At 42.1% G+C, this 72089-nt stretch overlaps 2 protein-coding genes and 1 pseudogene across 2 annotated transcripts; 1 reads left to right on the top strand and 2 right to left on the bottom strand.

Annotated features, from left to right (window-relative positions):
- Positions 1–34349: 34349 nt before the first annotated feature.
- LOC123485717 lies at positions 34350–40096 on the bottom strand (annotated as a pseudogene).
- Positions 40097–41398: 1302 nt separating this feature from the next.
- On the top strand, positions 41399–42921 carry LOC123485716 (zinc finger protein 239-like). Its single transcript, XM_045216830.1, has 2 exons — positions 41399–41408; positions 41718–42921. The coding sequence occupies exons 1-2, from the start codon at positions 41399–41401 to the stop codon at positions 42578–42580; spliced, it is 873 nt and encodes a 290-aa protein (XP_045072765.1). The 3' UTR covers positions 42581–42921.
- Positions 42922–61436: 18515 nt separating this feature from the next.
- On the bottom strand, positions 61437–63846 carry LOC121570710 (gastrula zinc finger protein XlCGF26.1-like; the record flags this gene model as incomplete). Its single annotated transcript, XM_045216829.1, has 1 exon — positions 61437–63846. A coding segment is annotated over one exon (1823 nt), but the record flags the coding sequence as incomplete, so codon positions are not given.
- Between the last annotated feature and the right edge of the window lie 8243 nt (positions 63847–72089).

The raw sequence follows: 72089 nt of genomic DNA, 5'->3' as shown, positions 1-72089 counted from the left end.
TCAGAGCACCTTACCGATCACTGCACCTGTACACAGCCCATCTGAAATTAGCCCACCCAACTACCTCATCCCTATATTGTTATTTATTTTGCTCTTTTGCACCCCAGTATCTCTATTTGCACATAATCTCTTGCACATCTAGCATTCCAGTGTTAATACTATTGTAATTATTCTGCACTATAGCCTATTTATTGCCTTACCTCCATAACTTGCTACATTTGCACACACTGTATATATATTTTCTGTTGTATTTTTGACTTTATGTTTTTTACCCCATATGTAACTCTGTGTTGTTTTTATTGCACTGCTTTGCTTTATCTTGGCCAGGTCGCAGTTGTAAATGAGAACCTGTTCTCAACTGGTTTACCTGGTTAAATAAAGGTGAAATAAAAATAAAATAAATAAAACACTAGGAGACAAATTCACCTTTCAGCAGGACAATAACCCAATACACAAGGCCAGATATACAGTGCATTCGGAAAGTATTCAGACCCCTTGACTTTTTCCACATTTTTGTTACATTACTGCCTTATCGTAAAATTGATTCAATCGTATTTTTTAAATTGCTCTTAACTAGGCTACATACCGCCTATTAAACCACATAGGAAGATAGTTTTATCACATGGAGGTTTCATTCAGGTCTTTGTTTAGTATTTAACTAAATACTTTGTTTGTCTTTAGCAGGACGGAGACCAGACTCTCACTCTGACAGCAGGAAGAGTCCTTCAGGGGAACCAGACCCAGAGACATCCAAACCAGCAAGACCGCACCACTGCTCTCAGTGTGGAAAGAGATTTATCCGGTTAGGACACCTGAAACAACATCAGAAAATGCACACAGGAGAGAAGCCTTACCACTGCTCCCAGTGTGGAATGACTTTTGCACGGTTAATGAACCTAGAAAGACATAAGCGAATACACTCTGGAGAGAAGCCTTACCACTGCTCCAAATGTGGCATGACTGTTACACGGTTAGTGAGTCTGAAAACGCATGAGAGAATACACACAGGTGAGAAGCCTTATAACTGTTCCCACTGTGGAAAGAGTTTTAGGTGCTTAGTGAGCCTGAAAACGCATGAGAAAATACACACAGGTGAGAAGCCTTACAAATGTTCTCATTGTGGGAGTGAGTTTTAGGTGGTTAGGGACCCTGAAAACGCATGAGCGAATACACATACAAAAAAGGAAAAGCCCTACCACTGCTTCCAGTGTGGAAAGAGATTTAACTGGTTAAGCCATCTGAATAAGCATGAAAGAATACATACACAGGAGGAGAAGACATACCACTGCTCTCTTTGTGGAAAGACATTTTCCCGTTCAGAGGACCTGAAAACACATGAGAGAATAGAGAGGCTGTGTTCTGACTTGTGTTTTTGACTGAGAATTTGTTTTTTGGTTAATGCCACATTAAATCATATTGTATGTATGAAGTTTACTCACAATAGGCCTCCTATTGTTTATTATTCTGAAGACATGATCACATCTAAAATCAGAATATATATTTTTAATGTGTTTTTTGTTGAATCATTTTCATTGATTGAATACAAGTATATATTTGGATATTGGTATTTAAAAATGTGAATGATTAAATAGATTAATAGAATGCGCTATTCTTGGTTCTAACCTTGAAACCTCTTGAATTGTATATATGATTTGGATATTGCTAAATTAATTTGATTGGATATACAGTTGAAGTTGGAAGTTTACATACACTTAGGTTGGAGTCATTAAAACTCGTTTTTCAAACGCTCCACAAATGTCTTTTTAACAAACTATAGTTTTGGCAAGTCGGTTAGGACATCTACTTTGTGCATGACACATGTAATTTTTCCAACAATTGTTTACAGACAGATTATTTCACTTATAATTCACTGTATCACAATTCCAGTGGGTCAGAAGTTTACATACACTAAGGTTGACTGTGCCTTTAAACAGCTTGGAAAATTCCAGAAAATTATGTCATGGCTTTAGAAGCTTCTGATAGGCTAATTGACATCATTTGAGTCAATTGGAGGTGTACCTGTGGATGTATTTCAAGGCCTACCTTCAAACTCAGTGCCTCTTTGCTTGACATCATGGGAAAATCAAAAGAAATCAGCCAAGACCTCAGAAAAAAATGTGTAGACCTCCACAAGTCTGGTTCATCCTTGGGAGCAATTTCCAAACGGCTGACGGTACCACGTTCATCTGTACAAACAATAGTACGCAAGAATAAACACCATGGGACCACGCAGCCGTCATACCGCTCAAGAAGGAGACGTGTTCTGTCCTAGAGATGAATGTACTTTGGTGCAAAAACTGCAAATCAATCCCAGAACAACAGCAAAGGACCTTGTGAATATGCTGGAGGAAAGAGGTACAAAAGTCTCTATATCCACAGTAAAACTAGTCCTATATCGACATAACCTGAAAGGCAGCTCAGCAAGGAAGAAGCCACTGCTCCAAAACCGCCATAAAAAAGACAGACTACGGTTCGCAACTGCACATGGGGACAAAGGTCGTACTTTTTGGAGAAATGTCCTCTGGTCTGATGAAACAAAAATAGAACTGTTTGGCAATAATGACCATCGTTATGTTTGGAGGAAAATGGGGGAGCTTGCAAGCCGAAGAACACCATCCCAACCGTGAAGCATGGGGGTGCTTTGCTGCAGGAGGGACTGGTGCACTTCACAAAATAGATAGCATCATGAGGAAGGAAAATTATGTGGAGATATTGAAGTAACATCTCAAGACATCAGTCAGGAAGTTAAAGCTTGGTCGCAAATGGGTCTTCCAAATGGACAATGACCCCAAGCATACTTCCAAAGTTGTGGCAAAATGGCTTAAGGACAACAAAATCAAGGTATTGGAGTGGCCATCACAAAGCCCTGACCTCAATCCTATAGAAAATCTGTGGGCAGAACTGAAAAAGTGTGTGCAATCAAGGAGGCCTACAAACCTGACTCAGTTACACCAGCTCTGTCAGGAGGAATGGGCCAAAATTCACCCATCTTATTGTGGGAAGCTTTTGGAAGGCTACCCGAAACGTTTCACCCAGGTTAAACAATTTAAAGGCAATGCTACCAAATACTAATTGTGTGTATGTAAACTTCTGACCCACTGGGAATGTGATGAAAGAAATAAAACACAAGCATTTATACTGCACTGTTGGTGCTAGGAACACAAGCATTTACTGCACTGTTGGAGCTAGGAACACAGGCATTTACTGCACTCGTTGGTGCTAGGAACACAAGTATTTACTGCACTGTTGGAGCTAGGAACACAAGTATTTACTGCACTGTTGGAGCTAGGAACACAAGTATTTACTGCACTCTTGGAGCTAGGAACACAAGCATTTACTGCACTGTTGGTGCTAGGAACACAAGCATTTATTGCACTGTTGGAGCTAGGAACACAATAATTTCCTAGACCCGCAATAACATCTGCTAAATATGTGTATGTGGCCAATACAATTTGATTGGAATTTAATGATGTGAGGTGTTATTATGTGTTGTTGCCAGAGCACCTTGGTCAGTTTACCTCGGGAAATGCTGCCTTCGTCAATCTGTCGCCTAATCCTGTCTAATGGGCAGGTCAGCCCTGGAGGAAAGTATTGGAGAAAACATAAAATCTGGTTGTTTTTAAGTGACTTTCTATTACATTGTTTGCCCGAATATATTATGTAATGAATATTTTTCCGGTCTGTGTTACCCACTCCAGTCAGCAGATGGAGATGTTAGTCTTTCTGGTGATGCTGCTTGCGTGACGTATAATGTAGTGGACGGGACGTGAAGCTTCTTCAACAGCGACAACAGGCTACTGATTCAACCAGTCGGTAGTTTGCTAGCCAACATAAAACCGAAACATTTAAGTTCTTTAGACCGATCTTGGGTATATTAATCTCAGTGTTTTAAACATAAAACTAGTTAAATTGAAGTTAATTTGCTAGCTAAATTAAATTAGCAAATGTGTTAAATTGATACTGAGTTTAGGCTAGTCGCTAGCTAGCTAGCTAACATCCCGACCATGAGCTCACTAAGCTACTCTCCTCCTGCTAAAGAAGAGGAGGTCTGCTGGACGGAGAAAGAAGCTCTGGGGCCGAACATTATCGCAAAAGAAGAGGAAGAGAAGTATATTACAGGGAAAGGAGAGGAATTAGTTTTTAGAATGATAAAGGAGGAAGAGGAGGCTGTTATAGTGAAAGAAGAGAAATAACCTTTTGTAGTGAAAGAGGAAGAGGAGAAAGAAGCTTTCAGAATTAAGAAGGAGGAAGAGGAGGCTATCACATTCAAAGAAGAGGTTGTTATAGTGAAAGAGGAAGAGGGGGTAGAGGCTGTAACAGTGGAAGAGGAGGAGGTAGAAGCTTTCAGAATGAAAAAGGAGGAAGAGGAGGCTGTCACATTGAAAGAAGAAGAGGATGTTATAGTAGGAAGAGGGGATAGAGGCTGTAACAGTGGAAGAGGAGGAGGTAGAAGCTTTCAGAATGAAAAAGGAGGAAGATGAGGCTGTCACATTGAAAGAAGAGGATGTTATAATGAAAGAAGAGGAAGAACCTTCTAGAGTGAAAGAGGCAGAGGAGGCTATTTCAATAAAAGAAAAGGAGGAAGATGTTTTGGGAGTGAAAGAGGGTGAGGAGGAAGGAATGGAGGAGGAGACTGGAGATCTGATTAACACCAGTAAGTATTGTCTTTAAAACAGGCGTTCAAACTATGCAGTTTTTGAAATGTGTGGTTTTTAAGGGGGCGTTCTACTGAAGTTCTACACTCAAATATGTTGTTCAGCGCTGTATGAATTGTTAAAAGGGAAACTGCGATTGGTGCATGCAGCTTTTAAACATTTAAATGAATAATATCCTAGCCATTGATTCATTGAGAATAACTTATACAGTGCCTTCAGACAATGTTATTATTTTTTACCTTCATCAATATCAAATGGAATTTGTCAATGCTTACCTGGATACAGCGCCTTCAGAAATTATTCACACCCCTCGACTTTTTCCACGTTTTGATGTGTTACAGCCTGAATAGAAAATTGATTCAATTGAGATTTTGTTTCACTGGCGTACACACAATACCCCATATTGTCAATGTGGAATTACACTTACAGACATTTTTACAAATTAATTAAGAAATGAATAGCTGAAATGTCAGCTGAATTCAATACCCTAGTACTTTGTTTGTGATTCCATAACCCAAAATATGCTGATTTCACAACTGATTGGCACCAAAAATGTTATTAATTCACTTCGTCTCTTGCCACCAAATAATCAATCACTTCTTCGTCTTCCTTTGCCTCCAGTCTGGTTTCCACCAGATTCCACAGCCACAAAGTCAGATTCCACAGCCACAAAGTCAGATTCCACAGCCACAAAGTCAAATTCCACAGCCACAAAGTCAGATTCCACAGCCACAAAGTCAGATTCCACTAGCCACAAAGTCAGATTCCACAGCCACAAAGTCAGATTCCAAAGCCACAAAGTCAGATATCCACAGCCACAAAGTCAGATATCCACAGCCACAAAGTCAGATATCACAGCCACAAAGTCAGATATCCACAGCCACAAAGTCAGATATCCACAGCCACAAAGTCAGATATCCACAGCCACAAAGTCAGATATCACAGCCACAAAGTCAGATTCCACAGCCACAAAGTCAGATATCCACAGCCACATTCTGCCTCAAGAATGACGTCATTCATTACTTAAAGAGACAGCCACACTTTTAGATGCTTCTAGTCCAATAAAATACCATGTGACCCGTTCCAGGAAGCTAGGCGTATGGCGCACGGCACTACGTTACAGGAGAGCCATTTGAACGTAAAACATTTTGTTTTCATCCAAATTATTTTTGGGGCAGAAATGCCTTCTGGAACATGGGAACTTTTATGTGCCTTAATAACAAACTTGTATTCCATCTGTAAAATAAGAATCAAATGGTTAAATTACGAGCCTAGTTGGTTTAGTCATGAAAAAAGACAGGAACCTTCCCGCTAGCCGTGATTGGCCGAGATAATGGATGGGCTGGACATGCCGAGAGATGAGTTTCGGATTGGTCTGCCATGTAGCATGCTTCTGTCTATAACATGAGCTGCTCAGTATGTGTAGATAGTCCTTAAAATGCATTTATTTTATTTTTAAGATATCATTGAGAACTGCAAAAGTGTTGCTACTGGTCTCAACAACATGGCTGCCCTGAATTTAGCAGGCGCTATCGACAAAGATCAGTGGGAAAAAGTTGTGATGGACTACTTTCTGGAGGACGACTTCTGTCTAGTCTGTGTTTTTATAAATGTGCAATAATCACAAAACACAAGTATATAAGGAATTGGCAACTGGTTCTCATTCTGAGAAATAAGGTAGGCCACTTGATTTCAACATCTGTTAAATAGAGACAGGCTAGCGTGCTGTTCAAACACTGGCAGACAGACAGGAAGGTGTGTTCATAACAATTCAACTGTTCTGCCTTGTTAGTTAGCAAATAGATCCACGTTTGTTTGTCGTCTTTAAGATCTGTGTTCCATACTGTAACTATTCCCATTGGTTTACGGAGGGCTTCTAGGAGGTAAACAATTATATATAATGAACAAAAATATAAACGCAACAATTTCAACGATTTTACTGAGTTACAGTTCATATAAGGAAATCAGTCAATTTAAATAAATAAATTAGGCCCAAATCTATAGATTTCACATGACTGGGCAGGGGCGCAGCCATGGGTGGGCTTGGGAGGCCATAGGCCCACCCCATCCAGGCCCGCCCGCCCAGCCAGTCCAAATTATTTTTTTCCCCCACAAAAGGGCTTTATTACAGACAGAAATACTCCTCAGTGACCTTTTATTGTCCCCAGCACAAGGTGCACCTGTGTAATGATCAGCTTCTTGATATGCCACACCTGTCAGGTGGATGGATTATCTTGGCAAAGGAGAACTGCTCAATAACAGGGATGTATCCTTAACTGATATTTGCCCTATATCTTTGGATTGACGTATTTGTTTTAGCCTAAAGGCTCCAGTGATGGGGCAAACAGGGGACTGGAAGCTGGACAGCCTTGACATTTTAAAGTTGTAAATGATTGATGGTGAATCATGCAAGAGAACACCATCATCAGACTGAATGGAAACAATGTCAGCAAGACTATCATTATTGCGTCATTTTCTAGCTAAGAGGAAGCTACGTCTATTACCATCCAGATAATCCATTTGTCTGACTATGAAAAAAATATTCCAAAACATGCACCCACAATACTAACCTAAATGACAGAGTGAAAATATTCCAAAACATGCATCCACAATACTAACCTAAATGACAGAGTGAAAATATTCCAAAACATGCATCCACAATACTAACCTAAATGACAGAGTGAAAATATTCCAAAACATGCATCCTGTTGGCAATAAGGCACTAAAGAAAAGAGAGAAATGTAGTTTATGTCCTGAATACAAAGTGTTATGTTTGGGGCAAATCCAACACATCACTGAGTACCACTGTTCATATGTTCAAGCATGGTGGTGGCTGCATCATGTTATGGGTATGCTTGTCACCTGCAAGGACTAGGGATGATTTTTTTTTTTTTATATAAAAATAAACCGAATAGAGCTAAGCACAGGCAAAATCCTAGAGGAAAACCTGGTGCAGTCTGCTTTACAACAGACACTAGGAGACAAATTCACCTTTCAGCAGCACAATAACCCAATACACAAGGCCAGATATACAGTGCATTCGGAAAGTATTCAGACCCCTTGACTTTTTCCACATTTTTGTTACATTACTGCCTTATCGTAAAATTGATTCTATAGTTTTTTTAAAAATTGCTCTTAACTAGGCTACCTACTGCCTATTAAACCACATAGGAAGATAGTTTTATCACATGGAGGTTTCATTCAGGTCTTTGTTTAGTATTTAACTAAATACTTTGTTTGTCTTTAGCAGGAGGGAGACCAGACTCTCACTCTGACAGCAGGAAGAGTCCTTCAGGGGAACCAGACCCAGAGAAATCCAAACCAGCAAGACCACACCACTGCTCTCAGTGTGGAATGACTTTTACACGGTTAGCGAGCCTGACAACGCATGAGAGAATACACACAGTTGAGAAGGCTTACCCCTGTTCCCATTGTGGAATGACTTTTACACGTTAATGAGCCTGGAAAGCCTAGAAGCCTTCCCGCTCAAATGTGGACAGGTTAGTGAGCCTGAAACGCATGAAAAATACACACAGGGAGAAGCCCTACCCCTGTTCCCATTGTGGAAAGAGTTTTATGTTGTTAGGGAGCCTGAAACTGCATGAGAGAATACACACAGGTGAGAAGTCTTACCCCTGTTCCCATTGTGGAAAGAGTTTTAGGTGGTTAGGGACCCTGAAAAGGCATGAGAGAATACACAAACAAAAAAAGGAAAAGCTCTACCCCTGTTCCCATTGTGGAAAGAGTTTTATGTTGTTAGGGAGCCTGAAACTGCATGAGAAAGCACACACACGAGAGAAGTCTTACCCCTGTTCCCATTGTGGAAAGAGTTTTAGGTGGTTAGGGACCCTGAAAAGGCATGAGCGAATACACACACAAAAAAAGGAAAAGCTCTACCAATGTTCCCTGTGTGGAAATAATTTTACCCAGTTAGAAGCCTTGAATACGCATGACAGGACACACAAAGGAGAGGATAAGCCCTACCACTGCTCCCAGTGTGGAAAGATATTTAACTGGTTAAGTCATCTGAAGAAGCATGAAAGAATACATAGACAGGAGGAGAAGACATACCACTGCTCTCTTTGTGGAAAGACATTTTCACGGTCAGAGGACCTGAAATCACATGAGAGAATAGAGAGGCTGTGTTCTGACTTGTGTTTTTGACTGAGAATTTGTTTTTTGGTTAATGCCACATTAAATCATATTGTATGTATGAATGTTTATTCTTAAGACATGATCACATCTAAAATCAGAATATATATTTTTAAATGTGTTTTTTGATGATTCATTTTCATTGATTGAATACAAGTATAGATTTGGATATTGGTATTTAAAAATGTGAATGATTAAATAGATTAATAGAATGTGCTATTCTTGGGTCTAACCTTGAAACCTCTTGAATTGTATATATGATTTGGATATTGCTAAATAAATTTGATTGGATATACAGTTGAAGTCGTTTTTCAAACACTCCACAAATGTCTTTTTAACAAACTATAGTTTTGGCAAGTCGGTTAGGACATCTACTTTGTGCATGACACAGGTAATTTTAAGCTTGGAAAATTCCAGAAAATTATGTCATGGCTTTAGAAACTTCTGATCGGCTGACATCATTTGAGGCAATTGGAGGTGTACCTGTGGATATATTTCAAGGCCCACCTTCAAACTCAGTGCCTCTTTGCTTGACATCATGGGAAAATCAAAAGAAATCAGCCAAGACCTCAGACAAAAAAATTGTAGACCTCCACAAGTCTGGTTCATCCTTGGGAGCAATTTCCAAACGCCTGATGGTACCACGTTCATCTGTACAAACAATAGTACGCAAGTATAAACACCATGGGACCACACAGCCATCATACCGCTCAGGAAGGAGACGCGTTCTGTCCTAGAGATGAACGTACTTTGGTGCGAAAAGTGCAAATCAATCCCAGAACAACAGCAAAGGACCTTGTGAAGATGCTGGAGGAAACAAGTACAAAAGTATCTATATCCACAGTAAAACGAGTCCTATATCGACATAACCTGAAAGGCCGCTCAGCAAGGAAGAAGCCACTGCTCCAAAACCGCCATAAAAAACCCAGACTACGGTTTGCAACTGCACATGGGGACAAAGATCGTACTTTTTGGAGAAATGTCCCCTGGTCTGATGAAACAAAAATAGAACTGTTTGGCCATAATGACCATTGTTATGTTTGGAGGAAAATGGGGGAGCCTGCAAGCCGAAGAACACCATCCCAACCGTGAAGCACGGGGGTGGCAGCATCATGCTGTGGGGGTGCTTTGCTGCAGGAGGGACTGGTGCACTTCACAAAATAGATGGCATCATGAGGAAAGAAAATTATGTGGATATATTGAAGCAACATCTCAAGACATCAGTCAGGAAGTTAAAGCTTGGTTGCAAATGGGTCTTCCAAATGGATAATGACCCCAAGCATACTTCCAAAGTTGTGGCAAAATGGCTTAAGGACAACAAAGTCAAGGTATTGGAGTGGCCATCACAAAGCCCTGACCTCAATCCTATAGAAAATGTGTGGGCAGAACTGAAAAGGCGTGTTCAATCAAGAAGGCCTACAAACCTGACTCAGTTACACCAGCTCTATCAGGAGGAATGGGCCAAAATTCACCCAACTTATTGTGGGAAGCTTTTGGAAGGCTAACCAAAACGTTTCACCCAGGTTAAACAATTTAAAGGCAATACTACCGAATACTAATTGAGTGTATGTAAACTTCTGACCCACTGGGAATGTGATGAAAGAAATAAAAGCTGAAATAAATCATTTTCTCTACTATTATTCTGACATTTCACATTCTTAAAATAAAGTGGTGATCCTAACTGACCTTAGACATGGAATTTTTTACTAGGATTAAATGTTAGGAATTGTGAAAAAAAACTGAGCTTAAATGAATTTGGCTAAGGTGTATGTAAACTTCAACTGTATGATTTGGATATTGTAAATGTAATTTGATTGGATACATGATCTGGATATTGCAAAATGTAAATGATTAAATTAGATCAAAGATTAGTAGATTGTGCATTTGTTGATTCTAACCTTGAAACCTCTTGAAATGTGTGTTAAACTTTCACCACCACATGAATGAATGAATCCCACCATGTCAGAGAAAACACAGCTGCTGATTGGAAGAAAAAAAAGGATTTGATTAATGCAAAATTTTTATCTGTAAAATACAATTAATATTTGTAACTGTGTTAGTGGTTGTTCATTATATCCTGAGAACCAAGGAAAATATTGTTTTTTCCTAATCATATTTTTTGTGATTCAATAACTGTTTAGGGTTAAAAAAAGCATCCTACAATTTCCACATTTTAATTTTATTTTTTTATTTTACAGCATGTCCACTGTAGTGGACAACAGGATCATTTGAGTACGAAAAGAGACACATTTGGTAGATACAAATTTTTACAGAGTTCTTACAGATTACAGAGTTTTTATGAACTAAGAATACATACATTTTGGGCTGTAGATTGATTATTATCCAAGAATACAGACATTTTGATTATACAATACACATTAATCATTCTTGAATCCTTTTCCTTACATTTCGCAAGGATAGCTTTACTATTAAAGCTTAACACTTTGTTATGTCCATATCCTTTGATTGGTCCCCTTCAATCCTTTCAGTGTTATTTGAACAATGAACATACAACTAATGTGTAACAGATTTATTTTGGATTTTTTCCTTCTGTCAAACTGAATCCAATCTAGCTTTTTCCTTCACTCTTCATTTTGTTCTTAGTATTTTCTTTGTTAGTGGTGAAAGTCCTGGAAGCAATTTCTCTTTTTGGTAATGCAGAGGAACATCTTGCATTTGGTACATCTCATGTACGTCTTGCTCTTGCAGCCCTTATTTCTGCATCTTTCTGCATGCTTGGTATCCACCATCTCAGGCATGTGCATGGCTCCTAGTCTGCGCACAGATGGCTCTGGTTGTGGGATCCTCATTTTAGATGGTGGCTCATACTCATCCTCACTCTCTTCACAGCTGTTTTCCAGTTCCGGACTCTCCAACAGCTCCTCAGCTATTAAAAAAAGTAAAAAAAAATTAAATCAATTTTAGAATAAGGCAGTAACGTAACAAATTTTGGAAAACGTCAAGGTGTCTGAATACTCTGAATAAATTCCTCTTGTTGATAAAACAAGGTTTGGATCTAGGCGTCCATATATATCCCTGACACATACAATGGGACAGTGGTCACTAATATCCAAAGCAAATACCACACTCCCAGCATATTTCTCTGGAGTATTTGTAAATAAGAGGTCAATCAAAAGTCGACTTCGTAGGGTCCTTTAAGTTTGGACGAGTGGGCTTTTGTAATCAGCTGGGACACATTTAGACTAGTACAAAAATCCTCTAAAAACAGTCAGCATCCTGCGTTCCCCATGAAAGATTAAAATCTCCAGCGATCAACACCTCTGGGGTAGTAAAAATGGCAATTAAATCAGTGAGTTCCTTTAGTACTTCCTGGCAGAGGGTGGACGATAGATTCCTACAACTGTTCTTTTTTTAGTTTGAACCCAACTGAAGACTTAAAGCCAGAACACTTCAAATAGTTGAGGACTGGAGGTCGCCTTTAACAGAGACACAGACAGAAGATGATTTGTGTAAATAGCAACACCACCACCTTTAGTCTTTCCTATCAGACCTAAACACATTGTAACCATAGCAACCTCAGAGTCCAGGGTTTCATCGGTTAACCAGGTTTCAGATTACAATACAAATATCAGGGTCTGCCTGAGAGGTCCAGATCCATTTTAGGTAATAAACTACGAATGTTAAGATGTCAAATCTTTTCTGCATTTAAAATCACACAGAGTTTCAATACAAGTCAGATTACTTTGAGAATTCAGAACAACAGGAGACTCAAAGATTGGATTATACCTATTAGGAAAAGAAAAAGTAGGAATAGCAATTACATTTCTCCGCTTAGCACCATTAGGCATGTCACCACTTTCAGATACAACACGTGGAACTCTCACAGTGACCAATGAGGAGATGGTAAAAAATGACTTGCATGTAATGCTAATATTGCCCTCACATAAATTTAACTGACCAAGAACCTTTCCAATGTATGACGACAACACCCGGGAGCCATTTTCACCCAGGTGAATTCAGTCTTCCATAAAGTAGCCAGGCCTATTCCAGGAGGAGTCAAACCTGTCGACGAAGGGACATGCCCAAGTCCTTGGTCAGACGCATTTAACCACTGGTGAAGAGACCAAAGACGGCTAAAACACTCAGTCCCACAACGGCAAGGAGATGGAATTGGGCCCGAGACAATTATATGTTCTGATAATTTCTGAGCATTCTCTAAGAGCTGTAAGAAATTGTCTCTTAGCTTTATAGAGTTCAGATTTGCATAATATCATTAGACCCAGTATGCAACACAACAGTTTTCAGAGCAGGAATCTGTTTCTAGACGGTGGGCATGACTTCTGATAAATCCAATACCCCTAGCTCCAGGAAAACCAGTTGTATGGGGGTATTTTGGACTTCCACCGATCTAACCATGGAACCTCCCATTATAATGGTGGACGGCTGTTGTCCATTTCGAGCCGGAGCCCCCAAGACCAACGCTCACCAGGGGCTCTTCAAGACCAACCCTCACCAGGGGCTCTTCAAGACCAACCCTCTCCAGGGGCTCTTCAAGACCAACCCTCACCAGGGGCTCTTCAAGACCAACCCTCACCAGGGGCTCTTCAAGACCAACCCAACCCTCACCAGGGGCTCTTTTAACTCGCCCCCCACAAATGACAGGAACACCTGGACTTCATCACCTCCCTGATGACTTCCCCTTTATCTAGCGCTCCGTTCTGTACTTCATCACCTCCCTGATGACTTCCCCTTTATCTAGCGCTCCGTTCTGGACTTCATCACCTCCCTGATGAGTTCCCCTTTATCTAGCGCTCCGTTGTTTTCCCCCACCAGGCAATATTGTTTATACTTCCAGGTTATTTCCTATCATGGCTACCCAGACTATTTGCATTCCCCCCCGTACTGGTACCCCCTGTATATAACCTCCCTACTGGTATTTTATTTTACTGCAGCTCTTTAATTATTTTTATTTTTTACTTATCTATTTTTTACTTAACACATATTTATCTTAAAACTGCCATGTTGGTTAAGGGCTTGTAAGTAAGCATTTCACTGTAAGGTCCACACCTGTTGTATTCAGCGCACGTGGCAAATACAATTGTTTTGGATTTGTATCGTTCCATGTTCTTCGTCATTAAACTCACTAACTGCATTTGCTTCCTGACTCCCTACGTAATGTTACACATATTCCTAGCGCGCAATGACTACATTAAGCTTGTGACTGTACAAACTTGTTGGATGCATTTGCTGTTTGTTCTGGTTGTGTTTCAGATTATTTTGTGTCCAATTATTTACAAAAATACTTTTATGTCCGGAATCTCGCAAACCCACTAGTCTGTCAGCAGCGTCTCTGCGGTTGGTCTGCTGAGCCCGACTCCGAGCTGGGGAAGTTCGTTTCACGTCTCAGTGCCGTGACTCGCGAGAGGGTGGAGTGGTGAATGTGCTTCTAAAACTAACGTAGCGGGCGTAAAAAGAAACGCGATGTGCTGCTAACAAGGAAAATCCGCGGAGGCGCAGGCGAACATAACGAACAAACAACTGTTCATGATTCCACTCATTTGCAAAAGAGCCGCAATTAGAGCTCGGATCAAGAATATAAAACGTTCTGAGTTTTGATCAACGCAGGGAACGCAATAATAAGAGGGTAGACGCTGTTCCACAAAATAAAACGGTATTTACCGTCCACTACATCCCTGGTTTTAATGTCTGAATTCCACGGTTCCGTCTGAGTTGTCCGCTTTGCTCATTTGATTAAAAAAAAACAGACACATTAGTTCAACAAGTGTTGAGTTTGTGTCCCTGTTTAAGCCAATACTCACTGGTGTTAATCAGATCTTCTGTCTCCTCTTCATCTCCCAATACGTCTTCCTCCTCCTCTTTCAATGTTATAGCCTCCCCTTCCTCCTGTTTTATTCTGAAAGCGTCCTCCTCTTCTTCTTTTATGATAATGTTCAGTCCCAGAGCTTCTTTCTCCGTCCAGCAGACCTCCTCTTCTTTAGCAGGAGGGGAGTAGCTTAGTGAGCTCATGGTCGGGGATGTTAGCTAGTTAGCATTAGCCACTAGCCTAGTGCTAGGCTCAGTATCAATCTTAACACGTTTTTTTACAAAGTTAACAAGCAAATTACATTCAAGTAAACCAGTAGATACTTAAACAGAATAGTGTTTAAAACACTGAGATTAATATACACAAAAGTTGCCAAAGAAACGTCAATATTTCGGTTTTATGTTGGCTAGCGAGGTGGTTGAATCAGTAACAGTGTTGTTGATGAAGAAGCGTCCCGTCCACTAGATTATACGTCACGCAAGAAGAATCACCTGAAAGACTCACATCTCCATCTGCTGACTGGAGTGGGTAACGAAGTTTAGTAAAATAGTCACTACTATGTTTATTCTGTCAGAAATCATTGCAAAACAACCAGATCTCATGTTGTTTTCACATACTTCTTACCAGTACTTTTCTCTATGCAGTGACATTTTTGTTTTGTTTGTTTAATGTAATATTATCGTATGGTGTTCTTGTCTATAACTGTGCTGTACTCTGTCATGTATTTGTACAGTGGGGAGAACAAGTATTTGATACACTGCCGATTTTGCAGGTTTTCCTACTTACAAAGCATGTAGAGGTCTGTCATTTTTATCATAGGTACACTTCAACTGTGAGAGACGGAATCTAAAACAAAAATCCAGAAAATCACATTGTATGATTTTTAAGTAATTAATTAATTACATCGGCAGTGTATCAAATACTTGTTCTCCCCACTGTATGTTTTATGTGTACCCCAGGATGAGGAGCTGCTACATGAGCAATAGCTAATGGGGATCCTAATAAACTAAATACACTTAGAAAATAAAGCAGAATCAATGAGGGAGGCAGTTTACTAAATATTCTGAGGGGGAATACATTACAAAAATATACACAGCTCAAAAAAAATAAAGGGAACACTTAAACAACACAATGTAACTCCAAATCAATCACACTTCTGTGAAATCAAACTGTCCACTTAGGAAGCAACACTGATTGACAATAAATGTCACATGCTGTTGTGCAAATGGAATAGACAACAGGTGGAAATTATAGGCAATTAGCAAGACACCCCCCAATAAAGGACTGGTTTTGCAGGTGGTGACCACAGACCACTTCTCAGTTCCTATGCTTCCTGGCTGATGTTTTGGTCACTTTTGAATGCTGGCGGTGCTTTCACTCTAGTGGTAGCATGAGACGGAGTCTACAACCGACACAAGTGGCTCAGGTAGTGCAGCTCATCCAGGATGGCACATCAATGCGAGCTGTGGCAAGAAGGTTTGCTGAGTCTGTCAGCGTAGTGTCCAGAGCATGGAGGCGCTACCAGGAGACAGGCCAGTACATCAGGAGACGTGGAGGAGGCCGTAGGAGGGCAACAACCCAGCAGCAGGACTGCTACTTCTGCCTTTGTGCAAGGAGGAGCAGGAGGAGCACTGCAAAATGACCTCCAGCAGGCCACAAATGTGCATGTGTCTGCTCAAACGGTCAGAAACAGACTCCATGAGGGTGGTATGAGGGCCTGACGTCCACAGGTGGGGGTTGTGCTTACAGCCCAACACCATACAGGACGTTTGGCATTTGCCAGAGAACACCAAGATTGGCAAATTCGCCACTGGCGCCCTGTGCTCTTCACAGATGAAAGCAGGTTCACACTGAGCACGTGACAGACGTGACAGATTCTGGAGACGCCGTGGAGAACGTTCTGCTGCCTGCAACATCCTCCAGCATGACCGGTTTGGCGGTGGGTCAGTCATGGTGTGGGGTGGCATTTCTTTGGGGGGCCGCACAGCCCTCCATGTGCTCGCCAGAGGTAGCCTGACTGCCATTAGGTACCGAGATGAGATCCTCAGACCCCTTGTGAGACCATATGCCGGTGCGGTTGGCCCTGGGTTCCTCCTAATGCAAGACAATGCTAGACCTCATGTGGCTGGAGTGTGTCAGCAGTTCCTGCAAGAGGAAGGCATTGATGCTATGGACAATTGAGCACATCTGGGACATCATGTCTCGCTCCATCCACCAACGCCACATTGCACCACAGACTGTCCAGGAGTTGGCGGATGCTTTAGTCCAGGTCTGGGAGGAGATCCCTCAGGAGACCATCCGCCACCTCATCAGGAGCATGCCCAGGCGTTGTAGGGAGGTCATACAGGCACGTGGAGGCCACACACACTACCGAGCCTCATTTTGACTTGTTTTAAGGACATTACATCAAAGTTGGATCAGCCTGTAGTGTGGTTTTTCCACTTTAATTTTGAGGGTGACTCCAAATCCAGACCTCCATGGGTTGATACATTTGATTTCCATTGATAATTTTTTGTGTGATTTTGTTGTCAGCACATTCAACTATGTAAAGAAAAAAAGCATTTAATAAGATTATTTCATTCATTCAGATCTAGGATGTGTTATTTTAGTGTTCCCTTTATTTTTTTGAGCAGTGTATATAGAAGCTTGAAATGGAAATGGTCTAATTGACTCAACAACCAAAAAGCGTTCAGTAATGAACCCGATAATCAATAGTTATTTTTGGTTCTTTATCAAAGTTAGCCGTCTTATTGATAACGCAACCCCTCTCAAGATAACATATGCAAACGTAAACAACAGAGAAAAATGCAAATAGCACTTGATTAACACACACACACACAAACAGGGAAAATGCACAAAGACAGAGTTTTGATACACTCCTCTCCATGTGTATTTAGACAGTGAAGCTAAATTACAGAACGGCACCTTTTTATTTAAGAACGTTATCATACATATCTGTTTTTACCGTTAAAATAAATAAATAAATGAAAGCACTCTATGGATCTTGTCCCGCCCATTTAAAGTCATGATGAGTTGGACAAAATTCATTTATAGTGTATTAAAGTAGTCGAAACTCTGGTACCCATATTCCTCGCACTCATTGACTACATCAAGCTTTTTGAGTCTAAAAACGTGTTGGATGCATTTGAAGTTTGTTTTGGTTGTGTTTTTTGCCCAATAGGCCGTAAATGGCGAATAACATATTGGAGTAAGTATAACTTTATAACTTATAATTTATAAGTAAGAAAGAATAGAAGATGTTTCTGAGCACTTCTATACTGGACAAAAAATATAAAACGCAACATGTAACAATTTCCACGATTTTACTGAGTTATGTTTTTATTTTTTATTTTATTTCACCTTTATTTAACCAGGTAAGCCAGTTGAGAACAGGTTCTCATTTACAACTGCGACCTGGCCAAGATAAAGCAAAGTAGTGCAATAAAAACAACACAGAGTTACATATGGGGTAAAAAAACATAAAGTCAGAAATACAACAGAAAATATATATACAGTGTGTGCAAATGTAGCAAGTTATGGAGGTAAGGCAATAAATAGGCTATAGTGCAGAATAATTACAATAGTATTAACACTGGAATGCTAGATGTGCAAGAGATGATGTGCAAATAGAGATACTGGGGTGCAAAAGAGCAAAATAAATAACAATATAGGGATGAGGTAGTTGGGTGGGCTAATTTCAGATGGGCTGTGTACAGGTGCAGTGATCGGTAAGGTGCTTTGACAACTGATGCTTAAAGTTATTGAGGGAGATAAGAGTCTCCAGCTTCAGAGATTTTTGCAATTCGTTCCAGTCATTGGCAGCAGAGAACTGGAAGGAATGGCGGCCAAAGGAGGTGTTGGCTTTGGGAATGACCAGTGAGATATACCTGCTGGAGCGCAGACTACGGGTGGGTGCTGCTATGGTGACCAATGAGCTAAGATAAGGCGGGATTTGCCTAGCAGTGATTTATAGATGGCCTGGAGCCAGTGGGTTTGACGACGAACATGTAGTGAGGACCAGCCAACAAGAGCGTACAGGTCACAGTGGTGGGTAGTGTATGGGGCTTTGGAGACAAAACGGATGGCACTGTGATAGACTACATCCAATTTGCTGAGTAGAGTGTTGGAGGCTATTTTGTAAATGACATCGCCGAAGTCAAGGATCGGTAGGATAGTCAGTTTTACGAGGGCATGTTTGGCAGCATGAGTGAAGGAGGCTTTGTTGCGAAATAGGAAGCCGATTCTAGATTTAACTTTGGATTGGAGATTCTTTATGTGAGTCTGGAAGTTGAGTTTACAGTCTAACCAGACACCTAGATATTTGTAGTTGTCCACATACTCTAGGTCAGACCCGTCGAGAGTGGTGATTCTAGTCGGGTGGGCGGGTGCTAGCAGCGTTCGATTGAAAAGCATGCATTTAGTTTTACTAGTGTTTAAGAGCAGTTGAAGGCTACTGAAGGATTGTTGTATGGCATTGAAGCTCGTTTGGAGGTTTGTTAACACAGTGTCCAATGAAGGGCCAGATGTATACAAAATGGTGTCGTCTGCGTAGAGGTGGATCTGAGAGTCACCAGCAGCAAGAGCGACATCATTGATATACACGGAGAAAAGTGTTGGCCCAAGAATTGAACCCTGTGGCACCCCCATAGAGACTGCCATAGGTCCAGACAACAGGCCCTCCGATTTGACACACTGAACTCTATCTGAGAAGTAGTTGGTGAACCAGGCGAGGCAGTCATTTGAGAAACCAAGGCTATTTAGTCTGCCAATAAGAATGCGGTGGTTGACAGAGTTGAAAGCCTTGGCCAGGTCGATGAAGACGGCTGCACAGTACTGTCTATTATCAATCGTGGTTATAATATCGTTTAGGACCTTGAGCGTGGCTGAAGTGCACCCGTGACCAGCTCGAAACCGGATTGCATAGCGGAGAAGGTACGGTGGTATTCGAAATGGTCGATGATCTGTTTGTTAACTTGGCTTTCGAATACTTTCGAAAGGCAGGGCAGGATGGATATAGGTCTGTAGCAGTTTGGATCTAGAGTGTCACCCCCTTTGAAGAGGGGGATGACCGCGGCAGCTTTCCAATCTCTGGGGATCTCAGACGTTATGAAAGAGAGGTTGAACAGACTAGTAATAGGGGTTGCGACAATTTCGGCGGCTAGTTTTAGAAAGAAAGGGTCCAGATTGTCTAGCCCAGCTGATTTGTAGGGGTCCAGATTTTGCAGCGCTTTCAAAACATCAGCTGTCTGAATTTGTGTGAAGGAGAAGCGGGGGGCATGGGCAAGTTGCAGCAGAGGGTGCAGAGTTGGTGGCCGGGTTAGTGGTAGCCAGATGGAAAGCATGGCCAGCTGTAGCAAAATGCTTGTTGAAATTCTCGATTATTGTAGATTTATCGGTGGTGATAGTGTTTCCTAGCCTCAGTGCAGTGGGCAGCTGGGAGGAAGTGCTCTTATTCTCCATGGACTTTACAGTGTCCCAAAACTTTTTGGAGTTAGTGCTACAGGATGCAAATTTCTGTTTGAAAAAGTTAGCCTTTGCTTTCCTGACTGCTTGTGTATATTGGTTCCTAACTTCCCTGAAAAGTTGCATATCGCGGGGGCTATTTGATGCTAATGCTGTACGCCACAGGATGTTTTTGTGCTGGTCAAGGGCAGTCAAGTCTGAGGAGAACCAGGGGCTATATCGGTTCTTAGTTCTGTATTTTTTGAATGGGGCATGTTTATTTAAGATTGAGAGGAAATTACTTTTAAGGAACAACCAGGCATCCTCTACTGACGGAATGAGATCTATATCCATCCAGGATACCTGGGCCAGGTCAATTAGGAAGGCCTCCTCGCTAAAGTGTTTTAGGGAGCGTTTGACAGTGATGAGGGGTGGTCGTTTGACCGCGGACCCGTTACGGACGCAGGCAATAAGGCAGTGATCGCTGAGATCCTGGTTGAAGACAGCTGAGGTGTATTTAGAGGGTATGTTAGTCAGGATGATATCTATGAGGGTACCCATGTTTAAGGATTTAGGGTTGTACCTGGTAGGTTCGTTGATAATTTGCGTGAGGTTGAGGGCATCTAGCTTGGATTGTAGGATGGCTGGGGTATTAAGCATATCCCAATTTAGGTCACCAAGCAGTACAAACTCAGAGGATAAATGGGGGCAATCAATTCACATATGGTGTCCAGGGCACAGCTGGGGGCTGAGGGGGGTCTGTAGCAAGCGGCAACAGTGAGAGACTTATTTCTGGAAAGGTGGATTTTTAGAAGTAGAAGCTCAAACTGTTTGGGCACAGACCTGGATAGTATGATAGAGCTCTGCAGGCTATCTCTACAGTAGATTGCAACTCCACCCCCTTTGGCAGTTCTATCTAGACGGAAAATGTTATAGTTGGGGATGGAAATTTCAGAATTTTTGGTGGCCTTCCTGAGCCAGGATTCAGACACTGCTAGAACATCAGGGTTGGCAGAGTGTGCTAACGCAGTGAATAACTCAAACTTAGGAAGTAGACTTCTGATATTTATGTGCAAGAAACCAAGACTTTTGCGATTACAGAAGTCATCAAATGATAGCTCCTGGGGAGTAGGAGTGATACTGGGGGCTACAGGGCCTGGGTTAGCCTCTACATCACCAGAGGAACAGAGGAGGACTAGAATAAGGATACGGCTAAAGGCTTTAAGAACTGGTCTTCTAGTGCGTTGGGTACATAGAATAAAGGGGGCAGATTTCCGGGTGTTATAGAAAAGATTCAGGGCATTATGTACAGACAAGGATATGGAAGGATATGAGTAAAGTGGAGGTAAACCTAAGCATTGGGTAACAATGAAAGAGATAGTATCTCTAGAGGCATCAATTGAGTCGGTCTCTGAGTGTATGGGGGAGGGACAAAGGAGCTAACTAAGGCAGGTTTAGCTAGGCTGGGGGTCTACAGTGATATAGTACAATTAGAAATAACCGAAACAACAATAAACTAACCATGTTTGGGCTGAGGCTAAACATAAACAGGATGTAGTACCGTAAAAAGGAACAGTCCAGCAGATATCAGCTGTATAGCTGAGTTATCATAAGGTCCGGTGGTGAAGCGCTAGTGAGTAAGAGGCCACGGCTAGCGTGTGCTACGTCCGTTTTGTTGTAGCCAGCTGGTAGCGATGAATCTGGAGTTAAAGGTCCAGTGATTCAGTGATTCCGGCGGAAAAACTGATATGTTCTGGGTCGATAACGCGCTGTGCAGACTGGCCGAATATCCGGTGATCAATGTCCAGTGATTAAAAATGTATCCCGCGGAAAAAATCCAATATTCTGGGTGAAACACCGCTAGCTGTGGCTAATAGCAAGTAGCTAGTTCAGTAGCTAGTTCAGTTTAGTGAGTAAGAGGCCACGGATAACGTGTGCTAACGGGCCAGGGATAGCAGATGGATGGAATCTTCGTGGTTAACGTCGTAACCACATCAGACGATTTCGTCGGCAGACCAGTCGTGTAGGATCGGCGGGGCTCCGTGTCAACACTAGGTGGTCCCGTCCGGTTGATAGAGAGGTAGATAGCCGGGAGATGGGCCTAGCTCGGGATGATTAGCCAGACCACAGCGTCCGTTTTGTTGTAGCCAGCTGGTAGCGATGAATCCGGAGTTAAAGGTCCAGTGAATCAGTGATTCCGGCGGAAAAACTGATATGTTCTGGGTCGATAACGCGCTGTGCAGACTGGCCGAATATCCGGTGATCAATGTCCAGTGATTAAAATTAATCCCGCGGAAAAAAATCCAATGATCTGGGTGAAACACCGCTAGCTGTGGCTAATAGCAAGTAGCTAGTTAGCTGGCTATAGTTATAGTTCATATAAGGAAATCAGTCAATGTAAATCAATTCATTAGGCCCTAATCTATGGATTTCACATAACTGGGCAGGGGCACAGCCACTGCGGAACCAGGCCCAGCCGATCAGAATGAGTTTTGCCCAACAAAAGGGGCTTCATTACGGACATCAGTTTAATCAGCTGTCCTGGTGGCTGGTCTCAGACAATCCCGCAGTTGAAGAAGCCGGATGTGGAGGTCCTGGGCTGGTGTGATTACAGGTGGTCTGCCGTTGTGAAGCCGGTTGGAAGCCACTCCTCGGTAAAAGGCATGTGACAGCCCGCTTGGAGTTTGCCAAGAGGCACTTAAAGGACTCTCAGACCATGAGAAACAAGATTCTCTGGTCTGATGAAACCAAGATTGAACTCTTTGGCCTGAATGCCAAGCGTCACGTATGGAGGAAACCTGGCACCATCCCTACAGTGAAGCATGGTGGTGGCAGCGTCATGCTGTGGGGATGTTTTTCAGCGGCAGTGACTCTGAGACTAGTCAGGATCGAGGGAAAGATGAACGGAGCAAAGTACAGAGAGATCCTTGATGAAACCTGCTCCAGAGCGCTCAGGACCTCAGACTGGGGCGAAGGTTCACCATCCAACAGGACAACGACCCTAAGCACACAGACAAGACAACGCTGGAGTTGCTTCGAGACAAGTCTCTGAATGTCCTTGAGTGGCCCAGCCAGAGCCCGGGCTTGAACCCGATCAAACATCTCTGGAGAGACCTGAAAATAGCTTTGCAGCAACGCTCCCCATCCAACCTGACAGAGCTTGAGAGGATCTGCAGAGAGGATTGGGAGAAACTCCCCAAATACAGGTGTGCCAATTTTGTAGAGTTATACCCAAGAAGACTCGAGGCTGTAATCGCTGCCAAAGGTGCTTCAACAAAGTACTGAGTAAAGGGTCTGAATACTTATGTAAATGTGATATTTCTGGTATTTTGTGTATATATAAATGTGCAAAAATTTATAAAAACCTGTTTTTGCTTTGTCATTATGGGGTATTGTGTGTAGATTGATGAGGGGGAAAAAAACTATTTAATCAATTTTAGAATAAGGCTGTGGGCCTCCAGAGTGTCGCAGCAGTCTAAGGCTCTGCATCGCAGTGCTTGAGGCGTCACTACAGACCGGGGGTTCGTTCCCAGGCTGTGTCATAACCGGCCGTGACCGGGAGTCCCATAGGGTGGCACACAATTGGCCCAGCATGGTCCGGGTTAGGGGAGGGTTTGGCCGGGGGTGCTTTACTTGGCAAGAGTAGGGGGCCGTGCTTTACTGCCGGCTTTGAGTAAAGCCAGTGTGTCTATGTACGTGGATGACTCAACACTATACACATCAGCTACTACAGCGACTGAAATGACTGCAACACTTAACAAAGAGCTGCAGTTAGTTTCAGAGTGGGTGGCAAGGAATAAGTTAGTCCTAAATTGTTCAAAAACTAAAAGCATTGTATTTGGGACAAATCATTCACTAAACCCTAAACCTCAACTAAATCTTGTAAAGAATAATGTGGAAATTGAGCAAGTTGAGGAGACTAAACTGCTTGGAGTAACCCTGGATTGTCATGGTCAAAACATATTGATACAACAGTAGCTAGGATGTGGAGAATTCTGTCTATAATAAAGTGCTGCAATGTATTCTTATCAACACTATCAACAAGGCAGGTCCTACAGGCAATAGTTTTGTCGCACCTAGACTACTGTTCAGTCGTGTGGTCAGGTGCCACAAAGAGGGACTTAGGAAAATTGTAATTGGCTCAGAACAGGGCAGCACGGCTGGATATACAAAGAGAGCTAACATTAATAATATGCATGTCAATCTCTCCTGGCTCAAAGTGGAGGAGAGATTGACTTCATCACTACTTGGATTTGTGAGAGGTATTGACATGTTGAATGCATCGACCTGTCTGTTTCAACTACTGGCACACAGCTCAGACACCCATGCACACCCCAGAAGACATGCCACCAGAGGTCTCTTCACAGTATTGTAATGTTATGAAAATGTATAACACTCTTAATTTTACCTCAGGAAGAGTAGTAGGTAATCATAATAAAAGCAAATACAAAGGCTTGTGCAAGGCTACTTACTTACTTATATAATCATTTACATTTTGCAATATGAATATCTTATGATGAACAACATCAGTGTTTATCCTTGTATCAAATCAAACAAAGCTCATAATCAAAACCAAATACACATTTTAAAATATTTCATCTGATTTTAGAAATGAAAAAAAACCAAAGCAAAAAGTAAACTTAATTTGGTTTCATATATACAATTTGATTTCATGAGGACTAACCAAAACACAAATTCTCAGTCAAAAACACAAGTCAGAACACAGCCTCTCTATTCTCTCATGTGATTTCAGGTCCTCTGACTGGGAAAATGTCTTTCCACATAGAGAGCAGTGGTATGTCTTCTCCTCCTGTGTATGTATTCTTTCATGCTTATTTAGGTGCCTTAACCAGTTAAATCTCTTTCCGCACTGGGAGCAGTGGTAGGGCTTATCCTCTCCTTTGTGTGTCCTGTCATGCGTATTCAGGGCTTCTAACTGGGTAAAACTCTTTCCACACAGGGAACATTGGTAGAGCTTTTCCTTTTTTTTGTGTGTATTCGCTCATGCGTTTTCAGGGTCCCTAACCACCTAAAACTCTTTCCACAATGGGAACAGGGGTAAGACTTCTCTCGTGTGTGTGCTTTCTCATGCAGTTTCAGGCTCCCTAACCCCCTAAAACTCTTTCCACAGTGGGAACAGCAGTAAGGCTTCTCTCCTGTGTGTATTCTCTCATGCGTTTTCAGGCTCACTAACCAACCAAATTTCTTTCCACAGTGGGAACAGCAGTAAGGCTTCTCTCCTGTGTGTGTCCTCTTGTGCGTTTTCAGACTCTCTAACCATGCAAAAGTAATTCCACATTTGGAGCAGTGGTAAGGCTTCTCTCCGGAGTGTATTCGCTTGTGTCTTTTCAGGCTCTCTAACTGAGTAAAACTCTTTCCACACTGGGAACAGTGGTAAGTCTTTTCTCCTGTGTGTATTCTCTCATGTGATTTCAGGTGTTGTAATCGGATAAAACTTTTTCCACACTGGGAGCAGTAGTGTCGTCTCGCTGGTTTGGACGTCTCTGGGTCTGGTTCCCCTGATGGACTCTTCTGTCTGTCAGAGTGAGAGTCTGGTCGCTCTCCTGCTAAAGACAAACAAAGTATTTAGTTAAATACTAAACAGAGACCTGAATGAAACCTCCATGTGATTAAACTATCTTCCTATGTGGTTTAATGGGTGGTAGGTAGCCTAGCGGTTAAGAGCAATAAAAAAATACAATTTTTTTTAAAATCAATTTTAGAATAAGGCAGTAATGTAACACATTTTGGAAAAAGTCAAGGTGTCTGAATACTCTGAATAAATTCCTCTTGTTGATAAAACAAGGTTTGGATCTAGGCATCCATATATATCCCTGACACATACAATGGGACAGTGGTCACTAATATCCAAAGCAAATACCACACTCCCAGCATATTTCTCTGGAGTATTTGTAAATAAGAGGTCAATCAAAAGTCGACTTCGTAGGGTCCTTTAAGTTTGGACGAGTGGGCTTTTGTAATCAGCTGGGACACATTTAGACTAGTACAAAAATCCTCTAAAAACAGTCAGCATCCTGCGTTCCCCATGAAAGATTAAAATCTCCAGCGATCAACACCTCTGGGGTAGTAAAAATGGCAATTAAATCAGTGAGTTCCTTTAGTACTTCCTGGTGGAGGGTGGGCGATAGATTCCTACAACTGTTCTTTTTTTAGTTTGAACCCAACTGAAGACTTAAAGCCAGAACACTTCAAATAGTTGAGGACTGGAGGTCGCCTTTAACAGAGACACAGACAGAAGATGGTTTGTGTAAATAGCAACACCACCACCTTTAGTCTTTCCTATCAGCCCTAAACACATTGTAACCATAGCAACCTCAGAGTCCAGGGTTTCATCGGTTAACCAGGTTTCAGATACAATACAAATATCAGGGTCTGCCTGAGAGGTCCAGATCCATTTTAGGTAATAAACTACGAATATTAAGATGTCAAATATTTTCTGCATTTAAAATCACACAGAGTTTCAATACAAGTCAGATTACTTTGAGAATTCAGAACAACAGGAGACTCAAAGATTGGATTATACCCATTAGGAAAAGAAAAAGTAGGAATAGCAATTACATTTCTCCGCTTAGCACCATTAGGCATGTCACCACTTTCAGATACAACACGTGGAACTCTCACAGTGACCAATGAGGAGATGGTAAAAAATGACTTGCATGTAATGCTAATATTGCCCTCACATAAATTTAACTGACCAAGAACCTTTCCAATGTATGACGACAACACCCGGGAGCCATTTTCACCCAGGTGAATTCCGTCTTCCACAAAGTAGCCAGGCCTATTCCAGGAGGAGTCAAACCTGTCGACGAAGGGACATGCCCAAGTCCTTGGTCAGACGCATTTAACCACTGGTGAAGAGACCAAAGACGGCTAAAACACTCAGTCCCACAACGGCAAGGAGATGGAATTGGGCCCGAGACAATTATATGTTCTGATAATTTCTGAGCATTATGCAAGAGCTGTAAGAAATTGTCTCTTAGCTTTATAGATTTCAGATTTGCATAATATCATTAGACCCAATATGCAACAACTGTTTTCAGAGCAGGAATCAGTTTCTAGACGGTGGGCATGACTTCTGATAAATCCAATACCCCTAGCTCCAGGAAAACCAGTTGTACAGGGGGGTATTTTGGACTTCCACCGATCTAACCATGGAACCTCCCATTATAATGGTGGACGGCTGTTGTCCATTTCGAGCTGGAGCCCCCAAGACCAACGCTCACCAGGGGCTCTTCAAGACCAACCCTCACCAGGGGCTCTTCAAGACCAACCCTCACCAGGGGCTCTTCAAGACCAACCCCCAGGCCTTAGACCAACCCTCACCAGGGGCTCTTCAAGACCAACCCAACCCTCACCAGGGGCTCTTCAAGACCAACCCAACCCTCACCAGGGGCTCTTCAAGACCAACCCTAGCCTCACCAGGGGCTCTTCTAACTCGCCCCCAACAAATGACAGGAACACCTGGACTTCATCACCTCCCTGATGACTTCCCCTTTATCTAGCGCTCCGTTCTGTACTTCATCACCTCCCTGATGACTTCCCCTTTATCTAGCGCTCCGTTCTGGACTTCATCACCTCCCTGATGAGTTCCCCTTTATCTAGCGCTCCGTTGTTTTCCCCCACCAGGCAATATTGTTTATACTTCCAGGTTATTTCCTATCATGGCTACCCAGACTATTTGCATTCCCCCCCGTACTGGTACCCCCTGTATATAACCTCCCTACTGGTATTTTATTTTACTGCAGCTCTTTAATTATTTTTATTTTTTACTTATCTATTTTTTACTTAACACATATTTATCTTAAAACTGCCATGTTGGTTAAGGGCTTGTAAGTAAGCATTTCACTGTAAGGTCCACACCTGTTGTATTCAGCGCACGTGGCAAATACAATTGTTTTGGATTTGTATCGTTCCATGTTCTTCGTCATTAAACTCACTAACTGCATTTGCTTCCTGACTCCCTACGTAATGTTACACATATTCCTAGCGCGCAATGACTACATTAAGCTTGTGACTGTACAAACTTGTTGGATGCATTTGCTGTTTGTTCTGGTTGTGTTTCAGATTATTTTGTGTCCAATTATTTACAAAAATACTTTTATGTCCGGAATCTCGCAAACCCACTAGTCTGTCAGCAGCGTCTCTGCGGTTGGTCTGCTGAGCCCGACTCCGAGCTGGGGAAGTTCGTTTCACGTCTCAGTGCCGTGACTCGCGAGAGGGTGGAGTGGTGAATGTGCTGCTAAAACTAACGTAGCGGGCGTAAAAAGAAACGCGATGTGCTGCTAACAAGGAAAATCCGCGGAGGCGCAGGCGAACATAACGAACAAACAACTGTTCATGATTCCACTCATTTGCAAAAGAGCCGCAATTAGAGCTCGGATCAAGAATATAAAACGTTCTGAGTTTTGATCAACGCAGGGAACGCAATAATAAGAGGGTAAACGCTGTTCCACAAAATAAAACGGTATTTACCGTCCACTACATCCCTGGTTTTAATGTCTGAATTCCACGGTTCCGTCTGAGTTGTCCGCTTTGCTCATTTGATTTTAAAAAAAACAGACACATTAGTTCAACAAGTGTTGAGTTTGTGTCCCTGTTTAAGCCAATACTCACTGGTGTTAATCAGATCTTCTGTCTCCTCTTCATCTCCCAATACGTCTTCCTCCTCCTCTTTCAATGTTATAGCCTCCCCTTCCTCCTGTTTTATTCTGAAAGCGTCCTCCTCTTCTTCTTTTATGATAATGTTCAGTCCCAGAGCTTCTTTCTCCGTCCAGCAGACCTCCTCTTCTTTAGCAGGAGGGGAGTAGCTTAGTGAGCTCATGGTCGGGGATGTTAGCTTGTTAGCATTAGCCACTAGCCTAGTGCTAGGCTCAGTATCAATCTTAACACGTTTTTTTACAAAGTTAACAAGCAAATTACATTCAAGTAAACCAGTAGATACTTAAACAGAATAGTGTTTAAAACACTGAGATTAATATACACAAAAGTTGCCAAAGAAACGTCAATATTTCGGTTTTATGTTGGCTAGCGAGGTGGTTGAATCAGTAACAGTGTTGTTGATGAAGAAGCGTCCCGTCCACTAGATTATACGTCACGCAAGAAGAATCTGCTGACTGGAGTGGATAACGAAGTTTAGTAAAATAGTCACTACTATGTTTATTCTGTCAGAAATCATTGCAAAACAACCAGATCTCATGTTGTTTTCACATACTTCTTACCAGTACTTTTCTCTATGCAGTGACATTTTTGTTTTGTTTGTTTAATGTAATATTATCGTATGGTGTTCTTGTCTATAACTGTGCTGTACTCTGTCATGTATTTGTACAGTGGGGAGAACAAGTATTTGATACACTGCCGATTTTGCAGGTTTTCCTACTTACAAAGCATGTAGAGGTCTGTCATTTTTATCATAGGTACACTTCAACTGTGAGAGACGGAATCTAAAACAAAAATCCAGAAAATCACATTGTATGATTTTTAAGTAATTAATTAATTAAATCGGCAGTGTATCAAATACTTGTTCTCCCCACTGTATGTTTTATGTGTACCCCAGGATGAGGAGCTGCTACATGAGCAATAGCTAATGGGGATCCTAATAAACTAAATATACTTAGAAAATAAAGCAGAATCAATGAGGGAGGCAGTTTACTAAATATTCTGAGGGGGAATACATTACAAAAATATACACAGCTCAAAAAAAATAAAGGGAACACTTAAACAACACAATGTAACTCCAAGTCAATCACACTTCTGTGAAATCAAACTGTCCACTTAGGAAGCAACACTGATTGACAATAAATGTCACATGCTGTTGTGCAAATGGAATAGACAACAGGTGGAAATTATAGGCAATTAGCAAGACACCCCCAATAAAGGACTGGTTTTGCAGGTGGTGACCACAGACCACTTCTCAGTTCCTATGCTTCCTGGCTGATGTTTTGGTCACTTTTGAATGCTGGCGGTGCTTTCACTCTAGTGGTAGCATGAGACGGAGTCTACAACCGACACAAGTGGCTCAGGTAGTGCAGCTCATCCAGGATGGCACATCAATGCGAGCTGTGGCAAGAAGGTTTGCTGAGTCTGTCAGCGTACTGTCCAGAGCATGGAGGCGCTACCAGGAGACAGGCCAGTACATCAGGAGACGTGGAGGAGGCCGTAGGAGGGCAACAACCCAGCAGCAGGACTGCTACTTCTGCCTTTGTGCAAGGAGGAGCAGGAGGAGCACTGCAAAATGACCTCCAGCAGGCCACAAATGTGCATGTGTCTGCTCAAACGGTCAGAAACAGACTCCATGAGGGTGGTATGAGGGCCTGACGTCCACAGGTGGGGGTTGTGCTTACAGCCCAACACCATACAGGACGTTTGGCATTTGCCAGAGAACACCAAGATTGGCAAATTCGCCACTGGCGCCCTGTGCTCTTCACAGATGAAAGCAGGTTCACACTGAGCACGTGACAGACGTGACAGATTCTGGAGACGCCGTGGAGAACGTTCTGCTGCCTGCAACATCCTCCAGCATGACCGGTTTGGCGGTGGGTCAGTCATGGTGTGGGGTGGCATTTCTTTGGGGGGCCGCACAGCCCTCCATGTGCTCGCCAGAGGTAGCCTGACTGCCATTAGGTACCGAGATGAGATCCTCAGACCCCTTGTGAGACCATATGCCGGTGCGGTTGGCCCTGGGTTCCTCCTAATGCAAGACAATGCTAGACCTCATGTGGCTGGAGTGTGTCAGCAGTTCCTGCAAGAGGAAGGCATTGATGCTATGGACAATTGAGCACATCTGGGACATCATGTCTCGCTCCATCCACCAACGCCACATTGCACCACAGACTGTCCAGGAGTTGGCGGATGCTTTAGTCCAGGTCTGTGAGGAGATCCCTCAGGAGACCATCTGCCACCTCATCAGGAGCATGCCCAGGCGTTGTAGGGAGGTCATACAGGCACGTGGAGGCCACACACACTACCGAGCCTCATTTTGACTTGTTTTAAGGACATTACATCAAAGTTGGATCAGCCTGTAGTGTGGTTTTTCCACTTTAATTTTGAGGGTGACTCCAAATCCAGACCTCCATGGGTTGATACATTTGATTTCCATTGATAATTTTTTGTGTGATTTTGTTGTCAGCACATTCAACTATGTAAAGAAAAAAAGTATTTAATAAGATTATTTCATTCATTCAGATCTAGGATGTGTTATTTTAGTGTTCCCTTTATTTTTTTGAGCAGTGTATATAGAAGCTTGAAATGGAAATGGTCTAATTGACTCAACAACCAAAAACGTTCAGTAATGAACCCGATAATCAATAGTTATTTTTGGTTCTTTATCAAAGTTAGCCGTCTTATTGATAACGCAACCCCTCTCAAGATAACATATGCAAACGTAAACAACAGAGAAAAATGCAAATAGCACTTGATTAACACACACACACACAAACAGGGAAAATGCACAAAGACAGAGTTTTGATACACTCCTCTCCATGTGTATTTAGACAGTGAAGCTAAATTACAGAACGGCACCTTTTTATTTAAGAACGTTATCATACATATCTGTTTTTACCGTTAAAATAAATAAATAAATGAAAGCACTCTATGGATCTTGTCCCGCCCATTTAAAGTCATGATGAGTTGGACAAAATTCATTTATAGTGTATTAAAGTAGTCGAAACTCTGGTACCCATATTCCTCGCACTCATTGACTACATCAAGCTTTTTGAGTCTAAAAACGTGTTGGATGCATTTGAAGTTTGTTTTGGTTGTGTTTTTTGCCCAATAGGCCGTAAATGGCGAATAACATATTGGAGTAAGTATAACTTTATAACTTATAATTTATAAGTAAGTAAGAATAGAAGATGTTTCTGAGCACTTCTATACTGGACAAAAAATATAAAACGCAACATGTAACAATTTCCACGATTTTACTGAGTTATAGTTCATATAAGGAAATCAGTCAATGTAAATCAATTCGTTAGGCCCTAATCTATGGATTTCACATAACTGGGCAGGGGCACAGCCACTGCGGAACCAGGCCCAGCCGATCAGAATGAGTTTTGCCCAACAAAAAGGGCTTCATTACGGACATCAGTTTAATCAGCTGTCCTGGTGGCTGGTCTCAGACAATCCCGCAGTTGAAGAAGCCGGATGTGGAGGTCCTGGGCTGGTGTGATTACAGGTGGTCTGCCGTTGTGAAGCCGGTTGGAAGCCACTCCTCGGTAAAAGGCACGTGACAGCCCGCTTGGAGTTTGCCAAGAGGCACTTAGGACTCTCAGACCATGAGAAACAAGATTCTCTGGTCTGATGAAACCAAGATTGAACTCTTTGGCCTGAATGCCAAGCGTCACGTATGGAGGAAACCTGGCACCATCCCTACAGTGAAGCATGGTGGTGGCAGCGTCATGCTGTGGGGATGTTTTTCAGCGGCAGTGACTCTGAGACTAGTCAGGATCGAGGGAAAGATGAACGGAGCAAAGTACAGAGAGATCCTTGATGAAACCTGCTCCAGAGCGCTCAGGACCTCAGACTGGGGCGAAGGTTCACCATCCAACAGGACAACGACCCTAAGCACACAGACAAGACAACGCTGGAGTTGCTTCGAGACAAGTCTCTGAATGTCCTTGAGTGGCCCAGCCAGATCCCGGGCTTGAACCCGATCAAACATCTCTGGAGAGACCTGAAAATAGCTTTGCAGCAACGCTCCCCATCCAACCTGACAGAGCTTGAGAGGATCTGCAGAGAGGATTGGGAGAAACTCCCCAAATACAGGTGTGCCAATTTTGTAGAGTTATACCCAAGAAGACTCGAGGCTGTAATCGCTGCCAAAGGTGCTGCAACAAAGTACTGAGTAAAGGGTCTGAATACTTATGTAAATGTGATATTTCTGGTATTTTGTGTATATATAAATGTGCAAAAATTTATAAAAACCTGTTTTTGCTTTGTCATTATGGGGTATTGTGTGTAGATTGATGAGGGGGGAAAAAACTATTTAATCAATTTTAGAATAAGGCTGTGGGCCTCCAGAGTGTCGCAGCAGTCTAAGGCTCTGCATCGCAGTGCTTGAGGCGTCACTACAGACCCGGGTTCGTTCCCAGGCTGTGTCATAACCGGCCGTGACCGGGAGTCCCATAGGGTGGCACACAATTGGCCCAGCGTGGTCCGGGTTAGGGGAGGGTTTGGCCGGGGGGGTGCTTTACTTGGCTCATCACACTCTAGTAGAATCGGGAATTCCTCAGGGCAGCTGTCTAGGCCCCTTACTTTTTTCAATCTTTACTAATGACATGCCACTGGCTTTGAGTAAAGCCAGTGTGTCTATGTACGCGGATGACTCAACACTATACACATCAGCTACTACAGCGACTGAAATGACTGCAACACTTAACAAAGAGCTGCAGTTAGTTTCAGAGTGGGTGGCAAGGAATAAGTTAGTCCTAAATTGTTCAAAAACTAAAAGCATTGTATTTGGGACAAATCATTCACTAAACCCTAAACCTCAACTAAATCTTGTAAAGAATAATGTGGAAATTGAGCAAGTTGAGGAGACTAAACTGCTTGGAGTAACCCTGGATTGTAAACTGTCATGGTCAAAACATATTGATACAACAGTAGCTAGGATGTGGAGAATTCTGTCTATAATAAAGTGCTGCAATGTATTCTTATCAACACTATCAACAAGGCAGGTCCTACAGGCAATAGTTTTGTCGCACCTAGACTACTGTTCAGTCGTTTGGTCAGGTGCCACAAAGAGGGACTTAGGAAAATTGTAATTGGCTCAGAACAGGGCAGCACGGCTGGATATACAAAGAGAGCTAACATTAATAATATGCATGTCAATCTCTCCTGGCTCAAAGTGGAGGAGAGATTGACTTCATCACTACTTGTATTTGTGAGAGGTATTGACATGTTGAATGCATCGACCTGTCTGTTTGAACTACTGGCACACAGCTCAGACACCCATGCACACCCCAGAAGACATGCCACCAGAGGTCTCTTCACAGTATTGTAATGTTATGAAAATGTATAACACTCTTAATTTTACCTCAGGAAGAGTAGTAGGTAATCATAATAAAAGCAAATACAAAGGCTTGTGCAAGGCTACTTACTTACTTATATAATCATTTACATTTTGCAATATGAAAATCTTATGATGAACAACATCAGAGTGGTTATCCTTGTATCAAATCAAACAAAGCTCATAATCAAAACCAAATACACATTTTAAAATATTTCATCTGATTTTAGACATGTTCATGTCTCGAAATGAAGAAAAAAACAATGTAAAAGTAAACTTAATTTGGTTTCATACATACAATTTGATTTCATGTGGCATTAACCAAAACACAAATTCTCAGTCAAAAACACAAGTCAGAACACAGCCTCTCTATTCTCTCATGTGATTTCAGGTCCTCTGACTGGGAAAATGTCTTTCCACAAAGAGAGCAGTGGTATGTCTTCTCCTCCTGTGTATGTATTCTTTCATGCTTATTTAGGTGCCTTAACCAGTTAAATCTCTTTCCGCACTGGGAGCAGTGGTAGGGCTTATCCTCTCCTATGTGTGTCCTGTCATGCGTATTCAGGGCTTCTAACTGGGTAAAACTCTTTCCACACAGGGAACATTGGTAGAGCTTTTCCTTTTTTTGTGTGTGTATTCGCTCATGCGTTTTCAGGGTCCCTAACCACCTAAAACTCTTTCCACAATGGGAACAGGGGTAAGACTTCTCTCGTGTGTGTGCTTTCTCATGCAGTTTCAGGCTCCCTAACCCCCTAAAACTCTTTCCACAGTGGGAACAGCAGTAAGGCTTCTCTCCTGTGTGTATTCTCTCATGCGTTTTCAGGCTCACTAACCAACTAAATTTCTTTCCACAGTGGGAACAGCAGTAAGGCTTCTCTCCTGTGTGTGTGTCATCTTGTGCGTTTTCAGACTCTCTAACCATGCAAAAGTAATTCCACATTTGGAGCAGTGGTATGGCTTCTCTCCAGAGTGTATTCACTTGTGTCTTTTCAGGCTCTCTAACTGAGTAAAACTCTTTCCACACTGGGAACAGTGGTAAGGCTTTTCTCCTGTGTGTATTCTCTCGTGTGATTTCAGGTGTTGTAATCGGAAAAAACTTTTCCACACTGGGAGCAGTAGTGTCGTCTCACTGGTTTGGATGTCTCTGGGTCTGGTTCCCCTGAAGGACTCTTCCTGCTGTGAGAGTCTGGTCTCCCTCCTGCTAAAGACAAACAAAGTATTTAGTTAAATACTAAACAGAGACCTGAATGAAACCTCCATGTGATAAAACTATCTTCCTATGTGTAAACCACATAGGAAGATAGTTTTATCACATGGAGGTTTCATTCAGGTCTCTGTTTAGTATTTAACTAAATACTTTGTTTGTAAAAAATAAATAAAGGGAACACTAAAATAACACATCCTAGATCTGAATGAATGAAATAATCTTATTAAAATGCTTTTTTTCTTTACATAGTTGAATGTGCTGACAACAAAATCACACAAAAATTATCAATGGAAATCAAATGTATCAACCCATGGAGGTCTGGATTTGGAGTCACCCTCAAAATTAAAGTGGAAAAACCACACTACAGGCTGATCCAACTTTGATGTAATGTCCTTAAAACAAGTCAAAATGAGGCTCGGTAGTGTGTGTGGCCTCCACGTGCCTGTATGACCTCCCTACAATGCCTGGGCATGCTCCTGATGAGGTGGCGGATGGTCTCCTGAGGGATCTCCTCCCAGACCTGGACTAAAGCATCCGCCAACTCCTGGACAGTCTGTGGTGCAACGTGGCGTTGGTGGATGGAGCGAGACATGATGTCCCAGATGTGCTCAATTGTCCATAGCATCAATGCCTTCCTCTTGCAGGAACTGCTGACACACTCCAGCCACATGAGGTCTAGCATTGTCTTGCATTAGGAGGAACCCAGGGCCAACCGCACCGGCATATGGTCTCACAAGGGGTCTGAGGATCTCATCTCGGTACCTAATGGCAGTCAGGCTACCTCTGGCGAGCACATGGAGGGCTGTGCAGCCCCCCAAAGAAATGCCACCCCACACCATGACTGACCCACCGCCAAACCGGTCATGCTGGAGGATGTTGCAGGCAGCAGAACGTTCTCCACGGCGTCTCCAGAATCTGTCACGTCTGTCATGTGCTCAGTGTGAACCTGCTTTCATCTGTGAAGAGCACAGGGCGCCAGTGGCGAATTTGCCAATCTTGGTGTTCTCTGGCAAATGCCAAACGTCCTGCACGGTGTTGGGCTGTAAGCACAACCCCCACCTGTGGACGTCAGGCCCTCATACCACCCTCATGGACTCTGTTTCTGACCGTTTGAGCAGACACATGCACATTTGTGGCCTGCTGGAGGTCATTTTGCAGTGCTCCTCCTGCTCCTCCTTGCACAAAGGCAGAAGTAGCAGTCCTGCTGCTGGGTTGTTGCCCTCCTACGGCCTCCTCCACATCTCCTGATGTACTGGCCTGTCTCCTGGTAGCGCCTGCATGCTCTGGACACTACGCTGACAGACACAGCAAACCTTCTTGCCACAGCTCGCATTGACGTGCCATCCTGGATGAGCTGCACTACCTAAGCCACTTGTGTGGGTTGTAGACTCTGTCTCATGCTACCACTAGAGTGAAAGCACCGCCAGCATTCAAAAGTGACCAAAACATCAGCCAGGAAGCATAGGAACTGAGAAGTGGTCTGTGGTCACCACCTGCAAAACCAGTCCTTTATTGGGGGTGTCTTGCTAATTGCCTATAATTTCCACCTGTTGTCTATTCCATTTGCACAACAGCATGTGACATTTATTGTCAATCAGTGTTGCTTCCTAAGTGGACAGTTTGATTTCACAGAAGTGTGATTGACTTGGAGTTACATTGTGTTGTTTAAGTGTTCCCTTTATTTTTTTTGAGCAGTGTATATTTTTGTAATGTATTCCCCCTCAGAATATTTAGTAAACTGCCTCCCTCATTGATTCTGCTTTATTTTCTAAGTGTATTTAGTTTATTAGGATCCCCATTAGCTATTGCTCATGTAGCAGCTCCTCATCCTGGGGTACACATAAAACATACAGTGGGGAGAACAAGTATTTGATACACTGCCGATTTAATTAATTAATTACTTAAAAATCATACAATGTGATTTTCTGGATTTTTGTTTTAGATTCCGTCTCTCACAGTTGATGTGTACCTATGATAAAAATGACAGACCTCTACATGCTTTGTAAGTAGGAAAACCTGCAAAATCGGCAGTGTATCAAATACTTGTTCTCCCCACTGTACAAATACATGACAGAGTACAGCACAGTTATAGACAAGAACACCATAAGATAATATTAAATTAAACAAACAAAACAAAAATGTCACAGCATAGAGAAAAGTACTGGTAAGAATTATGTGAAAACAACATGAGATCTGGTTGTTTTGCAATGATTTCTGACAGAATAAACATAGTAGTGAATATTTTACTAAACTTCGTTACCCACTCCAGTCAGCAGATGGAGATGTGAGTCTTTCAGGTGATTCTTCTTGCGTGACGTATAATCTAGTGGACGGGACGCTTCTTCATCAACAACACTGTTACTGATTCAACCACCTCGCTAGCCAACATAAAACCGAAATATTGACGTTTCTTTGGCAACTTTTGTGTATATTAATCTCAGTGTTTTAAACACTATTCTGTTTAAGTATCTACTGGTTTACTTGAATGTAATTTGCTTGTTAACTTTGTAAAAAACGTGTTAAGATTGATACTGAGCCTAGCACTAGGCTAGTGGCTAATGCTAACTAGCTAACATCCCCGACCATGAGCTCACTAAGCTACTCTCCTCCTGCTAAAGAAGAAGAGGTCTGCTGGACTGAGAAAGAAGCTCTGGGCTGAACATTATCATAAAAGAAGAAGAGGAGGACGCTTTTAGAATAAAACAGGAGGAAGAGGAGGCTATAACATTGAAAGAGGAGGAGGATGTTACAGTGAAGGAAGAGAAAGAACCTTTTGGAGTGAAAGAGGAAGAGGAGGCCATCTCAATAAAAGAGGAGGAGGAAGACGTATTGGGAGATGAAGAGGAGACAGAAGATCTGATTAACACCAGTGAGTATTGGCTTAAACAGGGACACAAACTCAACACTTGTTGAACTAATGTGTCTGTTTTTTTTAATCAAATGAGCAAAGCGGACAACTCAGACGGAACCGTGGAATTCAGACATTAAAACCAGGGATGTAGTGGACTGTAAACACCGTTTTATTTTGTGAAACAGCGTCTACCCTCTTATTGTTGCGTTCCCTGCGTTGATGAAAACTCAGAACGTTTTATATTCTTGATCCGAGCTCTAATTGCGCCTCTTTTGAAAATGAGAGGAATCATGAACAGGTTTTTGTTCGTTATGTTCGCCTGCGCCCCCGCGGATTTTCCTTGTTAGCAGCACATCGCGTTTCTTTTTTACGCCCGCTACGTTAGTTTTAGCAGCACATTCACCACTCCACCCTCTCGCGAGTCACGGCACTGAGACGTGAAACGAACTTCCCCAGCTCGGAGTCGGGCTCAGCAGACCAACCGCAGAGACGCTGCTGACAGACTAGTGGGTTTGCGAGATTCCGGACATAAAAGTATTTTTGTAAATAATTGGACACAAAATAATCTGAAACACAACCAGAACAAACAGCAAATGCATCCAACAAGTTTGTACAGTCACAAGCTTAATGTAGTCATTGCGCGCTAGGAATATGTGTAACATTACGTAGGAGTCAGGAAGCAAATGCAGTTAGTGAGTTTAATGACGAAGAACATGGAACGATACAAATCCAAAACAATTGTATTTGCCACATGCGCAGAATACAACACCTTACAGTGAAATGCTTACTTACAAGCCCTTAACCAACAATGCAGTTTTAAGATAAATATGTGTTGAGTAAAAAATAGATAAGTAAAAAATAAAAAATAATTAAAGAGCTGCAGTAAAATAAAATACCAGTAGGGAGGTTATATACAAGGGGTACCAGTACAGAGTCAATGTGCGGGGGCACCGGTCAGTCGAGGTAATTGAGGTAATATGTACATGTGGGTAGAGTTAAAGTGACTATGCATAGATAATAAACAGAGTAGCAGCAGCGTAAAAGACTGGGGGACAATGTAAATAGTCTGGGTAGCCATGATAGTAAATAACCCGGAAGTATAAATAATACTGCCTGGTGGGGGAAAACAACGGAGCGCTAGATAAAGGGGAAGTCATCAGGGAGGTGATGAAGTCCAGAACGGAGCGCTAGATAAAGGGGAAGTCATCAGGGAGGTGATGAAGTCCAGAACGGAGCGCTAGATAAAGGGGAAGTCATCAGGGAGGTGATGAAGTACAGAACGGAGCGCTAGATAAAGGGGAAGTCATCAGGGAGGTGATGAAGTACAGAACGGAGCGCTAGGTAAAGGGGAAGTCATCAGGGAGGTGATGAAGTACAGAACGGAGCGCTAGGGAAAGGGGGAAGTCATCAGGGAGGTGATGAAGTACAGAACGGAGCGCTAGGTAAAGGGGAAGTCATCAGGGAGGTGATGAAGTACAGAACGGAGCGCTAGATAAAGGGGAAGTCATCATCAGGGAGGTGATTAAGTCCAGAACGGAGCGCTAGATAAAGGGGAAGTCATCAGGGAGGTGATGAAGTACAGGTGTTCCTGTCATTTGTGGGGGGCGAGTTAGAAGAGCCCCTGGTGAGGGTTGGGTTGGTCTTGAAGAGCCCCTGGTGAGGGTTGGGTTGGTCTTGAAGAGCCCCTGGTGAGGCTTGGTCTTGAAGAGCCCCTGGTGAGGCTAGGGTTGGTCTTGAAGAGCCCCTGGTGAGGGTTGGTCTTGAAGAGCCCCTGGTGAGGGTTGGTCTTGAAGAGCCCATGGTGAGGGTTGGTCTTGAAGAGCCCCTGGTGAGGGTTGGTCTTGAAGAGCCCCTGGTGAGGGTTGGTCTTGAAGAGCCCCTGGTGAGGGTTGGTCTTGAAGAGCCCCTGGTGAGGGTTGGTCTTGGGGGCTCCGGCTCGAAATGGACAACAGCCGTCCACCATTATAATGGGAGGTTCCATGGTTAGATCGGTGGAAGTCCAAAATACCCCCATACAACTGGTTTTCCTGGAGCTAGGGGGTATTGGATTCATCAGAAGTCATGCCCACCGTCTAGAAACAGATTCCTGCTCTGAAAACTGTTGTGTTGCATATTGGGTCTAATGATATTATGCAAATCTGAACTCTATAAAGCTAAGATACAATTTCTTACAGCTCTTAGAGAATGCTCAGAAATTATCAGAACATATAATTGTCTCTGGCCCAATTCCATCTCCTCACTGTTGTGGGACTGAGTGTTTAGGCCGTCTTTGGTCTCTTCACCAGTGGTTAAATGCGTCTGACCAAGGACTTGGGCATGTCCCTTCGTCGACAATTTTGACTCCTCCTGGAATAGGCCTGGCTACTTTGTGGAAAGACGGAATTCACCTGGGTGAAAATGGCTCCCGGGTGTTGTCGTCATACATTGGGAAAGGTTCTTGGTCAGCTAAATTGATGTGAGGGCAATATTAGCATTACATGCAAGTCATTTTTTACCATCTCCTCATTGGTCACTGTGAGAGTTCCACGTGTTGTATCTGAAAGGGGTGACATGCCTAATGGTGCTAAGCGGAGAAATGTAATTGCTATTCCTACTTTGTCTTTTCCTAATAGGTATAATCCAATCTTTGAGTCTCCTGTTGTTCTGAATTCTCAAAGTAATCTGACTTGTATTGAAACTCTGTGTGATTTTTAGAAAATATTTGACATTTTTACATCTTAACATTCGTGGTTTATCACCTAAAAATGGATCATGTCCAAGATCTGGACCTCTCAGGCAGACCCTGATATTTTGTATTGTAATCTGAAACCTGGTTAACCGATGAAACCCTGGACTCTGAGGTTGCTATGGTTACAATGTGTTTAGGGCTGATAGGAAAGACTAAAGGTGGTGGTGTTGCTATTTACACAAATCATCTTCTGTCTGTGTCTCTGTTAAAGGCGACCTCCAGTCCTCAACTATTTGAAGTGTTCTGGCTTTAAGTCTTCAGTTGGGTTCAAACTAAAAAAAGAACAGTTGTAGGAATGTATCGCCCACCCTCCACCAGGAAGTGTGTACTAAAGGAACTCACTGATTTAATTGCCATTTTTACTACCCCAGAGGTGTTGATCGCTGGAGATTTTAATCTTTCATGGGGAACGCAGGATGCTGACTGTTTTTAGAGGATTTTTGTACTAGTCTACATTTGTCCCAGCTGATTACAAAAGCCCACTCGTCCAAACTTAAAGGACCCTACGAAGTCGACTTTTGATTGACCTCTTATTTACAAATACTCCAGAGAAATATGCTGGGAGGTGGGTATTTGCTTTGGATATTAGTGACCACTGTCCCATTGTATGTGTCAGGGATATATATGGATGCCTAGATCCAAACCTTGTTTTATCAACAAGAGGAATTTATTCAGAGTATTCAGACACCTTGACTTTTTCCAAAATTTGTTACGTTACTGCCTTATTCTAAAATTGATGTAATTTTTTTATTGCTCTTAACCGTTAGTCTACCTACCACCCATTAAACAACATAGGAAGATAGTTTAATCACACAGAGGTTTCATTCAGGTCTCTGTTTAGTATTTAACTAAATACTTTGTTTGTCTTTAGCAGGAGAGCGACCAGACTCTCACTCTGACAGACGGAAGAGTCCATCAGGGGAACCAGACCCAGAGACGTCCAAACCAGCGAGACGACACTACTGCTCCCAGTGTGGAAAAAGTTTTTTCCGATTACAACACCTGAAATCACATGAGAGAATACACACAGGAGAAAAGCCTTACCACTGTTCCCAGTGTGGAAAGAGTTTTACTCAGTTAGAGAGCCTGAAAAGACACAAGCGAATACACTCCGGAGAGAAGCCTTACCACTGCTCCAAATGTGGAATTACTTTTGCATGGTTAGAGAGTCTGAAAACGCACAAGAGGACACACACAGGAGAGAAGCCTTACTGCTGTTCCCACTGTGGAAAGAAATTTAGTTGGTTAGTGAGCCTGAAAACGCATGAGAGAATACACACAGGAGAGAAGCCTTACTGCTGTTCCCACTGTGGAAAGAGTTTTAGGGGGTTAGGGAGCCTGAAACTGCATGAGAAAGCACACACACGAGAGAAGTCTTACCCCTGTTCCCATTGTGGAAAGAGTTTTAGGTGGTTAGGGACCCTGAAAACGCATGAGCGAATACACACACAAAATAAGGAAAAGCTCTACCAATGTTCCCTGTGTGGAAAGAGTTTTACCCAGTTAGAAGCCCTGAATACGCATGACAGGACACACAAAGGAGAGGATAAGCCCTACCACTGCTCCCAGTGCGGAAAGAGATTTAACTGGTTAAGGCACCTAAATAAGCATGAAAGAATACATACAAAGGAGGAGAAGACATACCACTGCTCTCTTTGTGGAAAGACATTTTCCCAGTCAGAGGACCTGAAATCACATGAGAGAATAGAGAGGCTGTGTTCTGACTTGTGTTTTTGACTGAGAATTTGTGTTTTGGTTAGTCCTCATGAAATCAAATTGTATATATGAAACCAAATTAAGTTTACTTTTGCTTTGGTTTTTTTCATTTCTAAAATCAGATGAAATATTTTAAAATGTGTATTTGGTTTTGATTATGAGCTTTGTTTGATTTGATACAAGGATAAACACTCTGATGTTGTTCATCATAAGATTTTCATATTGCAAAATGTAAATGATTATATAAGTAAGTAAGTAGCCTTGCACAATTAAGAGTGTTATACATTTTTATAACATTACAATACTGTGAAGAGACCTCTGGTGGCATGTCTTCTGGGGTGTGCATGGGTGTCTGAGCTGTGTGCCAGTAGTTCAAACAGACAGGTCGATGCATTCAACATGTCAATACCTCTCACAAATACAAGTAGTGATGAAGTCAATCTCTCCTCCACTTTGAGCCAGGAGAGATTGACATGCAAATTATTAATGTTAGCTCTCTTTGTATATCCAAGGTCCAGCCGTGCTGCCCTGTTCTGAGCCAATTACAATTTTCCTAAGTCCCTCTTTGTGGCACCTGACCACACGACTGAACAGTAGTCTAGGTGCGACAAAACTATTGCCTGTAGGACCTGCCTTGTTGATAGTGTTGATAAGAATACATTGCAGCACTTTATTATAGACAGAATTCTCCACATCCTAGCTACTGTTGTATCAATATGTTTTGACCATGACAGTTTACAATCCAGGGTTACTCCAAGCAGTTTAGTCTCCTCAACTTGCTCAATTTCCACATTATTCTTTACAAGATTTAGTTGAGGTTTAGGGTTTAGTGAATGATTTGTCCCAAATACAATGCTTTTAGTTTTTGAACAATTTAGGACTAACTTATTCCTTGCCACCCACTCTGAAACTAACTGCAGCTCTTTGTTAAGTGTTGCAGTCATTTCAGTCGCTGTAGTAGCTGATGTGTATAGTGTTGAGTCATCCGCGTACATAGACACACTGGCTTTACTCAAAGCCAGTGGCATGTCGTTAGTAAAGATTGAAAAAAGTAAGGGGCCTAGACAGCTGCCCTGGGGAATTCCTGATTCTACTAGAGTGTGATGAGCCAAGTAAAGCACCCCCGGCCAAACCCTCCCCTAACCCGGACCATGCTGGGCCAATTGTGTGCCACCCTATGGGACTCCCGGTCACGGCCGGTTATGACACAGCCTGGGAACGAACCCGGGTCTGTAGTGACGCCTCAAGCACTGCGATGCAGAGCCTTAGACTGCTGCAACACTCTGGAGGCCCACAGCCTTATTCTAAAATTGATTAAAACGTTTTTTTCCCCCTCATCAATCTACACACAATACCCCATAATGACAAAGCAAAAACAGGTTTTTATAAATTTGTGCACATATATATATACACAAAATACCTGAAATATCACATTTACATAAGTATTCAGACCCTTTACTCAGTACTTTGTTGAAGCACCTTTGGCAGCGATTACAGCCTCAAGTCTTCTTGGGTATAACTCTACAAAATTGGCACACCTGTATTTGGGGAGTTTCTCCCAATCCTCTCTGCAGATCCTCTCAAGCTCTGTCAGGTTGGATGGGGAGTGTTGCTGCAAAGCTATTTTCAGGTATCTCCAGAGATGTTTGATCGGGTTCAATCCCGGGCTCTGGCTGGGCCACTCAAGGACATTCAGAGACTTGTCTCGAAGCAACTCCAGCGTTGTCTTGTCTGTGTGCTTAGGGTCATTGTCCTGTTGGATGGTGAACCTTCGCCCCAGTCTGAGGTCCTGAGCGCTCTGGAGCAGGTTTCATCAAGGATCTCTCTGTACTTTGCTCCGTTCATCTTTCCCTCGATCCTGACTAGTCTCAGAGTCACTGCCGCTGAAAAACATCCCCACAGCATGACGCTGCCACCACCATGCTTCACTGTAGGGATGGTGCCAGGTTTCCTCCATATGTGACGCTTGGCATTCAGGCCAAAGAGTTCAGTCTTGGTTTCATCAGACCAGAGAATCTTGTTTCTCATGGTCTGAGAGTCCTTTAAGTGCCTCTTGGCAAACTCCAAGCGGGCTGTCATGTGCCTTTTTACAGAGGAGTGGCTTCCAACCGGCTTCACAATGGCAGACCACCTGTAATCACACCAGCCCAGGACCTCCACATCCGGCTTCTTCAACTGCGGGATTGTCTGAGACCAGCCACCAGGACAGCTGATGAAACTGATGTCCGTAATGAAGCCCTTTTGTTGGGCAAATCTCATTCTGATCGGCTGGGCCTGGTTCCGCAGTGGCTGTGCCCCTGCCCAGTTATGTGAAATCCATAGATTAGGGCCTAATGAATTTATTTACATTGACTGATTTCCTTATATGAACTATAACTCAGTAAAATCGTTGAAATTGTTACATGTTGCGTTTTATATGTTTTGTTCAGTATAGAAGTGTTCAGAAACATCTTCTATTCTTACTTACAATAAAAGTGACTCCAATATGTTATTCGCCATTTACGGCCTATTGGGCAAAAAACACAACCAAAACAAACTTCAAATGCATCCAACACGTTTTTTAGACTGAAAAAGCTTGATGTAGTCAATGAGTGCGAGGAATATGGGTACCAGACTTTCGACTACTTTAATACACTATAAATGAATTTTGTCCAACTCATCATGACTTTAAATGGGCGGGACAAGATCCATAGAGTGCTTTCATTTTTTTATTTTATTTTTTACGGTAAAAACAGATATGTATGATAACGTTCTTAAATAAAAAGGTGCCGTTCTGTAATTTAGCTTCACTGTCTAAATACACATGGAGGGGAGTGTATCAAAACTCTGTCTTTGTGCATTTTCCCTGTTTGTGTGTGTGTGTGTGTTAATCAAGTGCTATTTGCATTTTTCTCTGTTGTTTACGTTTGCATATGTTATCTTGAGAGGGGGTTGCGTTATCAATAAGACGGCTAACTTTGATAAAGAACCAAAACTAACTATTGATATTCGGGTTCATTACTGAAAGTTTTTGGTTGTTGAGTCAATTAGACCATTTAGTCCATTTCAAGCTTCTATATACACTGCTCAAAAAAATAAAGGGAACACTAAAATAACACATCCTAGATCTGAATGAATGAAATAATCTTATTAAATGCTTTTTTTCTTTACATAGTTGAATGTGCTGACAACAAAATCACACAAAAAATTATCAATGGAAATCAAATGTATCAACCCATGGAGGTCTGGATTTGGAGTCACCCTCAAAATTAAAGTGGAAAACAACACACTACAGAATGATCCAACTTTGATGTAATGTCCTTAAAACAAGTCAAAATGAGGCTCGGTAGTGTGTGTGGCCTCCACGTGCCTGTATGACCTCCCTACAACGCCTGGGCATGCTCCTGATGAGGTGGCGGATGGTCTCCTGAGGGATCTCCTCCCAGACCTGGACTAAAGCATCCGCCAACTCCTGGACAGTCTGTGGTGCAACGTGGCGTTGGTGGATGGAGCGAGACATGATGTCCCAGATGTGCTCAATTGTCCATAGCATCAATGCCTTCCTCTTGCAGGAACTGCTGACACACTCCAGCCACATGAGGTCTAGCATTGTCTTGCATTAGGAGGAACCCAGGGCCAACCGCACCGGCATATGGTCTCACAAGGGGTCTGAGGATCTCATCTTGGTACCTAATGGCAGTCAGGCTACCTCTGGCGAGCACATGGAGGGCTGTGCGGCCCCCCAAAGAAATGCCACCCCACACCATGACTGACCCACCGCCAAACCGGTCATGCTGGAGGATGTTGCAGGCAGCAGAACGTTCTCCACGGCGTCTCCAGAATCTGTCACGTCTGTCACGTGCTCAGTGTGAACCTGCTTTCATCTGTGAAGAGCACAGGGCGCCAGTGGCGAATTTGCCAATCTTGGTGTTCTCTGGCAAATGCCAAACGTCCTGCACGGTGTTGGGCTGTAAGCACAACCCCCACCTGTGGACGTCAGGCCCTCATACCACCCTCATGGAGTCTGTTTCTGACCGTTTGAGCAGACACATGCACATTTGTGGCCTGCTGGAGGTCATTTTGCACTGCTCCTCCTTGCACAAAGGCAGAAGTAGCAGTCCTGCTGCTGGGTTGTTGCCCTCCTACGGCCTCCTCCACGTCTCCTGATGTACTGGCCTGTCTCCTGGTAGCGCCTCCATGCTCTGGACACTACGCTGACAGACACAGCAAACCTTCTTGCCACAGCTCGCATTGATGTGCCATCCTGGATGAGCTGCACTACCTGAGCCACTTGTGTCGGTTGTAGACTCCGTCTCATGCTACCACTAGAGTGAAAGCACCGCCAGCATTCAAAAGTGACCAAAACATCAGCCAGGAAGCATAGGAACTGAGAAGTGGTCTGTGGTCACCACCTGCAAAACCAGTCCTTTATTGGGGGGTGTCTTGCTAATTGCCTATAATTTCCACCTGTTGTCTATTCCATTTGCACAACAGCATGTGACATTTATTGTCAATCAGTGTTGCTTCCTAAGTGGACAGTTTGATTTCACAGAAGTGTGATTGACTTGGAGTTACATTGTGTTGTTTAAGTGTTCCCTTTATTTTTTTTGAGCAGTGTATATTTTTGTAATGTATTCCCCCTCAGAATATTTAGTAAACTGGCTCCCTCACCAAATTAATTACTTAAAAATCATACAATGTGATTTTCTGGATTTTTGTTTTAGATTCCGTCTCTCACAGTTGAAGTGTACCTATGATTTAAAAAAAGTAGGAAAACCTGCAAAATCGGCAGTGTATCAAATACTTGTTCTCCCCACTGTACAAATACATGACAGAGTACAGCACAGTTATAGACAAGAACACCATAAGATAATATTACATTAAACAATACCTGGGATAGGAATACCTGGGATAGGATAAAGTATTCCTTCTAACCCCCCCCCCCCCCCCAAATTGTAAAGTGGTTATCCCACTGGCTATAGGGTGAACGCACCAATTTGTGAGTCGCTCTGGCTAAGAGCGTCTGCTAAATGACGTTAATGTGCCCCTGAGCAAGGCACTTAACCCTAATTGCTCCTGTAAGTCGCTCTGGTTAAGAGCGTCTGCTAAATGACTAAAATGTAAAATGTAAAATGTAAACAAACAAAACAAAAATGTCACTGCATAGAGAAAAGTACTGGTAAGAAGTATGTGAAAACAACATGAGATCTGGTTGTTTTGCAATGATTTCTGACAGAATAAACATAGTAGTGACTATTTTACTAAACTTTGTTATCCACTCCAGTCAGCAGATGGAGATGTGAGTCTTTCAGGTGATTCTTCTTGCGTGACGTATAATCTAGTGGACGGGACGCTTCTTCATCAACAACACTGTTACTGATTCAACCATCTCGCTAGCCAACATAAAACCGAAATATTGACGTTTCTTTGGCAGTTTTTACGTATATTAATCTCAGTGTTTTAAACACAATTATGTTTAAGTATCTACTGGTTACTTGAATGTAATTTGCTTGTTAACTTTGTAAAAAAAACGTGTTAAGATTGATACTGAGCCTAGCACTAGGCTAGTGGCTAATGCTAACAAGCTAACATCCCCGACCATGAGCTCACTAAGCTACTCCCCTCCTGCTAAAGAAGAGGAGGTCTGCTGGACGGAGAAAGAAGCTCTGGGGCTGAACATTGTCGTAAAAGTAGAAGAGGAGGACGCTTTCAGAATAAAACAGGAGGAAGAGGATGCTCTAACATTGAAAGAGGAAGATGAGGGTGTTACACTGAAAGAAGAGAAAAAAACATTTGGAGTAGAAGAGGAGGCTATCATATTGAAAGAGGAGGAGGATGTTACAGTGAAGGAAGAGAAAGAACCTTTTGGAGTGAAAGAGGAAGAGGAGGCCATCTCAATAAAAGAGGAGGAGGAAGACGTATTGGGAGTTGAAGAGGAGACAGAAGATCTGATTAACACCAGTGAGTATTGGCTTAAACAGGGACACAAACTCAACACTTGTTGAACTAATGTGTCTGTTTTTTTAAATCAAATGAGCAAAGCGGACAACTCAGACGGAACCGTGGAATTCAGACATTAAAACCAGGGATGTAGTGGACTGTAAACACCGTTTTATTTTGTGAAACAGCGTCTACCCTCTTATTGTTGCGTTCCCTGCGTTGATCAAAACTCAGAACGTTTTATATTCTTGATCCGAGCTCTAATTGCGGCTCTTTTGCAAATGAGTGGAATCATGAACAGTTGTTTGTTCGTTATGTTCGCCTGCGCCTCCGCGGATTTTCCTTGTTAGCAGCACATCGCGTTTCATTTTACGCCCGCTACGTTAGTTTTAGCAGCACATTCACCACTCCACCCTCTCGCGAGTCGCGACACTGAGACGTGAAACGAACTTCCCCAGCTCGGAGTCGGGCTCAGCAGACCAACCGCAGAGACGCTGCCGACAGACTAGTGGGTTTGTGAGAGTAAAAATGGGTTGCCAGGACCGGTGGTTAGTAGACTGGCGACGTCGAGCGCCGGAGAGGAGGAGCGGAAGTAGACGTGACAATATGGGACCAAATACTTCCATTTTACTACTTTAATACACATAAGTGAATTTGTCCCAATACTTTTGGTCCCCTAAAATGGGATGGGGGGAGGGAACTATGTAGAAAAATTGCTGTACTAAACGGTTCACCTGATGTGGATGAAAATATCCTCAAATTAAAGTCCTGGAGTAGGGAAAAACCAAAGTGCTGGAGTCAGAGCCAAAACAACAAAAAATGAGTGACTGGATAGGAAGCTGTTGAAAATTAGATCTGTATGTGAATTCATATCTAAACCTGCAATAGGAAAAATATTTGTAGAGAATCGGAGGGGAATAAAATAGGAAGGTATTGAAAGTTAGACCTATCACAATACATATGCTTATAAAGTCAGGGAAGTGGTAAACTGAAATTCTAATGAATGTAGCATCGATGGGGGGGTCAGTGACTATACATTATGGCAGGCAACCTGGAGAGCTGCAGGTACTGCAGGTATTGTGTTCCAACTAGGCACCACACCTGACCAACTGAGGAATTGGAAAACAAAATCCAATTTTGATCAACTCCCATATCTATTAGGTTAAATACCACAGTGTGCAATCACAGCAGCAAGATTTGTGTCCTGTTGCACACGAGATGCCTGTGAGTAATGGGGACTAATTCACAGCACACCAGATGCCTGTGAGTAGTGGGGACTAATTCACAGCACACCAGATGCCTGTGAGTAGTGGGGACTAATTCACAGCACACCAGATGCCTGTGAGTAGTGGGGACTAATTCACAGCACACCAGATGCCTGTGAGTAGTGGGGACTAATTCACAGCACACCAGATGCCTGTGAGTAGTGGGGACTAATTCACAGCACACCAGATGCCTGTGAGTAGTGGGGACTAATTCACAGCACACCAGATGCCTGTGAGTAGTGGGGACTAATTCACAGCACACCAGATGCCTGTGAGTAGTGGGGACTAATTCACAGCACACCAGATGCCTGTGAGTAGTGGGGACTAATTCACAGCACACCAGATGCCTGTGAGTAGTGGGGACTAATTCACAGCACACCAGATGCCTGTGAGTAGTGGGGACTAATTCACAGCGCACCAGATGCCTGTGAGTAGTGGGGACTAATTCACAGCGCACCAGATGCCTGTGAGTAGTGGGGACTAATTCACAGCACACCAGATGCCTGTGAGTAGTGGGGACTAATTCACAGCACACCAGATGCCTGTGAGTAGTGGGGACTAATTCACAGCACACCAGATGCCTGTGAGTAATGGGTACTAATTCACAGCACACCAGATGCCTGTGAGTAGTGGGGACTAATTCACAGCACACCAGATGCCTGTGAGTAGTGGGGACTAATTCACAGCACACCAGATGCCTGTGAGTAATGGGGACTAATTCACAGCACACCAGATGCCTGTGAGTAGTGGGGACTAATTCACAGCACACCAGATGCCTGTGAGTAGTGGGGACTAATTCACAGCGCACCAGATGCCTGTGAGTAGTGGGGACTAATTCACAGCACACCAGATGCCTGTGAGTAGTGGGGACTAATTCACAGCACACCAGATGCCTGTGAGTAGTGGGGACTAATTCACAGCACACCAGATGCCTGTGAGTAGTGGGGACTAATTCACAGCACACCAGATGCCTGTGAGTAGTGGGGACTAATTCACAGCACACCAGATGCCTGTGAGTAGTGGGGACTAATTCACAGCACACCAGATGCCTGTGACTAATGGGGACTAATTCACAGCACACCAGATGCCTGTGAGTAGTGGGGACTAATTCACAGCACACCAGATGCCTGTGAGTAGTGGGGACTAATTCACAGCACACCAGATGCCTGTGACTAATGGGGACTAATTCACAGCACACCAGATGCCTGTGAGTAGTGGGGACTAATTCACAGCACACCAGATGCCTGTGAGTAGTGGGGACTAATTCACAGCACACCAGATGCCTGTGAGTAGTGGGGACTAATTCACAGCACACCAGATGCCTGTGAGTAGTGGGGACTAATTCACAGCGGAGGGGAACGGTATTTAAGACGCATAAACAACACTGTTGGGGGAAAAAAATGGAGACTGTGATCGAAAAAACTTAGAAGAACGACTTCAATACCAGGAAAATTACAGTCGGGAGAAACACACTTCGGGATCAGAGGGGTTCCTGAAAATTCATATAAATACGGTGGATTGTGTGAAAGACATTTTTACCGCAATCTATTTTGAGGACACGCCAGGATGGATGTTAACAACATGACCATCGAGAGAACACATCGGACACCAACGACACTGCGCCCAGGACCAGCCCCACGCAACCCCAGACCTATCCTGGTGAAATTGTTACGATACACCGACAGGGTATCAGAGTTTTTCTTCCCACAGGTTTAGTTAGCTAGCCAACTAGCCTAACTTTAGCTTTGGCTTGTTTACCTCTGTAGTGGGGGGGCGTAGCAAATTGACGAGGAAGGTTGAAGGGTGTTGGGCATGCAAATAGTGTGCATATGAAAACCAATCAAAAAGTTGCTCATAGTCGCTAAAGATTTGAGCTAACCTCCCCTTTTAGCAGGAGTTTCCAGGCCAGTGAGTCACAGCTCGCTGTGTAGTAACATGGGTCGCAAAATAACTTAGGACTTTTCACTGGAAAGGGACAAAGGTGGAGTTTTTCCCTGACTTTTCCAAGGAGGTTCAGGACAAAAAGAAATGCGTTCACAGAGGTGAGGCAATATGTGCATGAAACAGGAGGGACTGAAATGATCGTTGCAATATCCTGCCGTGTTCCAGGGTTACCAGGGTTACCGTGAGAGGATCACACTACGTCGTATTAACAGACGCAAAGGAGTGTGTAGTGTATTAAGATTATGACTTTGATAAGGTTTTAAGTGGAACTTGAGAGGATGTTTATTTAGAAGAAAGAGAGCCGTTTTTAGGGTGACGCCCCATACAAGACAGGGGATTGGACAGCAGAGGGAGCCACCCATATTTTGGGGAAGATTATATATACTGGGTTTGAACAAAGAAGAGCAGAGCGGCCATTGCAATTTGGGAACCAAAGCTCTCCGGGTGATCTGGACACCTGTACACTTATGCTGAAATCTTGTGATATGAATAAAACTTATGATCAAAGTTCAGTATAAGCGGACTCCTTTGTTACAGCATTATTAGCAACTTTGACTCGACACTACAAGTGTGTGTCGCAGACGTTGACGACGCCGAAACAAATTGAGTAGCGTGGTAGGCTATGGAAGATCCGCGTGGCGGCGGTGGTTCATCACTGCTGGACCACCATTTTACTCTAAGGTCTATAGGAGAACTTCCTATGTTGTGAGTAACAGTCTCACTGAGTGTTTATGCTGCGAACGCTGCCTATAATTTAATCTTTCTGGTTTACAGTTGATATCATTATAGTACTAAAATTAGGATTAAGCAGGATTATAGTCCATATGATTTATAGTGGGGATTAAATAACATATTATTTAAAGTTTTCACTCATCATAACAGCAATAGTTGGTCAATATAGGCCACAACAGGAGTGTTCAAGCCATGCGTGATGGTGCACAACCCCAAAGAAACAAGACTTTTGGAGATTAGAGAGATTGTATGTTTAAGGTAGAACAGAATAACAACTAATTCCCTGTACATTCTGATATAAGTGTTAAGATATAAATCCTTTGTAAATGACCACATACCGCAGGGTTGTTATTTAATATATATATATATATATACAGCCACCTTATAGATGGATTTAATGGACCTTGTAAAGGCCTAAAGGCCTTATGGGTAAAAGACCTGGAGGTAACATTTGGAGAGGAGGAATGGAATATAACAGTACAACAGATGCTCCTCCCTATGGGAGATGCCCGGTCCAAGCTGATTCATATAACAGTACAACAGATGCTCCTCCCTATGAGAGATGCCCGGTCCAAGCTGATTCAGATAACAGTACAACAGATGCTCCTCCCTATGAGAGATGCCCGGTCCAAGCTGATTCATATAACAGTACAACAGATGCTCCTCCCTATGAGAGATGCCCGGTCCAAGCTGATTCATATAACAGTACAACAGATGCTCCTCCCTATGGGAGATGCCCGGTCCAAGCTGATTCATATAACAGTACAACAGATGCTCCTCCCTATGAGAGATGCCCGGTCCAAGCTGATTCATATAACAGTACAACAGATGCTCCTCCCTATGGGAGATGCCCGGTCCAAGCTGATTCATATAACAGTACAACAGATGCTCCTCCCTATGAGAGATGCCCGGTCCAAGCTGATTCAATTTAAAGTGTTGAATAGGATTTATCAGACTCCTCTGAGGTTGAACCGAATGGGTTTGTTAGAATCCAACCTATGTTGCTGGAGATGTCAGTCAAGTACAGGTGACATGATCCATGTGTTCTGTAACTGTCCAAGCTTGCTTACCTTTTGGCAGAAGGTAATGGAAAAGATTGGGGATATAAAAAAAAATAAAAAAAATTGTGTCATTTATCAGACGCTCTTATCCAGAGCGACTTACATGAGCAATTAGGGTTAAGTGCCTTGTTCAAGGGCACATCGACAGATTTTTCACCAAGTCGGCTCGGGGATTAGAACCAGCGACCTTTCGGTTACTGGCACAACGCTCTTAACCACTAAGCTACCTGCCACCCCCAGGTTATTCTGGGTACCACAATACTCGATTCCCACTGGGGGCCAGTATGAAAAATAAAAATATAAATAATGTATGCACTCACTAACTGTAAGTCGCTCTGGATAAGAGCGTCTGCTAAATGACTAAAATGTAAAAATGTTATATCGTGAAAGGAAACAACTATAATTACACAAATACTTGACTGAGGGACCTTACAGATGTATGTGTGGGGGACTGAGGAAGGGGTACTCATTTTAAAAAATCATGTCAACCCCTATTATTTCACACAGAGTGAGTCCATAACTTATTATGTGATTTGTTAAGCCACATTTTACTCCTGAACTAATTTAGGCCTAAAAAAAAAGGGGCTGAATACTTATGCAACAACTATTTTTTACATTTCTAAAATGTTCTTTTCATTTTGACATTATGGGGTATTTTTGTAGATCAATGACAAAAAAACAAACAATTAAATCTATTTCAATCCCACTTTGTCACTCAAGAAAATTTTAACAAAAAAATCAAGGGGGGTGTAGATTTTCTATAGGCACTGTAAATTGGACCACCAACAAAACAATATTATCAATGGATCAAAATGCAGCCTATAACGTTTTTAATTATGAAATGTTGTGAAGACTGGCCTCAGGTTATTGAGGGATCTAGTCCAGATTAAACCTAATAGGAAGACAATTTTATCTAATGGAGGTTTCATTCAGGTCTCTCTGTTTAACCAAATACTCTGTCTGTCTTTGGCAGGAGAGAGACCAGACTCTCACTCTGACAGCGAGAAGAGTCCTTTAGGGGAACCAGACCCAGAGACGCCCAAACCAGCAGGACCACACCACTGCTCCCAGTGTGGAAAATGGTTTTCTACGTTAGGGAATTTAAAACGTCATGAGATGGCACACACAGGAGAGAAGCCTTTCCAATGTTCCCAGTGTGGAAAATGGTTTTCTACGTTAGGGAATTTAAAACGTCATGAGATGGCACACACAGGAGAGAAGCTTTTCCAATGTTCCCAGTGTGATAAGAGTTTTACCCAGATAGGGAGCCTGAAAAGGCATGAAGGAATACACAACGAAGGGAGGAAGACCCACTGCTGCTCTCAGTGTGGAAAGAGATTTACTCAGTTAGTGAGCCTGAAAACACACAAGACAATACACACAGGAGAGAAGCCTTTCCAATGTTCCAAGTGTAATCAGAGTTTTACCCAGATAGGAAACCTGTATAGGCATGAAGGAATACACACAGGAGAAAAGCCCTACCAATGCTCCAAATGTGAAAAGAGATTTGTACGATCACAGTACCTAAAATCACACGAGATGACACACACAGAGGAAAAGCCTTACCACTGCTCCCACTGTGGAAAGAGTTTTACTCAGTTACGGAGCCTGAAAAGACATAAGAGGACACACAAATGAGAAAAGCCCTACCACTGATCCCACTGTGGAGAGAGTTTTACTCAGTTAGGGAGCCTGAAAATGCATAAGAGAATACACTCTGGAGGGATGAAATACCGCTGCTCTCATTGTGGAAAGACATTTCCCAGTCAGAGGACCTGAAATCACATGAGAGAATAGAGGCTGTATTCTGACTTGTGTTTTTGTTTATGCCACATTAAATCAGAATGTATTCTCTTATGCAATTTATGTTCCTCTAACTCCCCTGAGTGCCTCTGTCAATCCAACAGCTATTGTATGCAGTAATTATGTGCCTATGAACCAGAGGTATACTGTTAGCACTGAGACGGTTTGCCCTAGTTAGAAGTCCACTGTGTGCTACAGGTTCACCTGCCTCACCTAAAGACCATTCTGGTGGGAAGTTGCTTTAGACCAATAAGTGTTAACAGTCAGTAGTATCTGGATAACGTGTGAAATGCTTGATAATATATGTGATATCAACAGAGAGTATATTCTCTGGGTGACTAAATATTTACTGGTTTTCATCAAGCTGTCCACGCCAGAAAAAGCTTCAACAAGCTGTCCACTCAAGAAAAAGCTTCAAACTGTAACCAGTGCCTGCAACCTGGTGCAGGTTATCAGTAGATATGGCTGCTATATTGTGATCACTACATCCGATGGATCTGGACACTGCTTTAAAGCAGATTTCTGCAGCATTAGTAAAAATGTGATTAATACATGTTGGTGATTTCATTCCTGAGTTGTTTGTAACTACCCTGATAGGTTGAGGAAAACCAAAAGTTCCAAAGGCTGGGCCTAATATAGTGTATAAGAGGTCATACAATAAGTTTTGTAGTTGATTCCTACGTTGATGATGTAAAGAATACCTACAGCAGGCAGAGAACCATTCGTCCTCCAGCACAGGGTCAAGCTACAATATTCACAGCCCTGTGTAATGTTACATGTAATTACAATATTCACAGCCCTGTGTAATGTTACATGTAATTACAATATTCACAGCCCTGTGTAATGTTACATGTAATTACAATATTCACAGCCCTGTGTAATGTTACATGTCATTACAATATTCACAGCCCTGTGTAATGTTACATGTCATTACAATATTCACAGCCCTGTGTAATGTTAACATGTAATTACAATATTCACAGCCCTGTGTAATGTTACATGTAATTACAATATTCACAGCCCTGTGTAATGTTACATGTAATTACAATATTCACAGCCCTGTGTAATGTAAACAGGTAATTACAATATTCACAGCCCTGTGTAATATTACATGTAATTACAATATTCACAGCCCTGTGTAATGTTACATGTAATTACAATATTCACAGCCCTGTGTAATGTTACATGTAATTACAATATTCACAGCCCTGTGTAATGTTACATGTAATTACATTGCTGGACCAATTTTTTTTTTTGGACCAATATATTTTTTACTTTTTATTAATTTTTATTAAAAAATAAAAAATAAAAATAAAACATGTATGGTTTAAACATGTCTTTAATATGTATGTGTTTTAGCTTAAGTGATAATATATTTGTGTTCACATCATTAAGCCTTTCTGGACGTGTTATAAATGACCAAAGGGGTCTGACTTGAAAGGAAGTACAGCGATATAGTGTCTTTATGGTGGTGCTATGAATGACTGACTTTTTCAAACGTAATGGATTTGTATTGTTTCTGATTCAGAGGGGTTGGGTTAAATGCGGAAGACACATTTCAGTTGAATGCATTCAGTTGTACAACTGACTAGGTATCCCCCTTTCCCATAACAAAAGCTTGTTTTTGTTTTCCGATGCAAAACCTTTTGCTACAGTGTTCACTAATGAATACGACCCGGAATGAAACCTCCACATGATAAAACTGTCTTCCTGTGAGGTTTAATCCGAATCAGATCCCTCAATAACCTGAGGCCAAGTTTATCACTAGGACAAAGACAAGCTGTACAACATCTGGAAACCAAGTCTAGTCTAGAAAAGTCTAAAAAGTCTAATATAATAGGATACATTTCATCCATTGTTAGGTTTTGTTGGTGACCCCCTCCACTCTTCGTAAGTTTAACAAAATGGTACAGAACAACATATTCAAAGATATAACTTCAGTAGTGCCCCTTTAAAACCCACACAGTTCAACAACTGCAGAGTTTGTGCCCGTTTTTAAAATACTACTTACTGGTGTTCATCAGATCTCCTGTCTTCTTCTTCCAATGTGACAGTCATCTCTGCCTCCACCTTTTACTACAAAAAACGTCTTCCTTTTCTTTCCACCGTGACAATAATATCCTCCTCCTCTTTCTTGCACTCCTGCTAAAGAAGAGGAGGTCTGCTGGACGGAGAAAGAGGCTCTCATGAAGGAAGAGGAGGCTGTCTCAGTTAAAACAGAAGTAGAGTGTGAGACTGTTATAGTGAAAGAAGAAGAAGAAGGTTTCAGAGTGAAAGAGGAGGACCTTAGTGAGCTCATGGTCGAGGTCGTTAGCTAGCTAGTTAGCATTAGCGACTAGCCTAGTGTTACTTAGCTATATAGCTAATACCGTAAATTAAACGGAGTAACTAGTAAATACGCAGACAGTGTGTTTAAAACACTGAGGTTAATATGCACAAAACTGTCCTAAAGCTTCGATGTTAAGGTTTTATGTTGGCTACGGAGGCGGCTGAACTGTTGTTGTTGAAGAAGCGTCCCGTCCACGAGATGATACCTGACGCACGACGCATCATCTGAAATACTCACATCGCCATCTGCTGACTGCAGTCGGTAACACAGTTTAACAAAACCTTCTGGCAAAAACAATGGAAACAAGTCATTGGTAAATAACTTTTACTTCTTACAGATCATTTCCTCTACGCAGATGTAGAAGCTGAATATGAACATTATTAATAAACCCTGTTATGAATAAACCCTGTTACGATCAACCCTGTTATGAATCAACCCTGTTATAAAAGGTAATGTGCTAAAACTTTTGAGTGGTGCGACCGGTAGAGATGCTTGAGGGAGGACGGTCACGTGTGTTGCGAAGCGGTCCCATGTTCCAGCCAGGTGTGAGGTCTCACTAAAGCTACAAGCTTCACGTGCCTGATCTAAGATCACCTAGATCTAAGCGCATGCGCTTGATTGGAGTTGGATTTTTTTGGCGCAACAGACACCTTTTGGTAATACGATACTGTACCACGCCGGTCAATGCATTTCTAGTCTCCGAAATAGCAACGTTCACAAGGGAGCGATGGCAGAAATTTCCATGTTGTCTTCACATTTTGAGGTAAAAGCAAAGAAGAATCACTTGAACCACATCATTCACCACTGTAAGCTAATTTGAAGGAAAACCAACTGCATATTTTCAATAATAGCTACATGTAATGAAAGGTTTGCTTTGTTCTTACCTGGTTTTGTGCCTGCCAGTAGGCTGTGGGTTATTCTGCTAGCAGCTAGTTGACAGCAAGCAAGCTAGCATTTCAGCTTCCCAAATCTCCTCCCATGTGTAATAATAAGATGTATAGATATTATTCTACTCTCCAGTGTAACCTAAAACATTATGTCAATTTGATATGCTGCTTCAATGTATTCGCACCCATATCAACTTAAAGATGCACTATGCAGAAATCGCTCCACCATATCCTGGCTACTAAAATTCTAAAAGTTCAACTCATTTCAGTTTATGTGACAAAACAAGCAGTCATTGTGTAGAGAATGATTGTACCATCTAAACCACTGTGAAATATATTTTCCATAACCCCAAATAGTGTATATTCAGCTGTTTGAAGCTGGTGTACAAAACCAAAAGTAAAAGATGCAAAAATGAAACTGCAAAACGGGAAGCATAGAAATTGCACACATAGAACAGATCTACAGCTTCTTAAGACTTGCTTTCAACGGGAATGAAAGATCTATAATTCACATTTCGGTGTGAATTTGGTCAGGTCGCCCAAAAAGTTACATATTGTAGCTTTAAAATAGAATGTCATCATATCACAGAGAAAGGGCAAGGAATTAACGATGTGGCACGTCTCAATTTTCAGGAAGTATGTCGAATGCCGGAACATATTACAAGAAACTGCCTCTTTTGTGAAGAACAAACGACACTGCAACACTGCGCTACGCTCCGAATCTTTAGTCTTCGTGAAGCTTGTAGCAACCTTAAGGCTTTAAACACACCGACAGTGTTTTTGCGCAAAACAGTATGCAGCATCATCTAGATATGTGTGCAACAAAAGTTCAACATTCACCTTCTGCTACCATTTCTGTCAACCAGTTTGACGCATACGTTCGATAAATCCAATGTATGCACCACACAGAACCCACTGCAACTGCCTCTCCAAATCCAAATCTTTAGTCTTCGTGAAGCTTGTAGCAACCTTAAGGAAGCAACGTCAACTCCTTTACAGTGGTGACTAGTGACTCGGATCTACAGTTGCCCTCAGCTGTAGATCCAAGACAAAGGAGATGATTGTGGACTACAGGAAAAAAAAGAGGACTGAGCACGCCCCCATTCTCATCGACGGGGCTGTAGTGGAACAGGTTGAGAGCTTCAAGTTCCTTGGTGTCCACATCACCAACGAACTATCATGGTCCAAACACACCAAGACAGTCGTGAAGAGGGCACGACAAAGCCTATTCCCCCTCAGGAGACTAAAAAGATTTGGCATGGGTCCTCAGATCCTCAAAAAATTCTACAGCTGCACCATCGAGAGCATCCTGACTGGTTGCATCACCGCCTGGTATGGCAACTGCTTGGCCTCTGACCGCATGGCACTACAGAGGGTAGTGCGTACGGCCCAGTACATCACTGGGGCAAAGCTTCCTGCCATCCAGGACCTCTATACCAGGCGGTGTCAGAGGAAGGCCCTCAAAATTGTCAAAGACTCCAGCCACCCTAGTCATAGACTGTTCTCTCTGCTACCGCACGGCAAGCGGTACCGGAGTGCCAAGTCTAGGTCCAAAAGACTTCTCAACAGCTTCTACCCCCAAGCCATAAGACTCCTGAACAGCTAATCATGGCTACCCGGACTATTTGCACTGCCCCCCACCCCATCCTTTTTACGCTGCTGCTACTCTGTAAAGTATTTATGCATAGTCACTTTAACTCTACCCACATGTACATATTACCTCAACTACCCGGTGCCCCCGCACATTGACTCTGCAACGGTACCCCCCTGTATATATAGCCTCCCTACTGTCACTTTATTTTACTTCTGCTCTTTTTTTCTCAACACTTTTTTTGTTGTTGTTTTATTCTTACTTTTTTTGTTTAAAATAAATGCACTGTTGGTTAAGGGCTGTAAGTAAGCATTTCACTGTAATGTCTGCAGCTGTTGTATTCGGCGCATGTGACCAATAAAATTTGATTTGATTTTATTTTATTTGTAAGTTTGAGGGGTGAATCTTTCAATTTAAATTATTATATAAAATTCTTGCTACCAATAGAATGTTATTTATATGGGGGATACAATCTTCCCAACTCTGCAGATTTTGCTGTGAAGAGACGGAATCATTGGATCATTTGTTTTGGTTCTGTCCATTTGTAGCTTGTTTTTGGACACAGGTCCAGGAATGGCTAAAGGATTGCAATATTTACCTGGAACTAACCTTGCAGATAGCATTACTGGGTGATCTGAAAAGTCATAGTCAATCAATCAATAATATAATAATACTTTTAGCAAAACTGTTTATTTTTAATTCACAATCTGTAGAAGCAATGAGAATAGAAAGGTTCAGAATTTTTGTAAAACATCACAGTACGGTTGAAATATATATGGCAAATAGAAATCCTATATGGATGGTGTTAAGAGATAGATGGGAGGTATTGAATAGAGTTGAAGGATGGGACTAATAACAAATAACAACAAATAATAACAAAGATGGCTAATAATGTAAGCATACTGTGTCCATAATAAGTATATAGGTTGTATGTTGGGAGCTTTTGGGAAAGAGCACAGTTAGAAAGATATGGCATATAGAAGCAAACCGGATGGACATCATGAAAATGATCGGAGAGGTTGAGAGTAGAAGAAGTTCAGGAGCAAAAAAAATAAAAATAATAATATATATATATATATAATATAATTATTGTAAAATTAACTCTGTCCATAAGGTGTAGATAGTAAGTATAGACCGGAAGTAGAGGCCTGGGCATTGTTGTTCACTAATTTACTCCAAGTAGGGAAAGGATGGTGGGGTTGAAAAGTAATAAAGGGGAATATATATATATAAAAAATAAAAAAAACATGGGGGATTGGATGTGATGCAGACAATTACATTGATAGAAGATACAATCTATCTGCAATATTAAGCTGATCCATTCCCCACCCCCCAAAAAAAGAAAAAAAAGCGAGAAAAAAAACAAAAAAAACAACAACAAACAAACAAAAAAGTTTGAGGGGTGAATGTAGCACATCGAGATGTGTGAAACTCACTCCTCAGTCATAAGTGTCCTTGCTTGTACCGTTAAATTGCTAGCTTTTGAGTGGCGCGACGGGTAGAGACGATTGAGAGAGGACGGTCATGTGTGTTTGTAATGCAGAGGTCCTGAGTTCGAGCCAGGTATGTGGCTAATTGGGGGAAGGTAGTACTCACTAAGCAAGCAGCATGATGTTCTTTACTCTGATAAATTCAAGCTGACATAGCCTACTTCATTTTCAGTTAGTTTTGAAATATAGATGTCTTTTTTTGTCCATTTCATACAACTCGATTTTATGTGGCATACACAAAAGCACAACATTTTGCAGTAAAAAAAGATGAGACAAGTGTGGGAGAAGTATTTGTGTTGTCTCATAAACTTTAAGTATAATTTCATGTGATATATTCCTTTCCACACTGGAACAGTGGTAAGGTATCTTCACTGTATGTATTACCTCATGGTCTTTCAGGTGCCCTAACTGAGTAAATAAATCATTTCACACTAGGAGCATTGCTAACGTTTCTCTATGGTGTGGATTCTTTCATGCTCTTTCAATTGCCTTAATGAGGTAAATCTCTTTTCACACAGGGAGCAATGATGAGGCTTCTCGCCTGTGTGTGTCCTTTCATGCCTTTTCATGTTGCCTAACTCTGTAAAACTTGTTCCGCACAGTGAGCAGTGGAAAGGCTTCTCTCCTGTGTGTGTTCTCTCATGTGATTTCAGGTGCCCTAACTTGGTAAAACTCTTTCCGCACTGAGAGCAGTGATGAGGCTTCTCACCTGTGTGTATTCTGTTATGCATTTTTAGACTCGCTAACTCTGTAAAACTCTTTCCACACAGGGAGCAGTGGAAAGGCTTATCTCCTGTGTGTGTCCGCTCATGTTTTTTCAGCTTGCTTAACTCGGTAAAACTCTTTCCACAAAGGGAGCATTGGTAAGGCTTCTCTCCTGTGTGTATTCTCTCATGCATTTTTAGGTTCCCTAACTTGGTAAAACTCTTTCCGCACTGAGAGCAGTGATGAGGCTTCTCACCTGTGTGTATTCTGTTATGCAATTTTAGACTCCCTAACTCTGTAAAACTCTTTCCACACAGTGAGCAGTGGAAAGGCTTCTCTCCTGTGTGTGTTCTCTCATGTGATTTCAGGTACCCTAACTTGGTAAAACTCTTTCCGCACTGAGAGCAGTGATGAGGCTTCTCATCTGTGTGTATTCTGTTATGCATTTTTAGACTCCCTAACTCTGTAAAACTCTTTCCACACAGTGAGCAGTGGAAAGGCTTCTCTCCTGTGTGTGTTCTCTCATGTGATTTCAGGTACCCTAACTTGGTAAAACTCTTTCCGCACTGAGAGCAGTGATGAGGCTTCTCACCTGTGTGTATTCTGTTATGCATTTTTAGACTCCCTAACTCTGTAAAACTCTTTCCACACAGGGAGCAGTGGAAAGGCTTATCTCCTGTGTGTGTCTGCTCATGTTTTTTCAGCTTGCTTAACTCGGTAAAACTCTTTCCACAAAGGGAGCATTGGTAAGGCTTCTCACCTGTGTGTATTCTGTTATGCATTTTTAGACTCCCTAACTCTGTAAAACTCTTTCCACACAGTGAACAGTGGAAAGGCTTCTCTCCTGTGTGTGTCCGCTCATGTTTTTTCAGGTTGCTTAACTCGGTAAAACTCTTTCCACAAAGGGAGCAATGGAAAGGCTTCTCTCCTGTGTGTATTCTCTCATGTGATTTCAGGCTCCCTAACTCTGTAAAAGTCTTTCCACAGTGAGAGCAATGATGAGGCTTCTCGCCTGTGTGTGTCCTTTCATGCCTTTTCATGTTGCCTAACTCTGTAAAACTTGTTCCGCACAGTGAGCAGTGGAAAGGCTTCTCTCCTGTGTGTGTTCTCTCATGTGATTTCAGGTGCCCTAACTTTGTAAAACTCTTTCCGCACTGAGAGCAGTGATGAGGCTTCTCACCTGTGTGTATTCTGTTATGCATTTTTAGACTCGCTAACTCTGTAAAACTCTTTCCACACAGGGAGCAGTGGAAAGGCTTATCTCCTGTGTGTGTCCGCTCATGTTTTTTCAGCTTGCTTAACTCGGTAAAACTCTTTCCACAAAGGGAGCATTGGTAAGGCTTCTCTCCTGTGTGTATTCTCTCATGTATTTTTAGGTTCCCAAACTGGGTAAAACTCTTCCTACACTGGGAGCAGTGATGAGGCTTCTCTCCTGTGTGTATTCTCTCATGTCTTTTCAGGTTCCCTAACTGGGTAAAACTCTTCCCGCAGTGGGAGCAGTCGTGTCGTCTTGCTGGTTTGGACGTCTCTGGTTCTGGTTCCTCTGAGTCTGGTCTTTCTCCTGCCGAAGACAGAGTGTTTATTTAAACAGAGAGACCTGAATAAACACTAATTAAAACACTATTGAACTTCACTGTTGTTATGCTAAAAACGTGGCATAAGCAAACATTTCTGTTCAAACAGATGTAGAAGGGGTCTTAGAAAATAGTCTGAAAAGGTACTAGAAATGGGCCTGCATCAAAACACAATAATGTTGAAGTAAATACCACTGCCAACTAATATCAACACTTAAATTGAGTTATTTTCCTTCTGTAAGTTTAAAGAGATTCTCTGGTACATTTTAATCCTTTGTTTCTGAAAGTAGTGCTCATTAGCCAAAAGGGGTCCCTGAAAATGGTGTACTACGTCACGTGCAGATTTGTACACCACGTCATCACTCTCTCTGTCTGCTCTGCTGTGGGTGAATGATGAGCCTCTTAATAGCGTCACTCATATGGCGAGGGGCTGAAGCTCATTGGTTGAACTTGAATTGTTAGGGGGCTGGCCCACGTGGGGGGAAATGTAGCGAAAATGGCACAGCACAAGTTCCAGAAAAAGGAATTTCGTGGCTAATTGAGGTAAGACAGTAATTCTGCTCATAGATTATGCATGTATGAACTACACAGACACATCCAGCCCAAAGCGGGAGGTTTAAAAAAATACTTATTAGTCACCAAAGTTCTGGAGCATGATACTGCAGTACAGTGGGGAAAAAAAGTATTTAGTCAGCCACCAATTGTGCAAGTTCTCCCACTTAAAAAGATGAGAGAGGCCTGTAATTTTCATCATAGGTACACGTCAAATATGACAGACAAATTGAGACATTTCTTTCCAGAAATTCACATTGTAGGATTTTTTATGAATTTATTTGCAAATTATGGTGGAAAATAAGTATCCCTCATTGACTCAAGTGTTACCTGAAATACAGTATAGCAGAGTAAAAAAAATATATACAGTAACATACAAATGACAGACCTCTACATGCTTTGTAAGTAGGAAAACCTGCAAAATCGGCAGTGTATCAAATACTTGTTCTCCCCACTGTATATGTATATATATATATATATATATATATATATATATATATATATATATATATATATATATATTTGTAAAGTGGTTGTCCCACTGGCTATCATAAGGTGAATGCACCAATTTGTAAGTCGCTCTGGATAAGAGCGTCTGCTAAATGACGAAAATGTAAATGTAATTACTGTATTTTACTGTACTTTACTGAACAATACTGTCCTGAACAATACTCTACTGAACTGAACTCTACTGTACTGAACTCTACTGAACTGAACTCTACTCTACTGAACTCTACTCTACTGAACTCTACTCTACTGTACTGAACTCTACTGAACTCTACTGAACTCTACTCTACTGAACTCTACTGTACTGAACTCTACTCTACTGAACTCTACTCTACTGAACTCTACTCTACTGAACTCTACTCTACTGAACTCTACTCTACTGAACTCTACTCTACTGAACTCTACTCTACTGAACTCTACTCTACTGAACTCTACTCTACTGAACTCTACTCTACTGAACTCTACTCTACTGAACTCTACTCTACTGAACTCTACTCTACTGAACTGAACTCTACTGAACTCTACTCTACTGAACTCTACTGAACTGAACTCTACTGAACTCTACTGAACTCTACTGTACTGAACTCTACTGAACTCTACTGAATTCTACTGTACTGAACTCTACTGAACTCTACTGAACTCTACTGTACTGAACTCTACTCTACTGAACTCTACTGAACTCTACTCTACTGAACTCTACTCTACTGTACTGAACTCTACTGAACTCTACTGAACTCTACTGTACTGAACTCTACTGAACTCTACTGAACTCTACTGTACTGAACTCTATAGAACTGTAGGTTTGGTTATTTAGCTATCTGTAAGAGGCTTCAAGAGAATCTGGAAACGAAGCCGCTTTGTTAATTTAAAAGTCCAAAAAAAGGATGTACCAATGGCAGATTGCCCCTTTAACATTTTTTACAGTACTGAACAACATATTCAAGTGTAGAACTTAAGCAGAATAACTCTTTAAAACGACACATTAGTTCAACAACTGCAGAGTTTGTGCCCCTGTTTCTAAGACATGTGCCAAGTTTCTAAGAGCGCAGGTGCCAAGACCAGAGTAGGCGCGTAAACAAGATGGCGTATTGAATAGAAATCGGTACAAAACACCTCAAGATAAAAACATAATATTCAAAATCAGTAAGTTAGACTAAATATTAGCATTTCATATATTCGCAGTTAATATAATTCAATCTGGATAATAACAGAAATAAGATCATAAGGCTAGAGAAATATATCGACAAATATTACTACAACAAGCAACACCCAAACATGACTGAAGACAAGCGTGGAGAGCCGATCCCCAAAAGAAAACGCGACTCATCGACAGATACAGATGATATATGCTTTTCACCACTAGGTATGGTAAGTGTGGAAAGCGACCTGTTGAAGTCGATAAATGACAAATTGGGCATATTAGAACTGGTCAGTAAAGACGTAAAAGAGTTGAAAGAGAGTCTTCAAATGAGTGACGAAAAAGCTTTGGTAATGGAGAAAGAAACCAAAGAAATAAAAGTGATAGTCTCTAAAATGGAAACGGACGTTAGGGAATTAAAAAAGGAGAACAATCTTCTGAGAGAAACCTTACTAGACATCCAAACTAGATCGATGAGGGAAAATCTAGTACTTACGGGTATTCAGGAAAAGGAGGGAGAAATAACAGAGAATATTATGAAGGACTTCCTGCATACAGAGCTACAAATCCCACTCGAGGCTGTCGATAAAATCCAACTCGAACGTGTACATCGTTTCAGAAAAAGAGGACAGAAATATGAGCGCCCAATCGTTGCCAAATTTGCTTTTTTTAAGGACAAAGCTATGGTGAAAAGCCTGGGAAAAAGACTTGCTGGCACGAAAATAGGCATGAATGATCAGTTCCCGAAGGAGATTGTAGAAAGGCGCAAAGTTCTGTATCCAATCTTCAAGGAAAACAGATTAAAAGGGAAACGTGTTGCACTAGTGGTGGATAAATTATATATTGACAACCAAATGTTCAGAGACACAAAGACTACTCCATGGCTATTCTAAAAGTTGTAATGGAGGAGTCAAATATTGGAGCACCTGATACTAGCAATGATAGGGATTGTAATATTAAATAATATTTATAGTAAGTATAGTATTTTATAAATGGATAAAACGATATAACAAGCAGAATAATACATCTTTATATACAAATAATTAGAACATGGATTTTTTGGCGGGAGGTTGTTGTTTTGGCGGATGGTTGTTGTGGTTGGTCCTGTGTTCTCTCTGGCGTCCTTTCCCCCTTGCAGCAGATGTGGATGCGGGTGCGTTTGCACGCTCGGCCCATTTCTTCCGCAGTCAACCATGTGGTGTGCATTTTTGTGTTTGAAAAGGTACGGCGTTAAGTGAGTGAGAGGGGAAATGGTTGCATATCCCAGAGCCGACCGGGGGTCTATGAACAGGGGTAGTGAGAGAGAGAGCTTTCAATTTTGTGTAGATGAGGGATATACATTTTTAAATATAGTATACATCTAATCTAATTATTCATTGTCCTATCATGATGGAAAGATCCCTAACCCTATAACCTGGACACCCACCTGAGCGACCCATACACCAAAGAGAAGTTCCCATCTATTTTATGGACCTGCTGTGAATATGCAGCCTAAATAGAGAAATAAATGCGGTCAGAGACCTACTTGAGCAGCACCGCCCCCTCAAGATTCTGAGCCTGCCTGGCAGGGTTGGTCCTACAAAGCCAGAGCCCCCTGATGGGAGAGCATAATATACAAGGAAATTCTCAAAGCTGCTAATGAGAACATTGACGACCTTTTACCTAGCCGGTGGGGATTCCGGTGGGGTACGCCCACCCAGGTAGTGGCAGTGCTGGCAACACTGGCTGCAGTAACCCATGGGGAGGGGGTCACACTCGGACAATCAGAGAGGGGGTTTATCATTGTGGCCCAGGTGGCACAAAATAATCAAAGGTCTGACCGCACGGAGATGCTTGGGAAAATGGTTACAACAGGGGATCAGAGTGTTTGTGTCTCAGGTGAAGAGGGTGGATCTGATCTCCATCACCTAGGACTTGACATAGATTAAGTAGATTAATCAAATCTCACATTGTTGTCAATTTCTGCTCAATTTGCATGCTTTCTCAATCAGCTTTAACTGTATGTGCACTCGTAGATCAAGTTATTTCTCGAGTTGGGCTCTGGGATATAACAGCCGTTGAGTATCGGATTTTATGGTGGATTGTGGAGGAGGGGGGTTGAGAGTGTTGGAGTATGTGAGTATGTGCGTGTGTGCTGGTCTGGCATCTGTTGTGGGGGGGGTGGGGATGTTGGGGGGATCCTGGTTATATGTTAGAATCCTATGCGTGAACTGCCGACATTATTACGCATATTAATTGATAATGATGGAAAATAGGATATGCATAATTTAAAAAAAAAGAATAGTTAAATAGATATATATATATAGAGGTGAAAGCATTGGAAATGCTTTTGGCGGTTAACCTGCTTCTGTTTTGTGGGTGGCACTGTGTGCTGTTTTCGATGGATGGGTCCTGGCCTCTCGGGGCCTTAGGGATACGGAGGGACGTGGGGGGGATGCTGATCACTGGGATGACGGCTCAACTTGGGATGGGGAGGGGCTTTAGCGGGGGAATTAGTGGAGAACAATTGAAGGGTTACTCCGTAGCAATGCAAATATCACGGTACAGCTATATGGACACTCAATCATTACGCTATTTTTTATTGGTAAATTTACAAACATATATAATGATAAATAGACTTGAAACTTGTATCTCATTATGGTGTATGGTGAAATAAGTATAGCCAGTTATAATTGTAATGGCTTAGCTGATAATAACAAAAGAAGAACAATATTTACATGGCTCAAAGAGAAGGAATATAATATCTATTGTATACAGGAAACTCATTCAACAATTCGAGATCAAGTAGCGTGGAAAAAAGAATGGGGGGGGAATATACTTCTCCCATGGGCAAAGAAATTCAAAAGGGGTGATGATATTAATTAATAGTAATTTCGATCCGAATGTGCAAATTGTCCAAATAGATACGCAAGGTAGATGGATTATTTTAAATATGGTATTGGACCATAAACAGATATGGCTCATTAACCTTTACGGACCAAATAATGATGATCCACAATTCTTTGACAATATATATAATAAATTATCAAGCCTGCAAGCAACTCAAGACAATATTATTATGGTGGGGGATTATAATACTGTTTTAAATAGCTCAATGGACCGAAAAGGAAATCACACCACAAACAATCACCCACATGCTCTTAAGGAAATTGTGAATGTCATGGATACATTAGAACTAGTAGATATATGGAGGCTTAAATATGCTGATCTAGTGAGATATACATGGCGGAGACTGAATCAAGCTAGTCGTCTTGACTTCTTTCTTATCTCATTCTCGTTAGCACCAAAAGTAAAAAAAAGTGTTGATAGGGGACAGAATGCGGTCGGACCATCATATAATAGGCATATACATTACTCTGACTGAATTTCCACGTGGGCGAGGATATTGGAAATTTAATCAAAGCCTATTAGATGATAATTTATTTATAATTAGAACAAAGGAATTTATAACTGACTTTTTCCAACATAACATAGGTACAGCGAATCCCCTTATTGTATGGGACACCTTTAAATGTGCCTTTAGAGGCCATGCAATTCAGTACTCATCTCGAAAACAAAAGCAATTTAGGCCAAAAGAGTTTATACTAAGAAAGGAAATAGAAAGTCTAACAGAACAGATAGATGGCAATAAAAACTGTAACATAGAGGCTCAGAATAAATTAGAGGAAAAACAAAAAGAAATGGAAAAACTTATTCAAGAAAGATCAAGTGTAATATATTATAAAAATAAAGCAAACTGGATGGAATATGGGGAAAAATGCACAAAATTCTTTTTTAATCTTCAACATAGGAATGCTACCAAAAAGAACTTAATGAAACTGGTTACAATTGACGGAGTCACCCATAATTCACCTAATGATATTTTGAAGGAAGAAACAAAGTATTTTAAGCATATGTTTTCTTTTCAGTCGCCTCCATCTCCTCTAACTGAAGCTAATTGTAGAGATTTTTTTCCTACTGATAATGTCAAATTAACAGCCACACAGAAAGACTCATGTGAAGGTGAAATTACAGAGGAGGAACTTCTGGATGCAATTAAAGACTTTAAGTCCGGGAAAACTCCAGGGTTGGATGGCATACCAATCGAGGTATACCAAACCTTTTTTGATATACTAAGAGGACCGTTATTAGCATGTTTTAACCACTCCTATGTAAATGGTAGATTATCTGACACTCAAGAAGAAGGTCTGATCTCATTATTACTGAAACAGGATACAAGTGGAAAATATAAAGATCCAGTCCATTTACAAAATTGGAGGCCCCTTACACTTCAGTGTTGTGATGCAAAAATCCTAGCAAAATGTATAGCGCATAGAATTAAAAAGGTATTGTCGGATATTATTCATTCTAATCAGACAGGTTTTTTACATGGAAGATACATTGGAGATAATATAAGGCAAGTATTGGAAACAATAGAACACTATGGAAAATATGGGAAACCAGGCCTGCTATTCATAGCAGACTTCGAAAAGGCATTTGATAAAGTTCGACTGGAATTTATATATACAGTGGGGAAAAAAAGTATTTAGTCAGCCACTATTTGTGCAAGTTCTCCCACTTAAAAAGATGAGAGAGGCCTGTAATTTTCATCATAGGTACACGTCAACTATGAAAGACAAATTGAGAAAAAAAAATCCAGAAAATCACATTGTAGGATTTTTTATGAATTTATTAGCAAATTATGGTGGAAAATAAGTATTTGGTCACCTACAAACAAGCAAGATTTCTGACTCTCACAGACCTGTAACTTCTTCTTTAAGAGGCTCCTCTGTCCTCCACTCGTTACCTGTATTAATGGCATCTGTTTGAACGTGTTATCAGTATAAAAGACACCTGTCCACAAACTCAAACAGTCACACTCCAAACTCCACTATGGCCAAGACCAAAGAGCTGACAAAGGACACCAGAAACAAAATTGTAGACCTGCACCAGGCTGGGAAGACTGAATCTGCAATAGGTAAGCAGCTTGGTTTGAAGAAATCAACTGTGGGAGCAATTATTAGGAAATGGAAGACATACAAGACCACTGATAATCTCCCTCGATCTGGGGCTCCACGCAAGATCTCACCCCGTAGGGTCAAAATGATCACAAGAACGGTGAGCAAAAATCCCAGAACCACACGGGGGGACCTAGTGAATGACCTGCAGAGAGCTGGGACCAAAGTAACAAAGCCTACCATCAGTAACACACTACGCCGCCAGGGACTCAAATCCTGCAGTGCAAGACGTGTCCGCCTGCTTAAGCCAGTACATGTCCAGGCCTGTCTGAAGTTTGCTAGAGTGCATTTGGATGATCCAGAAGAGGATTGGGAGAATGTCATATGGTCAGATGAAACCAAAATAGAACTTTTTGGTAAAAACTCAACTCGTCGTGTTTGGAGGACAAAGAATGCTGAGTTGCATCCAAAGAACACCATACCTACTGTGAAGTATGGGGGTGGAAACATCATGCTTTGGGGCTGTTTTTCTGCAAAGGGACCAGGACGACTGATCCGTGTAAAGGAACGAATGAATGGGGCCATGTATCGTGAGATTTTGAGTGAAAACCTCCTTCCATCAGCAAGGGCATTGAAGATGAAACGTGGCTGGGTCTTTCAGCATGACAATGATCCCAAACACACCGCCCGGGCAATGAAGGAGTGGCTTCGTAAGAAGCATTTCAAGGTCCTGGAGTGGCCTAGCCAGTCTCCTGATCTCAACCCCATAGAAAATCTTTGGAGGGAGTTGAAAGTCTGTGTTGCCCAGCGACAGCCCCCAAAACCTCACTGCTCTAGAGGAGATCTGCATGGAGGAATGGGCCAAAATACCAGCAACAGTGTGTGAAAACCTTGTGAAGACTTACAGAAAACGTTTGACCTGTGTCATTGCCAACAAAGGGTATATAACAAAGTATTGAGAAACTTTTGTTATTGACCAAATACTTATTTTCCACCATAATTTGCAAATAAATTCATAAAAAATACTACAATGTGATTTTCTGGATTTTTTTTTCTCATTTTGTCTGTCATAGTTGACGTGTACCTATGATGAAAA

The sequence above is a fragment of the Coregonus clupeaformis genome, unplaced genomic scaffold, assembly GCF_020615455.1.
Source record: "Coregonus clupeaformis isolate EN_2021a unplaced genomic scaffold, ASM2061545v1 scaf0813, whole genome shotgun sequence".
Taxonomy (NCBI): domain Eukaryota; kingdom Metazoa; phylum Chordata; class Actinopteri; order Salmoniformes; family Salmonidae; genus Coregonus; species Coregonus clupeaformis.
Note: the sequence above shows the minus strand (reverse complement) of the source record. Positions and strands in the feature narration are given on the sequence as shown.